Source organism: Drosophila obscura, unplaced genomic scaffold (assembly GCF_018151105.1).
Source record: "Drosophila obscura isolate BZ-5 IFL unplaced genomic scaffold, ASM1815110v1 contig_9, whole genome shotgun sequence".
In the NCBI taxonomy this organism is placed as follows: domain Eukaryota; kingdom Metazoa; phylum Arthropoda; class Insecta; order Diptera; family Drosophilidae; genus Drosophila; species Drosophila obscura.
In genome coordinates, this window is record NW_024542883.1 from 423,252 (window position 1) to 495,340 (window position 72,089).

General features: G+C 43.2%; 3 protein-coding genes and 3 long non-coding RNA genes across 7 annotated transcripts in view; 4 read left to right on the top strand and 2 right to left on the bottom strand.

The window, feature by feature from the left end:
* Positions 1–3,997, top strand: part of LOC111081242 (ubiquitin carboxyl-terminal hydrolase 14-like) — a 7,292-nt gene extending 3,295 nt beyond the window's left edge. The window contains exon 6 of the mRNA XM_041595998.1: positions 3,657–3,997. Coding sequence (XP_041451932.1) covers positions 3,657–3,997 — 341 coding nt within the window. The remainder of the gene's footprint in view (positions 1–3,656) is intronic.
* A 9,858-nt stretch (positions 3,998–13,855) lies between these two features.
* Positions 13,856–14,910, bottom strand: LOC121405323. The gene is made up of 2 exons (XR_005968533.1): positions 14,642–14,910; positions 13,856–14,583 (listed from the first exon to the last, which is right to left on the bottom strand). It is a non-coding gene; the product is annotated as an uncharacterized LOC121405323 (long non-coding RNA).
* A 5,215-nt stretch (positions 14,911–20,125) lies between these two features.
* On the top strand, positions 20,126–22,638 carry LOC121405324. 2 transcript variants are annotated; one of them, XR_005968535.1, is made up of 4 exons: positions 20,126–20,525; positions 20,596–20,718; positions 20,771–21,092; positions 22,586–22,638. It is a non-coding gene; the product is annotated as an uncharacterized LOC121405324 (long non-coding RNA). The 2 variants fall into 2 exon arrangements; XR_005968534.1 differs by lacking the exon at positions 22,586–22,638 and having other exon boundaries at positions 20,131–20,525; positions 20,771–21,402.
* LOC111079116 lies at positions 21,598–22,906 on the bottom strand. Its single transcript, XR_005968532.1, has 2 exons — positions 22,384–22,906; positions 21,598–22,325 (listed from the first exon to the last, which is right to left on the bottom strand). It is a non-coding gene; the product is annotated as an uncharacterized LOC111079116 (long non-coding RNA).
* Positions 22,907–26,195: 3,289 nt separating this feature from the next.
* Positions 26,196–27,134, top strand: LOC111079121 (phospholipid phosphatase 6). The gene is made up of 2 exons (XM_022374137.2): positions 26,196–26,426; positions 26,493–27,134. Exons 1-2 carry the CDS (start codon positions 26,418–26,420, stop codon positions 27,081–27,083), a joined length of 600 nt encoding a protein of 199 aa, XP_022229829.1. The 5' UTR covers positions 26,196–26,417; the 3' UTR covers positions 27,084–27,134.
* A 10,631-nt stretch (positions 27,135–37,765) lies between these two features.
* LOC121405275 lies at positions 37,766–39,756 on the top strand (the record flags this gene model as incomplete). The annotated part of the gene is given in 2 exon segments (XM_041595906.1): positions 37,766–39,584; positions 39,587–39,756. Coding segments are annotated over 2 exon segments (1,989 nt in total), but the record flags the coding sequence as incomplete, so codon positions are not given.
* Positions 39,757–72,089: the final 32,333 nt, after the last annotated feature.

Consider the following 72,089-nt stretch of genomic DNA (forward strand, 5'->3'; position numbering starts at 1 on the left):
AGAAACCGAGAAGGACCCTATATAAATATAAAATTAAATAATAAAATACGTAGAGGTATTGTGGATTCGGGATCATCAATTAACATCATAAAGAAACAAATTCCGAACGCCCCAATAAATACAGAAAACCTCAAGGACCAGTTAAGTGTAGTGGCGCTGGTAGTTGCAGCTGAACAAAAATAATTAAGCGCATTTATTTATAATTTATCGCATGCGATAAAATTGGATAAATTATGCTGGCAGAATCACGCTGCATAATTTCAGGCAAAGCAAAGCTTAGCTTTCAAACCAGCTGAGTGGGCGAAGCTTTCGTTAAATGACAGTTGTCAAAAGAAGCTTTTTAGAACATAGTTTAGCTCTTCCTATCGCATCGGATCGGTTCGTGACCCGTTCTATAGTGAGCCAATTTTCGACAAACCACGTGTGTGAAAAAAAATTTAAAACGAACGCCGTGCAGTGATTTCAGTGAATTTAAATTTCACCTGGCCTAGAGCCATTCCAACATTTTTGGACTGGCGTGCACCCCATCCACGATCAATATACGGACAGAAGAAAGTGATAATTATCCACGGAAATCCCGGAAAGATCGGTAGGTCCAATGTGGCCGAGAACAAAGGTTCTTATAATTGCCTCTTGTCTGTATTCTTCCCCCCCGCAGGTCTTCGCTTACGTTTTCCCCCCACACTCAGCCAGAGCAGCAGCGCCTTGACGTCTTGTCGGCAATAAGCTGAGGGGTGGGGCATTTTTTTCTTGGGAGCCCGGTGGACGCCCGGCCCCAGCATCTGGTTGCACTCACTTTGGAAAAACCATAAAATCTACGTAGCATCCCCATAACCTTGATGTAACCTTGCCATAACCTCTGCGCAGGCGCCACAGCCTACATTGACTACAGTGTAGACCCGCTAAGAGGGCCTTGAATACTTCTTAGGCTGCAATCGAAGCCTAAAGCAACGTCTTTTTTTTATTATTTAATTAAACTTAAATTTTGTCAATTCTATTAATTTGATTTAACGACCTGTAATTCCCCCCTTATTTAATTATGTTACATTAGTCAAAGAAGAAAGAAAAGAAACAGCAGTTTGTTAAAAAGAATAAAAAACAAAAAAGATAAAAAATTTAAACTGTAACATGCAGTCGGCCAAAACCAACAGGGAACCATAATTATTATATTCCACAGCTTCTTCAAAACCCCAGCGAAAGGCCTTTCAGCGAGGGAGTACTGTAAGCATACATACATGCATACCAAACTGTGAGTGATGAAAGATCAATTTTTGTTGTTCCCTTTTGGTGCGTTCTTCCCGCTAGACGAACCGACCTGCGCATAAAAGTTTATGCACAAGCGCCAGAGCTTTTGTTGCTTTTGCTGCTAACGTAACTTGTGCATGCCATGCATTCCATGCAATTTCTTACATGGAGAAACTAAAACGAAAACTACACTAGCCAACAAAAAAATTCTTTTTTGTTTTCCTTCTTTTTTTTGGTTTAAGACCTTCTTATATATGCATTTCATTATTATATTTAATCCCATTCATTTATATTCTATATTCAATATTCTTATCTTAATTTAATGTTATATTTCATCTATTATATACATACATACATTTGCCTTTTTCTTGATATATTTTTATAATTTTCTTTCTTACTTTATATTATTTTCCTTTTATATTTGGGTATCGCCATTGAAAGATCAACATAAGTTGTTTCAATAATTAGTTTAAAATCGATAGTTTTGGATGTTGCGATGTTGAATAAATTTAGCTATAAGCTTTAATATGAACTCCTGCTGAGTGTGCCTAACTTGAGGGGGTCATGCGTCGTGTAGGGAACGTAGGCATAGGTATTGCGGCATAGACTTTTTAGGGATCGACGTATAACTTTATTGGATTATAGCGATCATGGAAGGGAGGGCATTCGTGGCCGCGTTTCCATCTTGCGCCACAGGATAAAAGTCTGGATGCTAGGAGTTTAGTCTATGTTCTGTCTGTTCCTTTTCGTTAGTGTTTCATAAACCGACTTGTTCATCGCACACGAATTTTAATAACTTTCCGTATCTAGACGAGCGGATAGAGCAGCGGATCCTTCCCTAAATGCTTGTGCACAGATTGTGGATCTGTTGTAAATTTCAATATAAATACACAGCCCTTTCTGAAGTCAATTAGCATCCCAAAGCATGCATTTGTTAGGCGTACTGGATAAATAAAAGCTTCAAAATAGCTTTTATTCCGTTGCTTAGATACATTTCGCATGAATTTACCTTGTTCGTTCTCTATAGTTGGTAGATATTCGCTGGATACGATAAATTGGCGCTAGGCTATTATCGTCCGCCTCTGTCTTTTTCTTAGCATCCTTTGCATCAGCATTAGTAATCGGTTGGATTACCTACATATCCTTAAAGAACGTTCGCATAGACCCCCAAAACTATATTACCTTCATTTAATTTTGCTGCTTTGAATTTTTTAAAAATTTTTTGTGTAATTATTTACAACTATTTACAATATATATAAAATGATTTCGATAGGAGAGAGTGACGAGATTGCTGTAGCAAAAAAATCTGCTGTCACCTGCTTTATTTGTACCGGTCCGGTGGCCCATGAATCGGATGCATTAAGAGTTAGTTGTGGACACACTTTTCACAATGTATGTTTTAATACAAAGATTAAAAATAAGAAAGTGTGCCCAATCTGCAAACGAAACCTAGAGGAACCTTCCGCGGAAAAACCGATGGGATCAGGGACCACTACTCGGGCAAAATCCAAAAGAGACACTACTGCTTCAGCTCATGAAATGGCTGACGACAGCGTTGCACCCTCCGGTGTAGATGCGCCAACAAACGAGAATTTTCAGCAATTGATTGCAAATGATATGGCTGCCGCCGCGATCCGTCAGTCGGAGTTACTGGCACAAGCCACCGCTCGACAGACCGATTTGATGATCCAAGCCTTACAGACAGGGTTCAATGCTCCACTCCAACTCCACCACCAACGTTGAGACAGCAAACTGATCCTGGAGTTCCCAGCAATCGAAATCCTGCTACCTTGGTTCCATCGAATGGTCATGGTCTACCGCCGGAAAATAGGAATACTCCTTTTGGTTCGGACTTGCGCCCAGATCGAATTAGCCAAATTATTTTTAATTGGAAACTTCGATTTTCTGGTAAATCTGTTTTAGGCGTCGACGATTTTATTTATCGGGCCGAGGCATTGACATCCCAAACGCTGCAGGGCAATTTCGAGTTGCTTGCGCGGTATGCCAGCAACCTTTTTGAAGGAACCGCTAGCGAATGGTTTTGGCGGTACCACAAAAGTGTACCTATGGTACAATGGGAGGGCCTTTGCCAAGCTCTTAAAAGTCAATTCAGAGACGAACGAACCGACCTACAGATAAGAGCGAGCATCGATAGACGCAAACAAAAGAATGGAGAAAGTTTTGACGAATTCTACGAGTCAATCATTTCTCTTGCGGATAAGCTCTCTATTCCCATGTCGGAATGTTCTCTCTTAGAGTCGCTTAGGTCTAATTTGCGCCTGGATATCCAGCATGAACTCCTATATGAGGAAATATCCAGCATATCAAAACTTCGGCATTTTGTCAGAACTCGAGAGATCTTCCTACTTTTATACACTTTTACACTTTTATACACTTTATACAAACGGTAGGATATCACGCTTCATCAAAATCTCGTCCAGTGCTGATGCCGCGCCGATCTGTCAATGCAGTTCAATGTCAGGTGGAGTGTGAAACAGAAACCGAGATATCGGAAGACGAAGAAATGGGAATAGCCGCCATTAATTTAGTGTGCTGGAATTGTGAAGCTACTGGTCACCGCTACCAGGATTGCGATAGCCCGGTTCGTCGCGTATTTTGCTACGGCTGTGGAAAGGCGGATACATACAAGCCGTCCTGTAAAAAATGTAATAGTTCAAAAAACTGGGTAGCCCGTGTACAGCCGAAAAGTGCACGCAAACAGATGAGCTCGAAAGCAACCAATACCGACTAGATGTTGTTAGTGACACATCAACCAATTCTCCACCTATAATTTCCTTTTTACCGGACGTTCAAAATCACGTTTACATCTTCCCAGAATTCGACAAACCAATCCACAAAGATGAAAATCAAAATCAAATCAAACTACCAGAGCGGGCCACCGGAAGCCGATCGCTGCCGCCGGAGCCTACGCACCGGACCGCAGCTCGGACTAACATAGTCAAAACATAATTTATATATGTACCAAAAAGAGTGCTTTATAATTCCATAATGAAACTGATTTCCCAACCTTCCAACAATCGTATTTGGAAATTTTCAGTGCAAACAATTTCAAAAAAGTTCTGAAATCGAGTATTACACGGAATTCAAAGAAATGATAATGAAAAAACATAAAGAACTACTTCATCCGGGAATAGAGAAATCCATCAATTGGTTTAAGGGAAAATATTACTACCCTGACCACCAAAAATTGATACAGAATATAATACACGAATGCACAACGTATAATATGACCAAAACTGAGCATAGAAACACCAAGTTGGCATTCGAATTAACACCGGAAGTCCGAGAGCGATATGTAATGGACTTCTATCTGATGGGTAACCAAAAATTCCTATCCTGTATAGATATATAGTTAAAGTTCGCTACACTCATAGAAGTAAACAGTCGCGACTGGTTGGAAACCAAAAGGGCCATACTAAAGGTCTTCAAGGAAATGGGAAAACCCCAAGAGATTAAAGCCGACAGAGATTCAGCTTTTATTTGCGCAGCATTGCAAGCATGGCTAATCTCGGAAAATATCAAAATACTAATAACATCCAGTAAAAATGGAATCTCAGACGTTGAGAGATTCCTTAAAACTGTGAACGAAAAATTGAGGATCATAACTAGTGAGAATGATCTCGAAAATAAGTACACTAAATTCGAATTGATAATGTACACATATAATCACAAACTCCGACATATTACCACTAACAGAACGCCTGCAGATATATTTATTAACGCAGGACACCCAGTGTACGACACTCAACTGAACAAGGTGAAACAAATCATCCAGTTGAACCAAAGTCGTAACGATTTTGAAGTTGACACTAGGTTCAGACAATCCCCCCTATTAAAGAATAAGATAACTAACCCCTTTAAAAAGACAGGTGAAATAACAAAGTTAGACGAAAAACATTACGAAGAGAAGAATAGAGGAAGGAAAATAACCCATTATAAAGCTAAGTATAAAAAGAAAATTAATGTAAGCAAATATGACCATTTTAATCAATTAAGTTGCCAATTAAAAGCCTCACTATATTCATGACAAAATATCGAACAAAAATCCTATCAAATCCAAAAATGGATACCTCATGTCTAAAACGGGATCTACTGATCTCCCAATAAACTATGAGTACCATTACTTAATAGTTAATGTAACAAAAACCGAAGAAACGTATCAAAACCTTCTAGTAATGGCTAATGAATTCAAGTAATTCAAGTAAAATATCTAATAGATAAATTAAATAGGGAAATAAACGGCTTAAGAATAGCTAAGCGCAACAGGAGAGGCCTAATAAATATCGGAGGTACCGCCTATAAATACTTATTTGGCACATTAGATAAAGAAGATAGGAAAGAATTAGAGCAGAAAATAGAAAATCTTGCCATTCATAGTATCCACACAAATGAACTAAATTTAGTTATAGAGGTGGTCAACCATGGAATTGAGATAATAAACAAATTAAACGAATAAAACAACATGAATCAACAATTAGAAATTTTAGTTTTCAATCTACAACATTTCACAGAATACATAGAAGATATAGAAATGAGAATGCAACTAACTAGACTTGGTATTTTTAATCCAAAACTATTAAAGCAAGATTACCTGAAACATATAAATTCTGAGAAATTAATAAATATTAAAACTTCTATATAGTTAAAAGTTGACACAAATGAAATCTATATAATCTCCAATATTCCGAGCGAAATTGCTAACATCCCAGTATACAAAATAGTCTCATATCCAGATAATCAAAATAATATTTTAACAGAAATAACATTCGATAAATATTATAGTTACGAAGATAAAGTATATAGCAAAGAAACTAAGCAAATAATAGAAGATACAATCGTCTTCTAAAGGGATTTCAAAACAAAAACCCACTAAATGTCCATACACAAAAACATTTAAGAATTTCCAAATAAATTACGTTGAACCAAAAATTCTGTTAACATGGAATCTTCCCAAATCCAAATTAAACCAAAATTGTTTAGACAAAGAAATAATAATCGAAGGAAATAACATAATTAAGATTTACAACTGTTCAATCCAATTAAACGAATTCATAATAACTAATTCAATGCTTGATTTCACACAAAATGTGTATGTGAGTAATAATATGACTAGATTAGAACCTTTATCTTATGTGTAGACAAAAGAAATAATTAAAGAACAAACAAAATATATTAATCTATTGCAAATATTTATAATAATTATGTTCATTTTATCAATAATAAGCATAATTGCGTATCTAATTGTTATATTTAAGAAAATACCTAAAAATATAACTATTAAATATGTAAGACCTAAGGAAGAGGAAGAAGAATAAGTAAAAAGTACCCCAATAGTTATAAATGAAATTCCATCCCTATACCCTAAAATGAAGGACATTCTTATAAGAAATGCCGGGGGAGTAACATATCCATCCCCCTCGGAGAACTACCATCTGGCCGCGATGAGGGGGCTCAGTAAGCGTATGGAACCCAAGGGCTATACCGGCGGTAGCGGTAATTTCCAATACAAATTCGGTGAATTCGAAGTGGCTCTCTTGTAGCGGAACTAGGCGTAAACACTACATGAAAGCCGTATCATCTAAATCAAACGACACGACTGTCTTAAGAGAAAAATTGTCAAAAAACCAGTTCTTTACACAAAAATCCACGACCAAATTAAGAATCTTCTTACAAAAGGTTACGCATCTCAAATAGCAGACTTGGAGCCTGACGAGCTTTAAAAGCGTACGTAATATCTTCCTCTTTTTATTTCACTAAATCCTAAAAAGCCACGCCAAAATAAGGCTTGTTTGGGATGCAGCAGCACATTCACACGGATCATCTTTGAATGACCACTTATATGCGGACAAGATTGCTTAAATGCGGTAATGGATGTTGTTCGGCTAAGCGCTCGCCCATGGCAGCACAAAGAGTAGTTGATCATCTCTTAATCTAATGTCTCTCTAATGTCACCGTTTGTTTGCTTGTACTTATGCTCTTGCTGGTGCTTTGCTCTTTCTCGGCGTTAGTCAGCCGCTCATCAGAAAAAGCAGATCACACTTCAAATTCGATCATCACCGTAGTAAAAACGTTTGGCTGTCTGGCACAGTGACCTGCCTGCCACAGAGTTCTAAACTAAACCTAACATAAACATATCAACTTCAACAGTCTTGAACCGGCCCCCGCGTCTTCAATCGACCCATCGTTAACTCTCGTCATTAAATTCGCACACCTTTCGCTAGTTTTGGATAATACATATATATTAACTTAAGTAAAATAAATTGTGAATATATTAACTGAACAATCATCGTCTCTTAAATAATCGCAAAGCTACGCTAGTGAAAAAGCTCGCTAGCTCAACATTTTGGTGACCCCGACGTGATATAAACATAAACTCTTTAAATTGTATCACAAAAAACATTTTCGTTGGATAAATTCGCTTTGAACCACGGTGTTTCGGTTCATCGTTTGTGCAAAAGCAACAGAAACGGTTCTCGCGTCATCTGCTTTGCGGTCTGCTTGCTTGCTGTTGTTTCGTTTCGGTTTCGTGCTCTCAGTGTGCATGCCTTTGTTGTTGTCGGATGCACAAGTGCAGTGCGTTTGAAACTGTTAGCTCTCGCTGCTGATCTGTAAAACTGCAAGACTGTGTGTTTTTAAACGCTTCGATCGATTGTACAGTTCGTGTAAAACTGTTCGAGGTTATTCACCGGCTGTTAACCTCTACACTCTCTCAGTGACTCTAAGCCCAGCTTTTCTATTGAACATACACGATGGCTTCTAATAGCACCCCTTCGATCTTGCCCCCCCCCACCATTGTTCGTCAATTCGGAAGCTGCATTCTACAAGCGCAAGGTGCAATCCATGCTAGGGGCGGCACGGAGAATCGAAACGGCCGTCGGCAAGGAGAGGATTGGCGAGCTCAGTGAGGAGGAGCTGAACGTGAGGCTGAAGCTGCTAGCGGATCTTGTAGCTTCATTCAACGAGCACCATAATGCCCTGGAGAAGATTGATCTCGATGAGATCGGTAGTCCCTTGAGGGATAAGTTTGACGAGTGCGTGGTCATGCTGGAGATTCGCATGAAGTGAGAGTTAAACAAGCGGCAGCCCACAATGCTACCATGTTCAACAATGCGGGCGGACCATGTAGGAGAGGCCCCAACTACGGTCGTCGTGCAAAGTCGGCCACGCCTGCCGGAGTTAAAGCTTACTGAGTTCGGTGGGGGCTACGCTCAGTATTCCTCGTTTTGGGGCATGTTCTCCTCCATTATAGATAAGGACCCTGACCTTACGAATGTCGCGAAGCTGCAGCATTTACGATCATGCCTAAAGGGACCAGCGCTGGACACGATCTCGTCGCTGGAATTAAGCCACGCCAGCTATCCTATTGCTCTAGATTTACTCAGCAAACGATTTAATAACAAGCGTCTCATCTTTCAGGCACATGTCACAGACATTCTGAGCTTGCAGCGTGTCGAGGCCTCATCTGTTTCCCAACTACGGTCCCTTTCGGATACAGTTAATGCCAATCTGCGAGCTTTACAAAGTATGGGGACAAAGGAGCAGATTGCTGACTGCATCTTAATACACAGCCTGCTACAGAAGGTGGACAGCGCCACACAAACCAAGTGGGAGGAATGCTCGTCGTTGGATAGCATACCCTCCAGCCAGCAATTCGCCACGTTTCTGGAGCAGAGATACCAGAGGTTGGAAACCCAAGAGCACGCAAATGATATGTACACCCAGAGCAGTCGGAAACACTGTCTAATCGCAACCAGCTCCAAGGTCTGTACATTCTGCGGTGATCCAGGACACTCCATTTATGCGTGTTCACAATTTGGGAATCTTTCCGCTCAACTTCGGCTTCAGGAAACTAAGAAGCTGTCACTGTGCACCAACTGTCTCCGAGCAGGCCACACGCAGGCTGCATTGTCATTCTCGATCCTGCCGAATATGTGGTGCCAGACATCACACTCTACTTCACTTCGAGTCCCCGTCTTACGGTTCTCAATCCATTCTGCCATCACTGTCACATTCTACATCAGCTCCGCAATTGCCCGCGGGACCCTCTGGCGTTGTACATACTGCAACAGCGTCAGCCACATCGCTTTTGGCCCAGAGTCACAGGCAGGACATCGTACTTCTTGCCACTGCCATAATCAGCGTAAGGAATCGCTCTGGTACACTCATTCCATGCCGTGCCTTGCTTGATTCTGGATCGCAGGTGCATCTCATTACTTCTCGCCTGGCTCAGCAGTTGCAGCTTCAAAGGAAAGAGTCGGATGTTTTGGTGTCTGATCTCGGCGAGTCGCGTGCCACATCGGAAGGATGCTCCGTAGATATCAACCTGGAATCACGCACATCAAGTTATGCCACGACCATTTCGGCAGTAGTTGCTCCCACCATTACGTCCAGTCAACCTAACTGCAATATCGACCTAAACAGCTGGAACATTCCCTGCAACACACTGTTAGCGGATCCCAAGTTCTACAAGTCTCAACCTGTGGGCATTCTTATTGGAGCGGGACTGTTCTTTGAGCTTCTCTGCATTGGCCAAATCCAATTGGGAGCTGGTCTGCCACGTCTTCAGGAAACCAGGCTAGGATGGATAGTTGCAGGAGAGGTGTCTCAGTCTCGCGCACCAGATCCACTTTCTCCTGTGTTATTTTCAGTTAACCAGTCTGAAGTGCCCCCTCGCACGAGTATTGGACCACCTCGTCGAGTCAGGCATGGTTTCCGGAGTGGCTATAATAAAGACGTCACCTGGATCAACAAAGGAAATGTGGCTGCCAAAGAAGGATGTTAAAGACCCGTGCTCTTCAACGGGGGGAGTATGTTCGGCTAAGCGCCGGCCCATGGCAGCACAAAGAGTAGTTGATCATCTCTTAATCTAATGTCTCTCTTTATAACCGTTTGTTTGCTTGTACTTATGCTCTTGCTGGTGCTTTGCTCTTTCTCGGCGTTAGTCAGCCGCTCATCAGAAAAAGCAGATCACACTTCAAATTCGATCATCACCGTAGTAAAAACGTTTGGCTGTCTGGCACAGTGACCTGCCTGCCACAGAGTTCTAAACTAAACCTAACATAAACATATCAACTTCAACAGTCTTGAACCGGCCCCCGCGTCTTCAATCGACCCATCGTTAACTCTCGTCATTAAATTCGCACACCTTTCGCTAGTTTTGGATAATACATATATATTAACTTAAGTAAAATAAATTGTGAATATATTAACTGAACAATCATCGTCTCTTAAATAATCGCAAAACTACGCTAGTGAAAAAGCTCGCTAGCTTAACAGATGTAATTCTGGCCTTTAGAGTCGGCAAAATCGAGGTCTGTGGGGACATCGCAGAAATGTTTGGCAGGACTCATATCCGTAAAAGGGATATGCACTCAACGATTTTTATATTACAACAAGGGCAGAAACAAGACGAACGTCTACATTATGAATACTTAAATTTCCGGCCGGCAGGGATACAGCACACGACCAAGTACGGTCATTGGATCACGCTACCAGCCTGGTCCCGTTAAGAACAGAAAAGAAACGCGCCGATGGAAAGTTACCGATGCCGCGTTGACTTACCGTTTTTGCTAAAGAGCGATGCAGATGACCGCGTCAAAGGTATAAGAGGAGTCTAGTGACAGAGGCGAGGGACAGTCTGTCGAGTGCGAGTCACAAGTGAGGAAATTAAAAACGAGTGCGAGTACAGTCGACGGCAGAAGTACAAGCAATGACCAGCGGGACGAGGCCCAGCGGAAAGCAAATCCAGCGATAGGATGCAATGCATAGCAGCTGCGGAAACTCAAAGTAGAGCTCAACGCTTAGGGGTGAGTAGAAAAAAAGGGTCAGCCCATTGTGTGCGAAGCTGTGCATGGCTGACTAGGCGCTAGCCTAAGCAGATCCCCCAGCCGAAGCTTACTATAGCCACGTCTGGAGAGAAGCGAGGACTACAAGTTGCCCAAAGGAGGCCCGACAGGTAACACTTCCTCGCCATAGTGAGCAAATCGCTTGGGAAATCGTTACGACAGAGTTGTCTTCGTGAATTTGGCTTGAGCCAAGTCGAAGCCTTCGGCGCGAGAGCTCGTATGGAAATCCAACATTGTATTATAGCCATTAAGAATATCCCTAAAGCGAGGTAACTCTGTGAGTTGGGATAAAAGGAAAAAATAGATGTTTTTAAGCCTCGCTTGGTTGAATAAAATCAATATAAACAGATAAATGTTTAATTTGAAAAAAGGTATTGATGTTTGGTTGTGTGAGGCAGTATGCGCTAAGAAAAAGAAGCTTCTGTCGACGACAACAGACATGTTGAGCTCCGTTGAACACTCGTTTATTCAGTCTGGATCTTATGTGTTGATTCCTTAGTGGTTTCATCGTTTTCAACAAAAACGAGCGGGAACATTGTGTATAAATAATATCAGGTGTTCCAGGGGTGGCTTGAAGATAAGACCACGACGATTTATGCCATAAGGCATTCGCCGATAGGTGAGAGAGACGTAATATGGAGCTTTCCAGTAATGAGTTGTTGTTGGCCGATCAGCTCAACAATACAACAAACAATCATTTACGGCTATGGCCGGAGCTTATTCATTTATTCAACGTTGGTTCGATAGACGATCTGTTAAGACTGCAACACTTTATATCAGAAAGATTAAGCTAAGCTCTAAAGCTTCATATTCAGCGGCAGCGGTGCAATCGTCTCTCGGTGGCGACGAAATTAGTGGCCTTAGTCAGCTGAATAAGTTCATACCTAAATGCAAGAACCCACTGCCCAATTGCACATCTCCGCTACCGAGTGTTAGCTGCTCTCCCCTTCAAGTTAAGGCCGTGCTCGGTCTTGGATGCCTTGAACTTTTTAGTGGGTACATTACGATAGGCCCAAAATCTTCTTATCATTGGCATTGTCGAGGATTAGTATGTCAATCCAGTGCCCAATTGCACATCTCCGCTACCGGGTGTAAACTTAACCACTTAACTTAACCATACAGTATATAGATGTGCCAGTTCATACAACGAAAGTGGTTCAGCTGAGTTTTCAGCGTATGTTCCTGTATTCTGTATGGTTAGTTAGAGGTTGAGAAACATCGATGCATCGATGTTTTTAAATTTTGTGGAAACATGGATGTTTTATGGCGACTATCGATGTTTTTGCAAGGTAAGTAAATCGGGCCATCCACGATAGAATTTTTTCGGAAAATATGTTGGGTTCGAATCGTTGGTGGTAGTGTTAGGGTCGTAATTTCGAGTTCGATGTTGTGTTCGAAGAGAATAGTAATTATTCTATCTTCGTTGTGCTCGTGCCAACATGTTCGTCAATGGATGGCAATTTTGGCACAAACATCATTTGTAAACATTTTGGCTTGAGTGAACGCCTTCATTTAAAATGTCAAAACAATTTTTGCAAGAATTTATACATTGCCTGCATTGCCTTTTTTCTTTTTTTTCTCCAAACATATATGTATTGCCATTAAGGCAATTACTGTCTCGGTGTCCTCTGACATGTTTACTCGTTGACAATTTAAAGAAAATTATGTTTGCAAGAAATGTTCGCACACGTTGGTGGGCAAATGAAATTCATAATATACAACATGTTTTCCAACAAATTATATCGTGGATGACCTGCTTAAAGTAAGGGAAGCGCAGAAGGTATGTGTAAAAATATATACATATATAAATTGAATTTTTGACTATATTTAGATGTTTTCAGGTATTCAACTTGTGGTGTAGGCAACGTCGGTGGATGTGTGGAAACATCGTGCGATTCCGTAAGGTCTTTCAACAAGGCTGGACAGATCATATCGGACCGTCGCACCAGACTTAAAGTTGATGTCGTAGGTGGAGCTGCAAAATCATCGATGGTGGAAACATCGATGATTTCAAGACACACTGTCACTGTCTTTATCTGAAACGCAATACAATTATTGAAATATAAGGCCACAACTGCTGAGACTCTTACTAACTTGTTATGCGCAAAAACTTTTCCATTTTACCCGAAGGAACCACCAACCAAATTGAGAAAAACATGTTACATTCGGCTTGCGGCTCGTGGGGCAACGCCGGCTAGCTCTCGACCCCAGGGATGGGTAGTTCCCCTTGCCCGCCAAATGTAAGCAAAGTTTGAGATTTCGACTTCTCGGGACATCAATTCAGACAAAAAAAAACTACAATAGACTGCAAGACAAACAAAAAGAACCAAACAAATAGACGGCTGTCAAGTGGGTGAAGTCTAGGTGTTTCCACTTCGCGCGCCCACCCTACCTGTGGTCAAATACAACGTTCATTTTGGCCACACTCTGCTGGAACGGCCGCGACTGGTCTAATCCATGGCTTACGCCACGCGTCCTCCCTCTAAATTAATTTAGGCCTTCATCCTTTCAATATTCCTTAGTTTAATATATAATATAATACGAAAAATACATCTCCTAACTATAATTTTTCTTCCTAGATAATAAACATTAATAATTTAAATAAATAACATAATAAAAAAAAAATACCAACTCAGTTAACGACAGCACTCAAATAAATACCAACTGGATTAGGAGAATATACCTATGTGCGTAATGGGCGTTTTTTATGCAGAATTAAATTGGGAAATGATTTAAATTTCTTTGGGCCCTCCCGAGACTAACCTACCAAGAGCTCTTGTTAAGGGTCATAGGGGCAGATATAAACAAGGCCATCGACAACAAAAATGACCAAACAATATTTCACCAAAACGGTGGGCTTGTGGGACCCCGCGCCGCGCACAAGGGTTAATCCTACCATATGTTTTGTTTTGTGTCTATGTCGGCGCCAATGTTTGGCGTTTACAAAAGTGTTTTTTTACGTTAGGGTTTGCTTAAATTACTAATAAATAACAATTAACACATATAATAGGGACAACACGATGGACAATACGAATACTGTCGGGCACATATGTGTCCGTAACGGCTTGCGAGGAGTGTGAGGAACAATTCCCAAAAAAAATATATGTACTGTGGGCGATCGTCGATCTGCCAATATGTAGGTGCAAAATTGAGTGTAAACGTGAGTGCAAACGTGAGTGCAAATCCTTAGGTGATCGTAGAGGTGGCTCCGGCAGAGTCCAACGGCTCGGACTACGTGTACCACTGCGTCTGCGGCACGGTCCTTGGTCACTCTGCGCGGATCGTTCGTTTGACCTGGTTAGACATGCACCCCTCACAAATCTCGGCTTCATACACGGCTCAAAATAACAGGCACGGAACGGACTCACAATTTGGTTTCGACGGTCGGCTCATCTGGCACATCCTCTCCAGAAATTATCTCCCTCGGGCAAAATCACTGACTCGGCTGCGCTGGGCAATCTTCCGGGCCAGGCTAAGGGAAACACACCGCGGGTTAATTTCCGTTTAAATGTAAAATTTTCACCACTCACTTTTTGAAAATTCCACTAATCGGGTTTAACCCCACTCGGCCTAGATTCTAGCTCTGCTATTAATTAGTACCTCCGCTTCGGATGACCAGCAATTCTTATGCCCACGTTTTAGATTTTTTTCACTCCTATTTAATCCCTCTCACGCATGCCTGCCTTTACCAATACACCTAACTAATCCTATCCTCTTCCTTCTTTTCTTCAGTAACGGAATCTCGCTCTCACCGATACTGTCCTACACCATAGTCTCCTTGGAAAACCTTGGACTCAGCCCTGGACAATCTATCGCTGAGGTGGGACTGGAACAAACCAAATAAAGCCTATGTCAGTGAATACAGTGAACCATTGATGAAAAAAAACATACGCATGGGCATGCCCACCGGATTAAAAACATCGATGACAACCATGTTAACACGAGTCTTTGCAGCTTCTATCTGCAGCAAGCCCAACGTAAGAACCAAACCATTTTCGTAAACTTATAGCCTAAGTCATTTTGCGTGGTTGAAATTGTTTTTTTCTCCAATAAGGGACCAACCAATTAAAATCCTCAGAAAAAATTTGTTTCTCACCGTGCTTCACTAAACGGCATCGGACGAACTCACGCGCGATACTATGGCATTGAAGCATTTACCGAAGTGTTTTCAGTAAAAAAAAACATCGGCGGAATACCTCGATGTTTTAAATAAATAAACAATCCCGAGCTCTAAATTCAATTTAAAAAAAAATTAAGTTGATTTAATTGAAAAGATTTGGTTCATTTCACAACAAAATTAAAATCTTTATTCCTAAAAGCAAAAAAATAAAACTTATTCTATAAGTTTAACAAAAATGGTTTGGTTCTTATTAATAAACATAAACATACTCAATACAAACGAATCCAACTTCGATGGATCAGAAACTAGTTGTCGCTTGCTTTCTTTGGATGAATCCTCTGTACATGGTCCCACAAGTTGGTAGTGTTTCCACCTGTCTTAAGTATTTTTCCGCAAAGAACGGAGTCACGCCTGTCGCCTCATGAACTGAGTTCCTTATGGCCAACTCTATCTCCGGAAGATGAACGTCCCAGTCCCGGTGATCGTCCTCCAAATACATCCGAATCGCGCTAAGAACTGTACGATTCACACGTTCGGCTGCGTTGCTTTGTGGAGAATACACTGGCGTCCTCAAATGGGTCACTCCAAACGCTTCAATCATCTCCCTGAACGTTTTGGAAATGAACTGAGCCCCATTGTCTGAGTGAATAGTCTCCGGCACCCCAAACTTATAAAAGACTTCATGGACGAGGAACGTCACTACATCCTTCGCCGTGGCCGCTTTCATGGTCTTTCAGGAAAGTGAATTTCGAGAAGTGGTCAACCACAATGAATATCCACGCTTGACCATTCTTCGAACGCGGATATTTCCCTAAGAAATCTATGTATAGCTTTTGGAATGGACGCTCCGTGATCACCTCCTGTCCAATCCCAACCTGCATCCGGTAATTCTGCGCTTTCGACTCCTTGCAAACGTCACAACGTCGGATGTAATCGCGCACTTCCACAGCCATTTTCGGCCAGTAAAATTGCCTACGCAGAAGGTGCAACGTTTTGGCAATACCACCGTGTGCCGTCTTTTCATCGAGATGCGCCTTGTCTATCAATGTGGCCGTCAGCGAACTCGGAACCCACAATTTCCAGACAGATCCCTCCAGTTGGTCCTCTAACCTTTCAAAGCGCATGCGCTTGAATATCATTCCATCTACAATCTGAAGATCAGATTGATTCTTGATTCTCTCTGACTTCTTTCTTTAACTCCTGATATTCCTCAGACTCGAACTCCACCGTTTCGAAACCCAGGACACTGCTCGGATCCACTTCCAACTCTTCGATATTGCGGGACAATGTATCTGCCACTACATTATCCACTCCTTTTCGGTGTTCTATGCCGAAATCGAAGGCTTGCAATTGAAGGGACCACCGAGCTAAACGACCATCCAAGTTCTTCATCGTCATGAGCCATTTGAGACTGGCGTGGTCAGTAATGACTGTAAACGGCTTAAGCTCGACATACGGACGGAACTTCAGAATCGCCATGAGAGCTGCCAGACACTCTTTCTCTGTCACACAGTAGTTTATCTGGTGGCAATTCAGCTTTGCCGAGAAGAATGCAATCGGCCTCTCGTTCTGCTCATCATCGCGTTGGAAGAGTACGGCTCCTACCCCATAATGCGACGCGTCGCACTGGATGTAAAAGTGCCGCTTGAAATCTGCGTGTACGAGGACAGGTGCAGAGGTAAGTGCAGCTTTCAGCTCTCCCATTGCTCGCTTTGCCTCATCCGTCAATCTAAATCTACCTTTTCCCAACTTTTTCAAGGCATCTGTAAGTGGAACGGCTAACTCTGCAAAGTTCTTCATAAAACGCCGATACCAACCCGCAGTACCCAAGAAACTACGCAATTCTCGGACAGATCGTGGCTCGGGAATGCGTAAAATAGCCGATACACGATCTGGAACCATCTTCAGCGTTCCTCCTCCCACTATAAAACCGAGGTATTTAATGTTTTTAAAGCAAAAATGAGATTTCCCTAACCCTATCGTCAAATTTGCCTTCCTTAGTCGCTCTGCAACCTGTAGGAGAATCTTCACGTGCTGTTCGAAGCTCTCGGAAATAATCAGCAAGTCGTCGAGGTATGCATATACATTTGAACGCATCTCTACCGGAATAACCTTATCCACTAATCTACATAGGCGTTGTGCAGCGTTGCAAAGACCGAAGGGCATCATCCGGAACTGGTATAATGGTCTTCCTGGCACTGTGAAAGCAGTGTAGGCTCGGCTCGGCTCGGCTCGTCCAGCTCGATTTGCCAAAATGCGAATTTTAAATCGACGCTGGAGATGTATATCGTCTGGTCGAGCCGCGACAAAATCCCCTCGATGCTAGGCAGTGGATAGGCGTCCTTGATGGTCACCTTGTTGAGCTTTCGGGCATCGAGACAAAACCGATTTTTGCCCGGCCGTCGTACAACCGTAGTGCGGTTACTCCACGGGCTATCACTGTGCTCGATGACTCCTAAAGCCAACATCTTGTCCACCTCCACACAAACCACGTCCTGCATCGCTGGCGATAATGGATAATGTCGATCCTTTACAGGCTCGGCATTCTCCACAAGCTGGATTTTATGCGTCTCTATCGACGTCTTGCCCAGGCCTTCACCTTATCCAAGACGATCTTCTGCTCCTCCGACAAGTCCCATTCCTCCTGCACAATTTCCGGTCCTTCTACATAGTGAGCGACTTGGTCAGCCATCACTTCTTCTACCAATCTATGTGATGCACCTACAGGACATTCTCCCATCACCTCAGGAGCCAATGCAAAAGCCCGCCAAAAGTCTACACCCAAGTAAATTTCCTGCTCCAAGAACGGACATAAGAAAAAGGTTAATCTCTTTATCTCTCCCTTATACTCCACAGGCAATTCCACTCGACCAACGATTGCGCGATCTTCTCCATTTGCCACCTTAACTATGGACGAATAGCGACGAGCCACTACACCCAGCTTCTCCAAGAACTCGTGGCCATTCTTGCCTAACATGCTGTGCGTAGCGCCTGAGTCCAACAACCCTCTAATGGATTCCCCCATTATCGAGATTCCAGCGAATACTCTTGGGTCGTTTTTGCTACAGCGCTGTACTGAAGCAATCACCTGTCTCCTCACCGATCGTCTCTGTTTAAACCGGGATCTTGCCTTGTTTACCCGAACTGACAGTGCTCGCATCCCATCCACCTTTAAGTCGGAAAATATTCTATTACGGACTTCTAAATAATTCCTTAACCACTCTTCATACGGTAAGTTCCTTAACCTAGCATGCAAACTATGTCTATCTATTACATTCTTCTTATGTTCTACTTCCAGTTCGCAGGCCCCACCTGTGAGCGTGATTCGCCTGCTTGAATCGCACTCTTCTTCGCGTTTCCCGCACAATTCAGACAGGTCGGACAATATGCATCGGGCTTTCCACAGCGGTAGCAGAAGATTCGCCTCTCTGTTGCCATACAGTCCCGAAAACCATGAACCGTTTTCCCGCAGTTCCAGCAAGTCAACATTACTGGACCCCGCCTTGTCACTTGCGCCTCCTCACAGACTTCTGCCTCCTCATCGCTTCTCGACAGATCCTGCGCGACCTCACTGACGTTCGCTCCTCGGCCAAAGTTGGTGGCTTTTGGTGATCCTCGCCACGAAGATCGGGACTTCCGCTTTGGCCGTTGCATTCGTTCCCGCAGTTCTCTCATTCGGTCAAACTAGGAAGCTGTGCCTCGGAAACGTGCAACTAAATCATCCCTCAACTCCTGCCAGTTACCACCACGATGATCCCGTACGTACTGCCAATACCATTCCCGAGCGTTTCCCGTAAGCAGATGATGTAACCCCTTCATCACCTCATCCCAGGGACATCGCATTTGCGCCTGCAGGAATTCGACTCGGAAAACGAAATCCTCTACGGTCACCTTATTGGCGTCGCCATCGAAAGTCACGTCCCACTTCTCGACTCGGCCCCACCGAGGCCACGATCGGTAATGGGACGACTGTGGATGCTGCTCCTCACGTGGGCTGCTGGTTGTTCTCCCACCGGATCTTCTATTCCCGCTACGACCCGTACCTTGCTGTCTCGTTATCGGGTTTAGCCAATTTTGAGCCCGATGATCACCCCGTCGATGCTGGTCTGCAGATGCCGTCGCCCCTACTCCTGAAGACGGCTCCGGACCATTCCCATCGTGCCCCGACCGTGACAAACGTGGTTTTGGTGGCGGTTTGGCCGCTTCAGTCGAACTCGACGGCTTCCTCTTCGGTATGGCTCCTCGCTGCCCTTGCTCGGTGTTGTCCTCTTCCCATTGCGGTACTGTCAGCTGTGGTGGCTGCTGTCTCATCGGCTGGAGTATCTCATTCAGTTCACGCATCATCCCCATGAACCCCATGCGTAACTCCTCCTGCAACACCCGACTTATAGAGTCAGCCTGCGCTGCTCTATTTGTCGCTCCCGCCTGAGCTATCGCTACATTCGCTGCTGATGCCAATTCAGAAGGAAAGAATGGTGTATTCGGCCACTCTTCTGCCCTGTTCTGGACTGGTGTTCTCGGCAAACCACCCACAGCTCCCAGATCACTACGATCTTGGTCGGCCATCGCCCCGGACACTTCTCCTAACGATCCCTGTCTTTCGTGTGCTCGAGATCGCGTCGGATATGGCCGGCTGCTTACTGCTTTTGGCATTCCCACCAAAGGACCACAAAGACCACGATTATAACAATCTAAACGAAACTAACTATATATAACTAAATAAATAAATACCCAAATAAATAACAAGCAAAATAAATAACCCCTCTGACAACAAATAATCATGTAAATAAATAAATAATTACTTAATAAATATGCCGCCAAATAGGCTAATATTCATTTCCCCAATAAATACTTGAATAAATAAATAAATAGAATATGTATCGATCGACACCTAACCAAAATTCAAAAAATATATTCTCGAACAAACATACAAAACAACAAAATAACTTTCAATTCTTTCCTTCACAGAATAGTTATTTTTAGAGGAGGACACTTGACTAGCCGGGACCAACAACCGCTCCAGTTTCTGCGCTCCACTTGACAGTCGTTCTACGGATACACTACATTCACAAAACACCCCTTTTGTGTGACTTGTCGCCTACACTAGTCATCACTTTGAGTGCACGAGTTTAACTTTCTTGTGTCTTGTCCCCGCCATCCATCCTACCGATTTGCCGTGACAGCAGATGCATCGCGGACTGTCTTTACGACACCCGGGCCACCGACTCCTCACAACATCTCGGCGGACAGACAACCAAACCAAAACACGAAAGCGACTATCTACAAACAAACAGGTGGGAAACTAACTTGAACATTTACCTACATGACTTACTCTATCTTATCCCATATCACATTCTATCACAGATTTATTCGATATCACAACCACCAGGCAATGTGTCCGTCGCAAACTACCAGTTCCTTCGTGGAACAGCAGTGACTTACGTTCACTAGCGACATCGAACTGTGGCGAAACGCAACATGGAACTCGTAAGTCGTCTCACTACAGCTTTTCTACCTAACTACATCTATCTCTCCCTAGCGTTGGCCACTCCGCGCCATTAAGGGTCAGCTTTGCGCTCCCCTTAAGCCTGCAGCAGCGAGTTCTGCCGGGACAGCTAAACTGCATTTCGCGAGCCGTCGTCTTCTCTACAAAAAATTTTATTTATATTTATTTCTCCCATGCATTCCCCTCTACACGTCCAGGAGTCATTTGTTAGAATGACACCTGGAGTTGCGTCAGTCCAAATGCATTGGAACAATAAATTATTGGGCGCCATTTGTTACATTCGGCTTGCGGCTCGTGGGGCAACGCCGGCTAGCTCTCGACCCCAGGGATGGGTAGTTCCCCTTGCCCGCCAAATGTAAGCAAAGTTTGAGATTTCGACTTCTCGGGACATCAATTCAGACATAAAAAAACTACAATAGACTGCAAGACAAACAAAAAGAACCAAACAAATAGACGGCTGTCAAGTGGGTGAAGTCTAGGTGTTTCCACTTCGCGCGCCCACCCTACCTATGGTCAAATACAACGTTCATTTTGGCCACCCTCTGCTGGAACGGCCGCGGCTGGTCTAATCCATGGCTTACGCCACGCGTCCTCCCTCTAAATTAATTTAGGCCTTCATCCTTTCAATATTCCTTAGTTTAATATATAATATAATACGACAAATACATCTCCTAACTATAATTTTTCTTCCTAGATAATAAACATTAATAATTTAAATAAATAACATAATAAAAAAAAAAATACCAACTCAGTTAACGACAGCACTCAAATAAATACCAACTGGATTAGGAGAATATACCTATGTGCGTAATGGGCGTTTTTTATGCAGAATTAAATTGGGAAATGATTTAAATTTCTTTGGGCCCTCCCGAGACTAACCTACCAAGAGCTCTTGTTAAGGGTCATAGGGGCAGATATAAACAAGGCCATCGACAACAAAAATTACCAAACAATATTTCACCAAAACGGTGGGCTTGTGGGACCCCGCGCCGCGCACAAGGGTTAATCCTACCATATGTTTTGTTTTGTGTCTATGTCGGCGCCAATGTTTGGCGTTTACAAAAGTGTTTTTTTACGTTAGGGTTTGCTTAAATTACTAATAAATAACAATTAACACATATAATAGGGACAACACGATGGACAATACGAATACTGTCGGGCACATATGTGTCCGTAACGGCTTGCGAGGAGTGTGAGGAACAATTCCCAAAAAAAATATATGTACTGTGGGCGATCGTCGATCTGCCAATATGTAGGTGCAAAATTGAGTGTAAACGTGAGTGCAAACGTGAGTGCAAATCCTTAGGTGATCGTAGAGGTGGCTCCGGCAGAGTCCAACGGCTCGGACTACGTGTACCACTGCGTCTGCGGCACGGTCCTTGGTCACTCTGCGCGGATCGTTCGTTTGACCTGGTTAGACATGCACCCCTCACAAATCTCGGCTTCATACACGGCTCAAAATAACAGGCACGGAACGGACTCACAATTTGGTTTCGACGGTCGGCTCATCTGGCACATCCTCTCCAGAAATTATCTCCCTCGGGCAAAATCACTGACTCGGCTGCGCTGGGCAATCTTCCGGGCCAGGCTAAGGGAAACACACCGCGGGTTAATTTCCGTTTAAATGTAAAATTTTCACCACTCACTTTTTGAAAATTCCACTAATCGGGTTTAACCCCACTCGGCCTAGATTCTAGCTCTGCTATTAATTAGTACCTCCGCTTCGGATGACCAGCAATTCTTATGCCCACGTTTTAGATTTGTTTCACTCCTATTTAATCCCTCTCACGCATGCCTGCCTTTACCAATACACCTAACTAATCCTATCGTCTTCCTTCTTTTCTTCAGTAACGGAATCTCGCTCTCACCGATACTGTCCTACACCATAGTCTCCTTGGAAAACCTTGGACTCAGCCCTTGACAATCTATCGCTGAGGTGGGACTGGAACAAACCAAATAAATGCCTTATGTCAGTGAATACAGTGAAACATCGATGATACAAAAAAAACATCGATGCATCGCACAAGTATAAAAACATCCATGACATCGATGTTAACATCGATGTTTTTGCAGCACTAGTCGTAGCTAAACTCATGTATCAATAAGAACCAAACCATTTTCTGTTAAACTTATAGAATAAGATTTGTATTTTGATCTTGTTGAAATTGTTTTTTTGCTTTGACTAATAAAGCTTTTTATTTTGTTATAAAATGAACCAAATCTTTTCAATTAAAATAATTTAATTTACAGAAAAAAAATTTCTTTCTATTTTTTAAAACATCGATGAAACATCGACAGAACACTCAGCTTGCGCCCCTTTCGATGTATGAACTGGCACATCTATATACTGTATGGTTAGTGCTTATACACTAGGGCTGCAAAAACATCGATGTTAACATCGATGTCATCGATGTTTTTATAATTGTGCGATCATCGCACATCATCGTGTATAATATACACGGTACTTAGTCAGTATACATATATGTAAGCTTATGATTTATGCAAATTGAAGAACAAAATATAAGTAACTAGCAGACCTGCGCGATTAGGTGCTTACTATATGCATTTTTAGGAATTCATCGAAATTAAACAATGATAATCAACAGCCACAAATATACCTACAAACAATTTTTTTTGTTCAAAAAAAAATATTTGATACAAAAAGGTATAAAAAAAGTCTATTATTAAAGGTTCTGTTCTACAGAATGACACAAAATGAAATTAAGTAGGCGTTCAAACACACATTTATGTACCAAATATTATCCTATTTATTTTATGCTTTGTGCCAACGCTATAAGTATAAACTTATTTTTATTGCGCTAGTCACTCGAAGAGTATATATAGTTCATTTTGGATTTTATCTACTTTAATACAAGAGTTATGTACTTAAATCGAATACTTATTCATAAACATTTTGTTTTGTGTTAAATTTATTATATTTTTTTACATTTATTTTTATGTTAATTATTAATGATGAGTTTTTTTTTGCTTATTTTTAATGGTTTCCTAAATTGTATTTAAAGTAATGAGGAAGACTACAAATTTATGGTATAGATTATACCGAAGAGGGTGCCTCTTTCTCTGTCTTCTGACTCCAATGCTGTTATGTTTCTAAAAATGATAGTGAGGTAGCGCGTGCAAGGGGTAGGTTAGCCATGGCAAATTAATTTGTTCATTCTTGCTAAAATAATAATTTCACCTGATCTAGATTGAGCAACCTTGTAAATATGTTCATTTTTACTGTTCTACGTTTTCGCTTTTTCCTTAACTATAAAATTGATGATATCACAGATTTTCGTTCTTTATGTTGGCGAAAGTGGGCGGGGAAAAATTTTTGGAATACACTTGTGACAGAGTGATATCCCACGAGACCGGAAAAAAAAGTTCTGTTATATACATATGTATAAATATAATAACAACTGCGGAATATAAGGAAAACAGTTTAGAATTAGACTTATGCCCTCTGCACACTGAGCCCATCCCGAAGGAACGATGGGTAATTTGAAAGATGTGAAGCACCGATTCACACTGACTCCATCCACCATCGACTACCATTTACCATTCATGAGAAACAGCTGATGCATACAATTGCGTGCGGTGAAAATTTGTTCACATTTATAATTTAAATATATATAAATAACATTGCAGTGGTTGTGAATGTGATTCAGCACCATAAAATATTCTTGCACAAGCTAATCTTGTTGCTGAACATGTATGATGATGAAAATGAGGCTAGCATTGACGAGGAGAATTTATCAGAATAGATTTCTGTTTTGAAAATACTGAAGAGTGGTCATTTCAGACTGCTTCTACTAAATCCAATCAATGTTTTAAATAAAAATACATTTTCTATATTTTCTGAGAAGCGGTTTGGGACATTTTAGGAGAAAGATGTACCCGAAATCAGCGAGGCGTTTTCTAAGGAGAGTTATCTATAGCCATAGCATTGTATAGTTTGGGCTCTTTTTCTGAGTACAGTATAATCGGAAGGCATTCAGCCAAAAGCGAGTGCAATATCCTGCATGACTTTTGCAGAGAATTCATAAACAAATTCCCACAAATCGAGTTGTATGCCAGTTGTTGTTTTTTACCATCTTCCTGTCTCTCATTGTTTACATTTTCGTAGTGAATTCCGATTTTTTCTTAGTGAATGTCAAATATTTATGGTTGCATTTGACAATTATCGAAAAAATACCGCAGAAACGTGCGAATTATAGCCTTTTCACACTGGGGACCATCCACCATCCATTTCTGGGATGGCCCGTAAAGTTTTGCCGTTCCGAAAATTTCCCAGTTATTCCACCATCCATCTGGGATGTTCCTAATTCTCATGTTTCAGTGCGGTATTTTTTCGATAATTGTCAAATGCAACCATATTTCACAACAAAAAATCGGAGATCACTACGAAAATGTAAACAATGACAGACAGGAAAATATAAAAATAAAACAAAATAACCCCATCAGATCTCACAAAGCACGCAAAAAATAAAAAAATATCAAATATCAGCTGCAGGTGGTTTTATTTCGATGTGACATCCATCTAACATAAAAATTAAGTGATGAAATTAATTTACATATATGTATATACATATATTATGGATGATTTTATTGCATTATTACCAATTGCACCAGGCACTGAGGAAACCCAATTTCTTCAAATGCTTGGACACACTCGTCAATTTTCTCTGAGAATTCGTTGATGAATGCTCTGCAAAACTCATGCAGGATATTGCAGACGCTGTTGGCTGACACTCCGAAAAACACTCTTTTCAGAAGAAGATCCCAAAGTATATAAAGATATGGCGATACGCTTCTCCAGAGGAATTGCAGCTCGGCAGTTTGTGTCCTTCTTCCGTAGCACTTCCAAGCGAGTAACCAACAGAGAAAAGCAGGATCTCTCCATCCTAAAACTTTCCTTAAAAAACGCCTCGTTGTTTTCGGGTACATCCCTCTCCCAAAATGTACCGAACCGCTTCTGAAAAACATAACATATATATTTGTACTTTAAACATTGGTTGAATTTATTAGAAGCACTCACAAATGACCACAACCTTCCGGGCTTCAGTGTTTTCAAAGCAGATATCCATTCTATTATCTCCTCCTCGTCAAAGTTATCCTCATCATCATCGTCCATGTCCAACAACATGATTAGCTTGTGCAAGAATATGTTTTGCTGCTGAATCACATTCACGACCATTGAAATGTTATTTATTTTCATTTTAATTAAAGTAAATAAATTTTCACCTCACGCAATTGTGAGCAACAGCTGTTTCTCATGGATGGTGGATGGTGTCAATGTGAATCGGTGTTTCACATCTTTCAAAAATTCCCACCGTTCCCCCAGGATGGACTCAGTGTGCAGAGAGTATTAGGAACATCCCAGATGGATGGTGGAATAACTGGGAAATTTTCGGAACGGCAAAACCTTACGGACCATCCCAGAAATTTATGGTGGATGGTCGCCAGTGTGAAAGGCTATCTTGTCATACTACTATTAGTAATTATACCCAATCCTCTTTTCCTTTTCTTTAATTTATTTAGTTTGTGGGAAAAACATCAATTTGAGTCGAGTCCCCTAAATATGATTTTTTGTCAGCTCACATAGTTGGGTCACACTGCTTGTTATCTCTAACATAAAATTGGCATTTAACCATTTATAAACATATGTCCAATTTATAGAATGAAGACGGTTTGTGTGAATTATAATTTATTGTACGTTGTGAATGATATTGACAATACTTTTTTCAAATTTCAGTCATCAGCAATACTGAAATACTTGCTGGAGAAAGATGTGCAATGGTCGACTTATTGCGTATCAATTCTATATAATTATACGTTCTTTAAGTCTTTAAAGATAAACTGTAAATTTCTAGAAATATCCTGTGATGGTATTGCCTGGTTATTTTCTTGGATGGCTTTCATATGGATAATCAATTCAAAAGCATTGCTTCAAATGCAAGTAAATATGCTTATGGGACTTATTCTTGATATTGTCGTCGTAGCCGTGTTAAAGTCATTTGTGCGCCGAAGAAGACCGGTATCAATCAAAGATACGTGGGTAATAGGACCCGATAAATTTAGTTTTCCATCAGGCCACTCATCTAGAGCATTTTATGTACTTATATTTTTTACAAAATTGTATTCTCTGCCCTTTTTTTTGTTAATACCCCTTACGACATGGGCTGTTTGCGTCGCTCTATCACGACTGATTCTACAGCGGCACTACATATTGGACATTTTCGCTGGAGTTGTCATTGGAGTTCTTGAAGCAAGATTTCTCGAATTTATTTGGGTCAGTGAAACATTTGCTGAAAACATTATTGGTTTTATGTCTGCTTCGGAATGAATAAAAATAACGTATCTTGGGGAATATATTTAATAAAAACTTTATATTCTATATTCTATTATATGTACATACAGCTGACCCGGCGAGCTTTGTTTCTCCCCAATTTAACACCGTCAGATAAACTTCTGAGTGATAATAAAACACAGATAGTTTAAATTTCAATATGATTATTTAAGTGGAATCGAAATCAGCCCACCCGCAAAATTGTACGCTTGCTTAACCATTTCACTATGGGCAAAAAGTCCGTTTTTTTGTGACGCCATACCTTGATACCGAGTTAATAATTTATTCATCCCAAAACTCTTCCTCCAGAATAAGTTATTTTGTCTTGTTCTGGTCTGCATTTTAATTTCATCTTTGTAATTTCTGAATACGGCGGATAAATATCGCATCCATGAAGCTTATTTATGGCTTTTATATTAATGTATTGTTGTTTTGTTAGATTATTTTCTATTAAAAATGCTAAAGCCTTTTCAGGACTTATTTTGGTGATCTCATTATGGTTCGCTATGCCAGCTATTTTTTCGCTATTCAATGCTTTTTGCAGTAAAGGAGAAGTGCTATCCTTTTTCAATTTTTTTGCCGATACAGAAGCAGCATGCAACAACAGTGGCATTGAATTTTCGGTTTCATTGACCAGTTCAGATGCTAATTTTCGCTTTAACCTTGGTCCTGCCTCAGAATAGGTCAAACGTTTGCGACCAGGCTTTTCGCGTGGAGTATCATCCTTATGAAATTCAATTTTGAACGAGGATGCAAGCCATTTCGCATGCTTTTCTTTAAAGCGGTCGAGCATTCTGTTGCATTTTGGCAAATAAGTGTTTATAAATCCGAAAAACTGCATAAGTTTATCTCTTATTAAGATTTGCTGAACATCACTTAATTTAGTTTCATCAATATTTTGCAAAACAAACTGCTTCACAGCATCTTGTTGGCGGTTGTTGTCGCTCCAAACATCAAGCAAGTAAATGCATCTGAGTATTGCCGTAAATCGGGCAAAAACGGGCAAAAATGTTATCCACTATTTGATTGTTAACAGTTTAATTAGTAACATTCAGCATTAGAATTACCTCAAGTGTCCTCCATGCACAAGTTACACTCCACAGAAACACAAATACATTTGTTAGTAGGGACATAAAAACACACCAACAACACATTAAACACTTGGACAATATATTACATGTACTAAACTGTTAGTGCTAATAGTTTATTTTACATACTTTGACGATTAAATTCCATGTTTAAACTTTTTTGTTTTGTTTACAATTTCATAAGAAAATTCACACCAAAAATCACAAGCTTTTGCGCCAATTTTGTTTTTTTGAGTGGCCATATAATAGTCTTTCAATTTTGACAAATAACAAAATACCAACGAAGTCCAAAAAATATTAAAAATATGTTTTAGTATTCTTAAAGTATTCTAATTCAGAAAATACGGTCAATTTGATAATACGGAACAAAAAAAAAAAATGTAAAAATGCCAAAATATGGGACTTTTTGCCTATAGTGCATTTGTTATTATTGTGGTTAGCAATGATGTTTGGGAATACTATGCTAATAAGCTCGTCTTTTGACGAGACGAAATTACAAAAATTTGAAAGAAATGAAATCAATCTGCTCGATTTGTCGACAGGAACACGGCCACGGTCAGCAAGTGCTTGCAGAAATCTTCAGCAGATGTGTCGTTCAACAATGCAACTCTCATGTTTGCTACCAGTTGATGTTTCTTTACATAGAACCACAGATTTGAAGATTTGAGGAAAGCTTTTATTTCATAGGCAGCAGTCGATCTTGGAATGACTGGCAGTGTTTGACGAAAACCGCCAGATAGTAAAATCATTGCGCCACCAAAAATTTTCGAGTCTATGCGCAGATCTTTTAAAGCTTCCAATGCGCGTTTGTGCGCGTTTTTGCGCCTTTGTGCACTTTTCCCAGATGATGACTTTTGACGCTACTAAAACTTTTGCCGTTGCAGAGTACTTTGCAATGTTACAATGTTGTCGATTGTTCAGTAGTTTGAAGATTTAATGGCAATTTGAACTCTGAATGAGCCGTACGGCATCCTTCTAACAACGTACCCGCTGTTTCGCCATGTCATCGTCTTAGTCAATGTTTTATGTTACGATTATTTTTGAATTCTTTGAAGTCTAGTGTAAGTAGGTTACGGCAAAGCGAGGGCGCAATAAAAGCTTGCTCTTTCGCTCAAGGCGAATTCGCCCCGCTTTGCCACCGTAGGTTAGCTAGGCATAGAACGAATTGTAATGAATTTAGAATATAATCGTTAAAATTGAATTCGATCGAGCGCACCGATAACTTCTCTCGTCCCGCATTTTTAATTAAACTTTACGCCACCCAAGTATTTCGGTCTTTCGCATTTAGAAAAACTATCCTATTTTCATGGCGCCCCCGGGTGGACGTAAACAATAAATTAAAAAGGCAACAAATAAAAGTGACAGTGACAGTTTGCATAAAGAGTGTAAAAAAAATACATACATTTTGGATTAATATTTTCCTGGGTTGGATCTGCCATTTTAACTAGGGTTATACGTCAATAGAGAATTACTCCGCTTGGCTCGTGGTGTGGGCAAACTCTCTAACGCAACTACTTTTTTGGTATTGTAAAACAGAGCTCCGAGACAATTATTACTCGTTACGCAATTTCCCTTTGTCTCTATATCTGCATACCTTACACTCACCACCGCAGAGGAACACTCGCCGCGTGCGTCCCTTTCTCTAGCTCCCTTTATCCTCTCCGATCGAGTTTTTCAGAATACACTCGCTAATGAACACCTGACCGACATAGAAACAACTGCAACTCTGCCAAGGAGATAAAACTTACGAAAAAGAGCGAAATACAAAGGAAACAGTGATACAGTAATACACTGAGAACAATCAAAAAGGGGATTCGTATGCACCCGACAGACCAAAATACACTGGCAATATTATTATGATCCGACGCGGCCATTCTGACAATAACACGTCCTCGTGTAGTCGTCTCCCAGTGTCCAATAAATAACATTGACATAAAGTAATACAGTTTGGGCTTTTATTAAACGAAGGGTATTTTTCTATGAGAATATGTTTACATTTAGATTTGAAATCAGTTTTTGCTTAACATTCTTCCTGTTATTTTTCACTAAAGAAAATTACAAAATTCATTTTAATATAGTCACACCGACTTTTTCAATATTCGTTTCGTATAAGTTACGATTCCAGAGAAATATAAAATAACTCAAACTCGATAGCTTTCAAATACCACCTTTGAATCGTCAGCTGTATACCCAATCAGTATGCAATCCTCATAGCTGACCCAGCTGATTCGTTTACTTATTCAGTCTCACCTGGACTCTTCATCCCTACTGGACGGAATACGTTAAGTCTCACCTGGACTCTTCATCCCTACTGGACGGAATACGTTAAGTCTCACCTGGACTCTTCATCCCTACTGGACGGAATACGATAGGTCTCACCTGGACTCTTCATCCTTACTGGATGGAATACGATAAGTCTCACCTGGACTCTTCATACTTACTGGACGGAATACTCATCACCCTTTTTAAGCGACTCACACTTAGTCCCAACTGGACAAATTTATCTCTACTCCAGTGATATCTAATTCATTCGGTATGCGACCCTCTGGCATTTTTCGTGCATCATGGCAATACATGTACGTTCGATTGTTATGCAAAGATTTCAACACATACCGATCCCCATCAAGAGTCTCTAATATAATAAATGGACCTCTAAACTTTGCATCTACCTTTGTCTGATGCCTTTCTTCGCTTTTGAGTAAAACATAGTCACCCACCTTGTGTTTAACTACAGCAGCTTTACTCTTGTCAAACCTAGACTTGTTATAAACAGCTTAATCTTGCATATTTTTTATGATACCTCGTCTCTCAAAACCTGTAAGTCAATCTATTCCTCTGTATCACATGGAGAAATTAAACCCATTGGACGAGGCTATTTGCCGATCAGAAGCTCTAAGGGACTAGTTGCACGGTTGACTGTGCAGTTGAGGGCAAACTGTGTTTCTCCCAGGGCATCCTGCCAAGACCGTTGGCTTGATTCAACAGCAGACAACAGCAACAACAGATTTTTCAGAATGCTCATCACACGCTCAACCTGAGTGTTAGCACGGCTAGCTCCCGTAGCAATTAGATGAAGCTTAATATTTTGTGAAGAACAGAACTTAGCAAACTTTGCACTAGTGAAAAATATACCCTGATCGGCAATGATTCGGGTCGGAACCCCAAACAAAGAATTGGATGATTTCATAGCCGTCACACAGCTCTCGGTATTCAGTTTGAGAGTATGAAACAAGTAAACGGAGTTTGTGAAAGCGTACAAAGACATATTCTTTAAGGTCACTTTTACCGCTTAATTTGTATGCCAAGGTATATTCACTTTTGGAATGGGATTAAGCTCTGCCTGAACTTTTCCCGACAAATTTTCGCACGTACTTGTTCATCTTTTCAAACCAATAATATTGATAAACTTTATCAAGCGTTTTCTTCTAACCTAAGTGCATAATTGATTCATGCACTTGATTTATTACTGACCATCTAAATGCACGTGGTATGACCGGCAAACAGCGCGTTCTATTATTTCTTTGAATTTTGCGAAGCAACACATTCTTTCTTAATTTGTATGTCTGTGTCAAATCTTCAGCAAGCTCACTGTCATTAAGTTTGTCAACTTACCTTTACTTCCTTTACCTTTACTTAAGTACCCTGATACCCTATGAGTGCGGTGTAGCTAATGGAATTTAATGTAACGATACATGGTTATCGATGTACTGCAATGTTGTTGGTGTGGTCTTTCGTATCCGCAGGGGTGGAGTGTGCGTTGGCCAACCTTGAGTTTTTCCCCAAAGGGACGTTGGGTAAGCACGCCTCCAGTGCCGTCGTTATCCATCAGTTTTGGCCGTAGTCGTCTCGGGATCTTTTTCTAGGTAACTCGTTGTCTTGGTTACTGCTGGGGTCGTCTCGGGGTCTTCTGCTAGGTTTCTCGTTATCCTGGTTACTGCTGGGGTCGTCTCGGAGTCTTCTGTGATGGTCATAGTCCTGGTTTTCCTGGGCGTCTGCATTGTTGGTCATCGGTATGGTTATGCTTCGTGGTCATCGGTGTTATCCAGCCTGCTGGTCGTCGGCTGCTGGTAATTGTCGTCTGTGTCGGTCTCGAATCTTACGTGTTTCTCGGGTCGCTGCTAGGCCTCGTGTATTCGGAATGGGTTTCTCTGCATGGCGCTGCTGTCGGGGCTGGGGAGGATTGATGCCCATCTGGATTGGTATCCGACTTGGGTCATCGCCTCATCGAAATTCCGGTAGTCCCTTGAAGGACCAGCCTCGCACCTTTCGTTCGGTGAATCGTCCCTCGCAAGCTTCCTCCATTTTACCATCATTGATCCCGGAAGGGCGGCCAGGTACTCCTCGTTTGGTACGTCGTTCCTCGCTGGGTCAAGATGCGTGGTACGTTGGCTTCTGTCGAGTGTCGATGTTCGTAAGCTGATCCAGGCTCGGTGTGGTTCCTTTGCTTTGAATCCCGCTGTACTGTCCGTGTCTGAATTCCAGGCGTAAGGAGATTCCTCCACAGTTCATGGTCGAGTTGATTCCACATAGAAAATCCATTCCAAGGAGAACGTCATCGAGTACATCCCTCATCACTAGTACTGGCATTTTTACTTGTTGCGTTCTTAATCGTATGTCTGCCATCAGTCAATTCCCGGAGGGAACCATCCGACAATCTGATCGTTGTTCGTACCATGGTAATACTCTGTCCATTGTCCAGTTCTAATGCCTTTCGCTCGCTCACGAACTCCATGTAGCGTCTGAGTCTAGTGTTGCTAGCAGATTCTCTCCTTTCATGGTCACTAGCGCCCGAATCCTTCCTTTCTCCAGCCGAAGGGTGTCTTTTACTGTCTCGGGGCTGGCGTGGCGTCCTTCGTATGGTCCCCGGCCGAACGAAGCGCCTGTCCGTTTCCCGACGAATTCTTACGACAGCACGTAATTGTCCGTAGTCCACGGCGTCTGCAGTCCTAGCAGTATAGGACTTGTGGTTGGTTGCACTCCCTTGAGAAGTGACCGGATCCGACACAGTTCCTACAGGCATGCCGTACGTCGATTGAGTGTCCGTGTCCTCAATGATGGTTCCATGTCTAGTATCTGGCTTAGGTGAATCTACAGACCAATCCCTTGGAGATGGCTGGTCCTGTCGGAGATCCGGTGTCCTTGTGGTTGTGTGACTTCGGTGTCCTCGTTGGTTAGCCGTTGATCCTAGAGTGTCCTGTGCGTGGGTGCCTGGTGCCTGGCTTGCGTTTCCTGGAAGTTCCAATGTTCCTTTGCTCCGTATTACTTCGAAGTTCACGACTAACTGGGTCAGTTCCGACAACGTGTTGAAGTCCTTGCGCCTTGTAAATGCTAGTATTCCGGAAGCATGTTGTCGTATATACGTTCCAGCTCTTGGGCCTCGGTGTAGCCGGCACGTTGCATCATCAGTCGAATGTCCACAAGGTACATCTTGAATGCCTCCTTTGGTCGTTGGAAATAGGTTCTTAGGTTTCTTCAGGAAACTTAGTGGATCGCCCGAGCCGTTGAACACGATCCCCCATCGAACCATTTTCTCGGCTAGTGCGGCATTGAAATGTTCCTCCCTTCGGGTGGGTACCTTCGCTGATATTACCGGGTTCTTCTGGAGCAGTCTCTCAGGCGGCGCAGTGGATACCGAAGCACCTGGGCTACATACGGGTGACATAGCGTACATGGTTGTTGGGTCGATTTGCAAACTAAGGAGCGCGTGCGTAGGAGGACGGGGAGATAGGAGCTTGACATCGGGGGTCACGGAAACTCCGTACTGGGATTCTAGTTCCGCAAACCGAGCGCGTACCATGTCAGTGAGATCATCTTTGTGGGCGAATGTTGCCAGCTTACGTCGCAATTCTTTGACCGTTCCAGCACTGTCCAACCCGAACTCAGCAGTACTAAGTTCCAACTCGTTTTTGCGACTCACCGAAATCAACTTGACTCCCATGTTGAGCTAAACTGGATCACCGATGCTTCACGTGGTTTATAATGCAATGTCTGTCGCGGGACACGAGGAGTGAATACGTGGGTACCGATATCGGGGCGAGTGGGACTACGAAGAGCCACGATCAAAATCTTGGGACGGCGTTGACACGGGGTTTTGCAAACAGAACGGGACGGTGCTCAATAGTTGCTACGATAGTTGATTTCTGCCCCGAATCCGTAGGTACTCTGAGCGCTTAACTTTGGAAAACACGTCAGGAGTTGCACGCGGTCAAACACTTGTACTGATCGTAGTTTCTGTATTCACTTTTGTTACCGTTGTTATCAACGCGTTTGGTATATTCGTTGTATTTCGACCGATGAACTATGTTTATATACGTTGTGCTCTGACCGATGACTGGGAAGAACTGTGTCTATATACGTTGTGCTCTGACCGATGACTGGGAAGAACTGTGTCTATATACGTTGTGCTCTGACCGATGACTGGGAAGAACTGTGTCTATATACGTTGTGCTCTGACCGATGACTGGGTAGAACTGTGTGTTTAGAGTGCTCTAAAACATGAAGGGTAATAATAACCAATTTAACGACCGCACTTGTACACCAATGTAAATTGATATTTAGACACAAACTCATAAATTGTCTAGTTCTAAGTGCACAGCCTCCGATGATCCTATTGAGCTTTGTGGTGGCTCAGAGGGGGCCTAGCTGAGGGCACCGGACGGGTCGCAGGTTGCGGATAGCGAACGGCCTACCCTAGTGGGTAGGTCAGCTGCGAATAAGCGGGCATCCCAAAGAGTAGCAACTAAGTTGGCTCTGAGGGAGAGTACCGAAATAAGCAAAAACAAAAACGAGAGAGGCACTCCCCAAATGCCTGCAGGGAGAAATCCCAAGCGGGAGAAGGCAGCGGCCCAAAGTCCTGGCCCGATCCGCTCAGACGCAGGAAAGACCTGCACGGTGAAGGACGCGGGTATGAATCCGGGTGGGTCCCATCCCAAACCTGGGATGGGTGGAAAGCCAACACCCAAAACTGATACCATGGTAGGGCAGCTAAGCAATATTGCGGCTGCTCAACCTTCCGGTGAAGCGACGGGTGATGGCTTACCATCAACCAGTGCCCAAACCAGGAAATATAGCTATGCCGAAAAGACGAGTGCTGGGCACATACTCCGTCGGCAGAACGCCGACCAGGAAGTCAGTCCAACAGCAGACTGGCTGAAAAAAGTGGAATGGGCCTCGGTGGTGTTGCCTAACTTCAGTGTGGAGCCACAGAAGGTGGCCGCACAACCGAAGAGGCAGCGCTCTCAAGAGACGCCCGGACCTGCCGCGAAGCGCTCCAGGGTGAGCGTATCCTTCGCGCAGAATGCCAAGGAGAGGACGCTGATAGGCGTTCTCGACAAAGGCAGCGCGGAGGGGAAAATACCCAGAAGCCAATGGAAGTGGGTGGAAGCGGCACTGGCCGACCGCTGCTTCGAGCTTCTCGAGAAGGATCCCGGGCCACCCCCAGTCTGCAAAGACATGGGATGGTTCCAGAAGAGCATTAAAGTGGTGGCATTAAAGATGAGCGCTCCGTGAAGCTATACAAAGCTGCGGTGGCGCAAATCGGAGAGGTCTACGCTGGGGCGAAGCTCGTCGCTGTGGACTGGAGCGAGGTGCCCAGTAGACCAAGGGCCCGTATATGGGTGCCGGCGACCTTTAAGAGCCCGAGCGGATCCACTCGATCTTGCAGAGATGCAACCCTACACTGCCAACCTCAGATTGGAAGGTGGTCAAAGTGGAGGCATCAAAGGGCCCCACAAATCAGGCAGTGGTAGTCCTAAATAAGGAATCGCTAGCCCCGATCGAAGCAGCCAAGGGAGAGCTCAACTTCGGGTTCAGCTCGGTGACCATGAAGGTCTACAAGTCGGATGCAGCGGCCGAGGCGCGCCCTGTCAACAACCCAGTTGAGCGGGACGTTGCCTCGGAGATCGAGGCACCCGACGTAGACCCGGAGCCGGCCTTGGAGAGCTACTCCTCGGAGACGGAGCTGATGCTCGAATTTGAGGCGTTGTGTCGTGACGAGATTCTCGACGACTCTGACGCCGACATAACAGTGGTGGAGAGTAACTCTAATGAATTCTCTGAGGCTTCTGCAGATAAATCTCCACCACTGTAAAGCAGCATCCGCTGCCCTAATACTCCGCTTAGCCGCAAGCGGAGGGGACATAGTCCTAATCCAAGAGCCCTGGGTGGTAGGAGGAAGGGTCTGTGGATTAGCGACGAAGGACTACAAGCTGATTGTAGCCCAAACTGAAGGTAAAATTAGAACCTGCATACTAGCAAGAAAGCACCTAAATATCTTTCTGCTCCACAATTTTAGCAGTGGCGACAACACGGCGGCTAGCCTAGAGCTACAAGGGACACGCCTGAACCTGGTGTCGTCCTACATGGCTCACGAGGAAAGCGATCCTCCCAGTGACCTTGTTCGCAAGATAGCCAGCGACAGCGAGAGGTCGGATACAAGCCTATTAATAGGCTGCGATGCCAACGCTCACCACACCCAATGGGGTAGCTCGGATACAAATGTAAGGGGTGAGTCACTTTCAGCTTCATCCTAAACTCCAACCTAATTATTGGTAATCGGGGTAATGACCCCACTTTTATCATAAAAAACCGTCAAGAGGTTATTGACCTCACTCTATTGTCTCACAAACTGTCAGACATAATGAAAAGTTGGAGAGTCCTAGAGGACCACTCCTTCTCCGACCACAGGTACATCGAGACAATCCTATCGCTCGAAAGCACCATACCCACTAACTATACTAATCCCAGGAAAGCCAACTGGGATACATATAGTGCAAAAATGGAGGAATTACTCCCCCCCCTAGCCACAAAATGCCCGGACACACAAGACGATCTTAATCGTCTTGCCCCTCAACCAAATCAAGAGTGAAAAAGAAACCCCCCTGGTGGTCGAAACATATAGATACCCTCCGGAAAGACTGCAGGACTCTCTTTAACAGAGCCAAAAGCAGCAGCGAGGAAACGCACTGGGAAAATTACAAAAGTAAGCTAACCCTATACAAAAAAAAAACAAGGAGATCAAAAAGGGCCTCTTGGCAAAAATTTTGCTCCGAAATGTAAGACACGTCAGAAGCCGCAAGGCTACGCAAGATCCTGTCAAAAACATCCCCCTCGGTGGGATATCTCAAGAGAACGGATGGTACGTGGACAAACTCTAGTGAGGACTCCCTACATATTCTACTCGATACTCATTTTCCTGGGTGTACGACCATCGAGCCGGCAGACACCCCAAGTGAAGGCCCGGAAACCTCGATGGTGCACATCCTCACAAAACGGAATATTAGCTGGGCAGTAAACAGCTTTAAATCCTTCAAATCGCCTGGCCTGGACCAAGTCATTCCGGCTAAGTTACAAAAAGCTAGGGACATGGCCATCAACTGGCTGCAAAGTATCTTTAGAAAGATACTGACAGTGGGAAAAATCCCCCGCGCTTGGCTCAAGGCTAAAATAGTCTTTATCCCCAAAGCAGGGAAACCCTCACACATAACCCCAAAAGACTTCAGACCAATAAGTCTATCGTCCTTTCTTCTCAAAACCTTTGAGGGACTAGTCGGGCTGCAGCTGAGGACAACCATAAATCCTCAGTGGCTGTCAGGCGCACAACATGCCTACCGAAAAGGAAAATCCACGGAAACGGCACTCCATGAAGTAATCTCGGTGGTAGAGAAATCTCTACACGTCAAACAATACTCCTTAATCGCTTTCCTAGACATTGAGGGAGCTTTTAACAACGTCATACCAGGAGCCATCACAGAGGCCCTGACTGACCTGGGAGTGGATCGTCACTTGGTGATGCTCATAGATCAATTGCTCACATGCAGGACAGTGACATCATCAATGGGATCGTCCACTCAGTCAAGGTATGTCAACAGAGGCACCCCGCAAGGTGGTGTCCTGTCTCCCCTTCTATGGAACATAGCAGTCAACAAGATTCTGTGTGACCTGGAAGGGGAGGGCTACAAGGTGGTAGTATACGCGGACGACGTTGCCATTATCTTGTCGGGAAAATTCCCTCAAACACTCTGCGATCTAATGACCGCAAAGCTCGCGCGACTCTCAGAATGGACAGAGTCGCGTGGACTGGAAGTTAATCCCTCTAAAACGGAACTTGTGTTGTTTACAACCAAATACAAAATCCCGTCCCTCAACCCCCCAATACTAAACGGATGCAGGCTCTCCTTCAGCGACAGTGCCAGTTACTTAGGGTTGGTAATTGACAAAAAGCTTAGCTGGAACCTGAGCATCAAAGACAGAGTGAAGAAGGCTACGATAGCCCTCTACACTTGCAAGAAGGCCATTGGGCTAAAATGGGGCATGAACCCAAGAATAGTCCAATGGATTTACCTAGCAATAGTAAGACCAATACTGCTCTACGGAGTCGCAGTGTGGTGGCCTGCCCTATCGAAGGGGACCATCACTAAACAACTGGGCAAGGTGCAGCGTACTGCAGCCCTATGCATCAGTGGAGCTCTGAGCACAACACCAACGGATGCGCTAAATGCTATCCTATGCCTGCAGAGCCCTGACCTTGCAGGTAATGAGCAGGCAGAAATGGCAGCAATCCGTCTTAGAGACTCTGACCAATGGGTGTCACATCACACCGGTCATGCGTCCATCCTAAATGGAAACAAAATCGTCCCTACAAAAACGGACTACTGTGTTCCGAGGGAGTATACAGATACCCCCTTCGAAACAATCATCCCTCACAGAAACAACTGGCTTGAGGGACCACCTGGTCCAAAGGGAGCCATTCGAATCTTTACTGATGGCTCAAAGCTGGACAACAAGGTCGGAGGAGGAATCTACTCCGAACAGCTGAACATAAGACAATCCTTCAGGCTCCCAGATCACTGCAGTGTCTTCCAAGCGGAAGTCATAGCGATCAAGGAAGCCTTGAGCTGTCTTCAGGAACTAGCCCCTGCGGCAACTCATATAAATATCTATAGTGACAGCCAAGCTGCGATCAAATCGCTGAATGCGATAACAACAAGCTCGGCTACCGTGGCAAACTGTCGCAAATCTCTTCATGAGATGGCTTATCAGTTCGTCATCAGCCTAATATGGGTCCCGGGCCACCAGGACATTGAAGGCAACTGCATAGCAGACGAGCTGGCCAAAGCTGGTACAACAATCCCCCTTCTCCATGATAAGGAGGATATTCGTATGCCAATGGCCACCTGCAAGCTCAAAATAAAAGAACATTTTAAGCGATTAATAAATGACAGATGGCAAACTGTGCCACTATGTCGCATAACTCGGCAAACATGGCTTAACATTATTAGGAAGCGCACCGATGAGCTTTGCAAACTCAGTAGAAGTAGGTGCAGCTCGGTCATACGCTCCCTTAAGGGACACTGGCTAATAGGCACAAATGCAAACAGGCTGGGCGCCCCATATAACGACTTCTGTCGAAGCGGTACGAGGAGGAGACTGTGGAACACCTGTTCTGCTCCTGTCCGGCTCTCAGTAGAAGGAGACTTCAATACTTGGGCGCTCCTTTTCTAATTGACATTTCGGACATGTCTACAATCAGTCCCAGACGGATCGCAGGCTTCATAAGGGCATCCGGATGGGATAATGGATAACATAGGGTCTCACGAGGGAGAAGGGAACGATATATGCGGTATCACAATGGGCCGAAACCGGCCTAGGTGTGTCGGGTCTCTGACAATCCCGACAGCCGCCTCAACCTAACCTAACCTAGTGCACAGCCGAGAAATCTCTTAAAAAGATCCCACGCTGACAGATGTCTGCGATGCGTTGGTCGCCGATGTCACACCAATTGTACACACATGTGTTATCTTATTTTGTTACCAGAGCTCCAGTGTGCTCACACACAAACACATACCACTGCGTTGGCACTAGACCTAAGCCTAGTTTTGCTTCACAGTAGAGCTACCTAATCTCATACAATTTTAATAAAGATCCAGTTTTAATATTGAACTCAACAAATGTAGATGTCTTTTCATCTTGCTTTGGTTAAGGCATTTACATTTTGGTCCTTCGACATCTTTGCAGTTGCACCCTTTATGGTAACGCAACTCAGAGAATAAACCAGCACCTTAAAGATTCTGTCAAGTACAAGTGCTTACAGCTACAGGTTGCCAAATAAGTAACTCTTGTATCCCCCCTTGTTGGTAAGGTACAGAGTATACAAAAAAAGCAAAAAGATATACAAGATTCTTTTATGTTTTTGTGTAACAAAAAAAAAAAAATATAATAAAATTTTTTTTTGTGAAATAACAGTCGAGAAATCAACAAAGTTAAATAATAATTTTGCCACCGTGCAAATATTGTTAAAGTGGCGTATTCGAGGCCGAAACATCGAAGAAAAATTGTGAAATTTTGATCGAGAAATCGACAAATTTAAAAATAATATAATTTTGCTACCGTGCAAATATTGTTAAAGTGGCGTATTCGAGGCCGAAACATCGAAGAAAAAATTGTGAAATTTTGATCGAGAAATCGACAAATTTAAAAATAATATAGTTTTGCTACCGTGCAAATATTGTTCAAGTGGCGTATTCGAGGCCGAAACATCGTATAAAAATTGTGACATTGTGGTCGAGAAATCGGCAATTAAAATAAAAGTGAAGTTACGGAGAACCCCGTCAACAAAAGATTAAAAGAAAAAGTCATCATCATTCGTCTACAAAAATAAAATTATCAGTGACAGAAAAGAAATCAACCAACACCAAAATAACAAAGTTAAAAAGAAAAGAAAACAGTGTAACAATAAATTGCAGCCACAACTACACCATCTGCAACACCGAAAAAAAAAACGAGAAGGAACGTGTGAGTCGCTTCTGGGGACGCGACTCTACTTATACCCGTACTCAGTCTGTATATACATTTTTGAGCTAATGATTTTTTAGAATTAAAAAAAAAAAACTTTTACATTTTTTTGCTACATCTGTTATCTACATCTACATATACTATGTATATGCTACATCTAACATGTATATTCTACATATACCATTTAGATTCTACATCTCCTCCGCTAGGGGTTGCTCGCGCACTGAACGCGGCAGAGTGTGCGAGCGAGAAAGAGAATCAGTAGCGTCAGCAGCGCTGGAGAAGGAGAGGGAACCAACAGAAAATTCATTTCTTCATTCTGGCTATAATTATGATCCGATCTGATTCAGATTCGGCAATCTGGTAGATATGGTCATTTTCTTAGATACTGCGTTCTTAGTTTTATCGTATCTTTAAAATTGTGCCTGCCACAGATTTTCGTCCTTTATGGGGGCGGAAGGGGGCGGGGCGAAATTTTGAAATACACTTGTAGCAGTGTGATATCACATGAGTCTGGAAACAAAATTTGGTTGCTCTAGCTCTTATAGTCTCTGAGATCTAGGCGCTCATCAAGACGGACAGACGGATGGACGGACGGACGGACGGACGGACGGACAGACGGACATGGCTCTATCGACTCGGCTATTGATGCTGATCAAGAATATATATACTTTATGGGGTCGGAAACGTTTCCTTCTCTGCGTTACACACATTCACTTTTACCACAAATCTAATATACCCCTTAACTCTTTTTTGAGTACGGGTATAAAAACTAAGATCTGCAGCCCCACAGCGACGACTTCAATCTGCAGCCACAGAAACTACAGCAACAACTACAAACTGCAGCCCCGTCGATTACAAACTGCAGTCAGCATCGACTTTCGACTACTACCTCAGATTCTTCAGCTAAGTTTCATTTAAGATTAAAAAAAATATATATACATATATAAAGTAAAATAAATTTAATTAACATTTAAATTTTTCACATATTTATACTTAACATTAAAAAAAAAAACATCATGATGTCCAAAGAGACAATAGCCTTAACAAAAAGGCAGGTAGAAATAACTTCCATGATAAGGGTATTAGGAGAATTTGAAACTTTAAGTAGTGAGCAGGTTAAAGAAGTTTAATTGTTGACAGCAGAATGTATGAATAACAAAGATATGCTCTTAAAAATTGGTGTAGTCGATCACGACTATTTTAAGAAAAACCGCTATGCAGCTATGATGGGTATAAGAGGAAGAATACAAAGTACAGTGGATAGTCAGAATCAGATGAGTGAAAGTGTCGATATGGAACAAGAACAGAAAGCGTCATGTTCTGAGCAGAAGCAAAAGATTTCTGGTTCCGATATGGATGGTACGAAAACTGTTAGCAAACTTTCAAAATCAATAGAGCAGCTAAAAAGGTATTTAGCTGAAACTTGTAATGCTATAGATGACGGAAAAAAGGAAAATTTGGAATTCACGATAGAAAAGTTAATGTTTTATTGGAGAAAGGTAGTTGGTATAAAAGAAGACGAAATGGTTGAATCTATTGATATGTATGATGATGTTTTAAATGAATTAGAATTTGACGTGTTAGCTGTAACTAAAATCATGAAGAAAAAACTTAAGGATAATGTGCCAAAAATGGGAGAAGTTACAAATAAAACGAGAAGGAACGTGTGAGTCGCTTCTAAAGACGCGACTCTACTTATACCCGTACTCAGTCAGTATTTACATTTTTGAGCATATGATTTTCAGATTTAGAATTAAAAAAAAAAAATTTTACATATTACATTTTTTTGCTACATCTGTTATCACAATACATCTACAATGTATATTTTACATCTAACATGTAGATTATAGATGTACTATTCATATTCTACATCTTTTCCGCTAGGGGTTGCTCGCGCACTGAACGCGGCAGAGTGTGCGAGCGAGAAGGAAAATGAGTTTCGTTGTCGTTTGTGGGAGGGTGGGCAGGGGAAGCAACTGAAAATTAATTTCGTCATTCTGGCTATAATTATGATCTGATCTAATTCAGATTCAGCAGTCTGGTAGATATGGGCATTCTCTACGATACTGCGTTTTTAGTTTTATCGTATCTTTAAAATTGTGCCTGCCACAGATTTTCGTCCTTTGTGGGGGCGGAAGGGGGCGGGGCGAAATTCTGAAATACACTTGTAGCAGTGGGATATCACATGAGTCTGGAAACCAAATTTGGTTGCCCTAGCTCTTATAGTTTCTGAGATCTAGGCGCTCATCGAGACAGACAGACAGACAGACAGACAGACAGACAGACAGACAGACAGACGGACAGACAGACATGGCTATATCGACTCGGCTATTGATGCTGATCAAGAATATATATACTTTATGGGGTCGGAAACGTTTCCTTCTCTGCGTTACACACATCCACTTTTACCACAAATCTAATATACCCCTTAACTCTTTTTTGAGTACGGGTATAAAAATTGATGATTTGCCAACACTTCCAAAAATTAAGGTACCCACATTCTTTGGGGACTCCAAAGACTGGGACCTGTTTTATGAGTTATTTACCGAACTTATTCATTTAAGAGAGGATCTAAGTCCTACCTAAAAATTTAATTACCAGCCTAGGGGAGCGGTGTGCTCACTTATTGTTAGGTTCAGGGGAAAATTATGTGACCGCTTGGGAATTGTTAACCAAGCGGTATGAAAATAAAAGGAAAATATTTTCCGATGAATTGAACCGCCTTCTTGAGCTACAAAATTTAAGTTTGGACTCAGTTAGGCAGTTAAGAATGTTTATTGACACTATAAATGAGTCAATTCACATGATAAAATTAAAGGCACAATTATCTGATGAGGTTGATGTTATCTTTGCACATATAATTATCAGAAAATTAAATAAAGAGGCTCTGCAATTATATGAGAGCCATGCTAAGAAAAACAAGGAAATTCAAAAATTATCCGACGTCATGGATTTTTGCGAGCAACGATTAAATTCGATAAGCTCGATTCAGGAGGAAAAAACTGTTAAAAAAATATTTATCAACAACATAAAAGAATTGTCTGCTAATAGTTGTCCTATTTGCAAAGGTACACACAATATTTCAATGTCACAAATTTAAGGCTTTAAATCCATCTGAAAGAATGGATAAAGTTAAAAAAGCGTTTCTGTGTTTTAAATGCCTAAAACACACACATAGTAAAAAATGCACTAGCGAAACATCATTTTCGCTGTGCAAAAGAAATCACCATAGCATGCTACATATTAATTATGTAAACAATCAAAAAAGTGAAAAAGTTAACACTTGCATGACGTCGGAACAAGCGTTGTTAGCTACAGCGCGTGTTCAAATAAAATCTTCTAATGGAGAATTTAAAACAATTTGAAAAAAATTTTAAAGGTTGAAGCCATAATACTGCCAAAATTAATGAAGGCTCTTCCAGTCAGCACCGTGAATGTTGACAAATCGAAATGGGAAAAGCATAATTTAGCTGACCCCGATTTTAATAAACCTGGCCGTGTTTACCTTATAATTGGGGCAGATTTATACGCTCATATTCTACAGAATGGAATTGTTAAAATCTATGGGCTCTTGGGTCAAAAAACGGATTTCGGGTGGATTGTCTCTGGGTGTAAAAAATCGAAAGGAAAAGAGGCAATTGTTGCAACCACTATCGAATTAAAAGATATGGATCGATATTGGGAAATGGAGGAAGAAGACAAAAATGATATCGAATCTGAATTATGTGAAAACAACTTCATAAGAACAACGAAGAAAGATTCAGATGGGCGATACATTGTGTCAATTCCATTTAAAGAAGATGTCACCTTAGGAGATTCAAGGAAACAAGCAATAGCTCGTTTTATGAATTTGGAGAAAAAGTGGACTATAATAAATAATAATTTTTACCACATCAGGCAGTTATTAGAGATTCAAGCCTAACGACCAAGTTAAGAGTAGTTTTTGACGCTTCAGCCAAAACTACTAATAATAAAAGCTTAAATGATATAATGTGGATTGGTCCACGAGTTCAAAAAGATATTTTTGATATCATTATTAAGTGGAGAAAATGGGAATATGTATCTGCGGACATCGAAAAAATGTACCGTCAGATAAAAATAATTGAAAAAGATCAAAAATATCAATACATTTTATGGAGAAATTCTCCGTGGGAAAAAATTAAAAATTATAAATTGACAACCGTCACTTATGGTACGGCATCTGCTCCATATTTGGCCACCAGAGTTCTAGTGGATATAGCGGACAAATGCCAGAACAAAAAAATTAGTGAAATAATTAGGAATGATTTCTACATGGATGACCCAATGACTGGCGCGTATTCTATAAAAGACGCAACAAATTTAATTAAATTAATTTCAAACGAACTACTAAAAGTTGGATTTAATTTAAGAAAATGGATTTCCAACAATTCGGAAATAATAGAAACGGTGGAAGACACTGGTGACAATAAAGTTCTTAGTATTATTGAGAATGAAAGTGTTAAGACTCTGGGACTTAAATGGGAACCCCAAAAAGATTTATTTAAGTTCAATGTAAGCTGCGGGTCATCCAAAATAACAAATAAAAGGGTTGTGTTATCGACACTATCAAAAATCTATGATCCCTTAGGATGGCTGGTCCCGTGACTATTATAGGAAAACTTTTCATTCAAAGGCTTTGGATAAATAAAAGTGAATGGGATCAGGAATTATCGAAAGAAGATAGGAAAGACTGGGAAACTTACAAAGAGAATTTAATAATTTTAGAAAATATTCGAATCCCAAGGTGGATAAAGTCCAAAGAATTGTCAATAATTCAACTTCATGGGTTTGCTGACGCTTCGGAAAAAGCATATGCTGCAGTAGTGTATGCTAAAATAGGAAATGCTGTAACTATAGTAGCTAGTAAAAGTAGAGTCAATCCAATTAAAAATAGAAAAACCATCCCTAAACTTGAGCTGTGTGCAGCTCATTTACTTAGTATATTAATTCAAAGAGTAAAAGAATCCTTTGACAATATGGCAGAAATCTATGCTTGGAGTGATTCAACTATCACTTTAGCATGGATTAAGAGTGGCCAAAATAAGATCACATTTAACAGACGAAGAACAAATGACATTCGGAGATTGACGAATACTGAATGGAATCATGTAAGGTCCGAAGATAATCCAGCTGACTTAGCATCTAGGGGAATTAGTTCTAACCAATTGACTAACTGTGATCTTTGGTGGAAAGGTCCTAAATGGCTAGCTGAATCAAAGGAGCAGTGGCCTCAACAGCAAACTATAGAGGAAGCTGTGCTGATAAACACATTAATAAATAACGAAATAGACGATCCTATTTACAATTTACTAGAGAGGTATTCCTGCAGTAAAAAACTAATACGCATAGTGGCTTACACAATTAGATTTATTCATATAAAAACCAAGAATAAATCATATCAATCTTTTCTCTCAGTAAGCGAGTTAAAACTAGCTGAAAAGGTTGTTATAAAGAAACAGCAAGAACACCAGTTCCGTTTAGAAATACAGTGCCTAAAAAATAACAAAGAAATAAAGACAAATAACAGAATTTTGTCTTTAAATCCGTTTCTAGCCACGAATGGAATACTTCGAGTGGGTGGAAGATTGCAAAACTCCGCCACCGAATTTGATGTTAAACATCCAATAATTTAAGACAAATGTCACGTATCAGGGTTAATAATTAAAAATGCCCATAAAGAATCTTTACATGGAGGCATAAACTTAATGCGTAATTATATCCAAAGAATGTATTGGATTTTCGGGCTCAGAAATTCGTTAAAGAAATATTTAAGAGAATGCGTAAAGTGCGAAAGATACAGACAAAAGATTGCTCAACAAATAATGGGAAATTTGCCTCAATACAGAGTTACAATGACATACCCGTTCTTAAATACTGGAATAGATTATGCAGGTCCTTATTACGTCAAATGTTCCAAAACTCGTGGGCAAAAGACATATAAAGGATATATTGCTGTATTTGTTTGTATGGCTACCAAAGCTATACATTTAGAAATGGTCAGTGACTTAACTTCTGATGCATTTTGAGCAGCACTTAGAAGATTTATCGCTAGACGAGGTAAATGTGCCAACATCTATTCCGACAACGGAACAAATTTCGTAGGAGCTTCAAGAAAGTTAGATCAAGATGTGGTTACAGCAATCCATGAAAATACTATGATTGCTGCGCAACTTGAAAAAGTTAGAATTGATTGGCATTTTATCCCCGGCAGGACCTCACTTCGGAGGTATCTAGGAGGCTGGAGTAAAATCCATGAAGTATCATCTTAAAAGGGTTATCGGGGACAACAGCCTAACATACGAAGAGATGTCAACGCTCTTGTGTCAAATAAAGGCATGTTTAAACTCAAGACCTTTATATTCTGCAGAAAATGGAGTTGATCAACAAGAGGTTCTTACCCCAGGTCATTTTTTGATTGGAAGACCACCATTAGATATAGTGGAGCCAATGACAGATGAAAAAATTGGAAATCTAGATAGGTGGAAACTAATCCAAAAGATAAAAAGAGATTTCTGGGTGAAGTGGAAAGAGCATACTCTTCAGCAGAGGCACAAATGGAAGAGGGAAAGTCCTAATATAGAAGAATTACAAATTGTCCTCTTAAAAGATGAAAATTGTCATCCAGCCAGATGGCCAATAGGAAAGGTGGAAAAAATCCATAAAGGCAAAGATGAAAAGGTCAGAGTGGTAGAGGTAAAATTGCAAGATGGATTTATCACTAGACCCATCAGTAAAATTTGTCCCTTAGACGGAATTAAGTCTGTCGCCAAGGTTGAGGCTGACACTGAAGAGATACAGCAAAAAAGACAGACTAGAAATTCATCGAGAATGTCAAAACTCGGGTTTATAATGGCCATGTTGTTATTTATATTAAGTTGTCAATATTCTAACGCATCACCCAAGGTTGATAAACCAGAATATGCAATAGAAAAAATAAATAAGACTTCGGCAATATATTTAGATCCAATGGGGGATGTTGAAATAGTAGCCTTCTCTTGGAATCTTATAATTTTCTATAATATGGACACCTATTTTGAGATGCTAAAAAAGGGTAAAGATTTGGTTCCGAAAATGAAATTGATTTGCCAAAGGCTTCATACTTTCGAAGACCAATGCCTTTTAGTTTTGGAAAATACAGAAAAGAAAATGTTAGACTTGGAAGAAAATAACAAACTGTTCATGGCTCAAAGTAGGGCACGAAATAAGCGAGCTCCATTTGGATTTATGGGATCCCTATATCAAATTTTATTTGGGATAATGGATGAAGACGATAGGGTTCAAATGGAGGATAATATGAAAAACTTATTAAGCAATCAGCACAATCTGAATGAGCTAAGTAAGAAACAAACTTCTTTAATCGATTCTACAACAAACATTTTAAAAACAACCACTGATGAGGTAAATAGGAATTTTAAGGGAATGAATACGCGAATTGAGAATATGACTGCTACACTACAAGAATCATATTATGTGTACAGAGAATCTATCAAATTCTTCATGATAACCAAACAACTGTGTCTATATACGTTGTGCTCTGACCGATGACTGGGAAGAACTGTGTCTATATACGTTGTGCTCTGACCGATGACTGGGAAGAACTGTGTCAATATACGTTGTGCTCTGACCGATGACTGGGAAGAACTGTGTTTATATACGTTGTGCTCTGACCGATGACTGGGAAGAACTGTGTTTATATACGTTGTGCTCTGACCGATGACTGGGAAGAACTGTGTCTATATACGTTGTGCTCTGACCGATGACTGGGAAGAACTGTGTCTTCAGTTTCAGGGAGCCCTGCTTCTATTGGGTTTGGCCACGGTCAGGCCTCTGCTGACGTCGACGTCTCGGACTCGGCCGAGAACACCACGCGGGAGAGCTAGGGACGAATGTGGGAAGTAGTGTGGGAAGGAAAGAGTTATATGTTATATTGATGACGAACTATTCTAGTTATTCCTACTGTCGAAGTCTGAAACTACTCTCATATCTGGGCTCTCTGTCTTCGTCTTCGATATCTAACGGGTACTCACCGACGCTAGGCGCTGGTGCTACTGTACGCGACGCTGGGATTCCACGTGGCTTAATCTGAGGTTTCCGGGGATCGCAGAACTATTCGTTTTGCTCATCTCTCTTGCTTGCTTGCTGCCGGGCTGTACTTTTCGTACCACGCTTCCTACTGCTACCATATATGTTTCCCCTCAGTTGTATGCGATGCTACCTATGTTTTTAACTGATGGGTCTTTAGGCCACGAAGGGTGAAATCCTCCAGAAAAATAGCATATAGTTTGTCTCAACAGTCCCTGCTCGGGCGCCATCTGTAAGGTAGTGTTCTTGGGCTGGGGTACATATCTCAGTCTGCCCAGGGTCACCTACAGATTATTTGTAAGTTGCTGAGACTGCTGAGACTGGAGGGCGTATTGGGGCATAGTGAGTATTGATGCCCCGTCAGAGACGGAACCTTCGAGAGAGGTTATATGGGGTAGGACAGAGAGCAAAGCCACCTCGATCCCCACCGCTACTAGTAGCGCACCACACCCTCAATCCCAGCAGGGTAAATACCCTGTTGCTAGGATCAGAGCAGAGTACGGGTCCCAGGGACGGTATGGGGATGGAGGCGCAACTGGTCAGGGATCTGAGGAGTGGAAGAGGAAGGTGGAGCTCACCCGGAACACAGCCATACCCCGACTCCAGCAGGGTAAAGCCCCTGTTGCTGAAGTCGACGCGGACAACGAGTCCATGGTCAAGAGGGGGATGGTGAGGGGGGAGCGACATAACCACAAATGCATCCCGCGTCCGGCCCCAGCAGGGTAATACCCCTGTTGCCAGGATCGGTGCAGGGCATTAGGGCTAGGTGGAGAGGGAGGGGAGTGAGAAGGGATGGATCTATTGTCGGGTTCCGACCATGCGCGCGTAGTGGAGAGAGAGGCACAATTTTATGTCGATGTAAGGTATTTATTACGGCTTGCCTTCCTAGCTGTGAATTTCCCTACGCCCACCGCACTTCTAATCTCCTCCTTTTCCCTATCATAGCGATCGGCCAGCTCACCCGCGGGTCTCGCCAAAGCGAAGCGATCCCAAGCCTCCTTTCGCTGTCTGCTTTCGGGTCAACGGGACTTCTTTTCCAAGAGCGGCGCGGTCCTCTTATTTGCGTTCTCTCGGTGCGTTCTCTCGTTGCGTGGGTGTCCTAGTGTCGTCGTCTCTCTCTCTCTCTCTCTCTCGGTGTGTTTTCGGCTGTTCCTCGCTCCATTTTGTTGCCTCTCTGCTGGGTTCTCTTTATTGCGTTCTCTCGGCGCGTTCTCTCGGTGCGTTCTCTCGGTGCGTGGGTGAGCTGATCGGTTGGCGGGTTTCTAGCTATATATTTTCCCTATTGTGAATAAGACTAGCTTTCGGTATTCTAGGTATAAGAACATATTATATACTATCTTATATTTATTTATATTTATATATTATTATTTATTTAGGTATATAAGATTGTGAGGCTCCCAGAATGGGTCCTCACAACATACAGAAAGTTATAATAAATATAACTAGTTTATTCTATTATAGAATAAAAGTGTCGTGTTTGTGTATCCAAATTTAAAAGACTTGGCAAAACCATCGTGTCGGCCGCGCAATCCCCTTACACGCTTGTTGCTGATCGTTGTTGCTACCCTGCTGGTTCACAGTTGCTACTACCCTGCTGGTTACCTGCTGCTTCACCATCAGACACCGTTGCTGCAACCCAGGAGACGAATGGCCCCTTGTGATTGCACGGACTGCAAGAGGAAAGTAGCAGCTGTACTTAAAGATCCAAACGCAGAGCCTGAGGTATTTGTGCAAAAAATTTAAAGGTAGAGCCGAAGACATACATAAATTGTCTTGTGCTGGAAAAATTGCACCTCGCTTTCAATTCTTGGCACAGACGTATGATATAGTAGAGTTTGATTTGCATGCATTTAATTTATTAGTGCACATAAATACATATATAACACCATATAACGCATACAACAACCATACCATACTCTATTTGAACCGCTATTGGACGCACAATTATATATCGTTCACCGCAATCACTGTCGCCCCCCCCCCCCCCCTTTCCACTCTTTGTACTTTCGTTGTTTGAAATTCGCCAAAACGTTAGTTCGTTAACCCAAGCCGCGGTGTATAACACTTACTTCCATACACATATACACACATGCAAGCAGCTGCACCAGGGCATTCTTTTCGTCCCTCGCTTTCGCTTATCCGCCGTTGCTTGCTGTGTACTTGGTGGGAGAATTTTCGTTTCCGCGCTTGATCAAAACGGAGCGCCAAGTGACGCGCTACCCTGTTTTTGAGGGTATATTGTTTTCGGCTCTCACTTGGAAAGTGACGCGCTATCCTACAGTGTGATATATCGTATATCGTTTTTGATTGTCACTTGCAACCAACTAAACACCTCGTGCCTCGACATTCAATTATTGTCGTTCTCGATTTTCATTCTTGTTTGAACATTTATGTACTAAAAAATATTGGTTGTCGTCGCGTAGATTATAAATAGTAAAATGGCACAAGAAAATAAGTCTGTTCTCGATGACTTAAAAAGTAAGCTCAAAAACTGAGTCAAAAGCATTCGCCGCTTAGAGGATCGATTTGAGGGTGGGTCGATTCCATTGCAATTGACAGAGCTACAATGCAGACTCGATGTTCTGAATTCTGCTATTAACCAGGCCAACCTATTGCAGGAGCAAATAGAAGAAATTGATAGCAAAGATGAATTTGGAGCCGAGCTGGAAGAAATGGCCATCGTAACAAAGGCAAAGATAATGTCGCTTATCGATGCCTTGAAGCTAACAAGCGATCCGCCGCCCTCGGTATCAGCTTCTACAGCCCCAACTCGTGCTCGACTTCCGAAATTGGCACTACCAAAATTTAGTGGTAAATATTCGGAGTTTAAAAATTTTATTAGCCTTTTTGAGACTCTTGTTCATAATGATGAGAGTATACCGGTGATCGAAAAATTTAATCATTTAATTTCGTGCCTCTCTAATGAAGCATTAGGAACAATAAAGGCGTTCCAAGTCACCGAGGCCAATTATGCAAAGGCCATGGACAGCCTAAAGCGAGTATATGACAACGAATGTCTAATATTCTCGAACCAAATCTCCGCACTGTTTAATCTGCCAAAAATCTCGCAACAGTCCGCATCGTCCCTAAGAAGCCTCATCGATACAGTGTCATCGATCTATGGTTCATTATTATCGATAGGAGACGATACGAAGATTTCGAATGCAATGCTCATTCATCTCGTTTTGAACAGAGTCGACCCAGTGACTAGACAGAAGTGGGAAGAACAGCTTGACTTCGAAAAGTTGCCGCTTTGGTCCGACTTTGAAAAAGTTTTAAATCGTCGATACCAGCATTTGTCTGCGGAAGAGTCGACAAAGCCAAGGCAAGAAAAAGTCATGCCAAGCAAGTCGCACAATCGCAGTTCATTTGCTTGTTCTTCCACTCCCCCCAACAGTAGAGCTCAGCGAACATGCAGCTATTGCAATTCGGGAGACCATGTAGTGGCTAACTGCACGCCATTTTCACGTCTCTCGGTTATGCAAAGGTTCGAGTTCACAAAGTCTGCGTCCTTATGTATAAATTGTCTGCAAAAGGGTCACACTGTTGTAAGATGCAAGGTAGCCAAATGTCGAGTTTGTGGCCGCTCACATCAAACATTGTTGCATCGATACACAGTGACTGATAATAGTCTCGCGTTGCCGACACCCCCAGAGAGTTCGTCTCCTCCTTTAAATCAGGACCACCCTTCCACCTCTCATGCTCTGCATGCGACTTCGTTGGACAGGGTGATTTTGGCTACGTCGATCGTAAGTGTCAGAACAAAAAATGGTGAACACATTTTGGCCAGAGCTCTCCTTGACTCTGGATCCCAAACAAACTTCATCACGGAAGACCTCGCCCACCGCTTACAGATCCGTAGAGAGGAGTCGTGTATTACCTTGCTTGGTATTGGTGAATCCAATTCTCAAGTAAAGAATAAAATACACACTGTGGTGAAGTCGCGCATAAATGGTAGTGAGTTCTCCTTTGATTTTTGGATCCTGAAATCAATTTCAGGTTATCATCCTGACCAGTCAGTTAATGTAACTGATTGGAAAATCCCAGAGAACCTAACACTGGCAGACCCCTATTTCTACAAGCCACAAAGAATAGACATGCTGATTGGAGCTGAATCCTTCTTTGAGTTATTAGCTGTTGGAAATCAAGCAAGGTCCTGACTATCCAACTCTTCAGAAGACCCTTCTTGGCTGGGTTGTTTCGGGAAAATATGTTTCCAAAAGTTCTGCCACCAAACTGCAAACAGTTTGAGTTGCAGTGAAGAGTTTGTTAGTTTCCATTGATAGGACCTTGCAAAAATTCTGGTCACTGGAAGAAATACCTTCTCCAAAGCAAATTATTTCGCCTGAGCACACGTTATGTGAAAATCACTTTCGGAAGACGACTCAGGTATTGCCCTCAGGTCGGTTTGAAGTAAGGCTGCCGTATAATTCAGATCCAAATTGTTTGGGCAACACATTTGAGGTTGCTAAACGGCAGTTTTTGTCGCTCGAAAGAAGATTGTCTCGTGACCCTGAGTTGAAGAAAATGTACTTGGAATTCATGGAAGACTACCTCTCCTTAGGTCATATGTCGCCGACTGACAATACGGTTCCTTTCCTTCCTCCTACTCCACACTACGTAATTCCACATCAGTGAGTCCTTCGGCCCCAAAGTACGTCCACCAAGCTTCGCGTCGTGTTCGATGCGTCGTCGAAGACGTCTTCTCAGGTGGCCTTGAATAAGATTTTGATGGTCGGACCGACCATTCAAGAGGAATTATACTCAACGCTTCTCCGCTTCCGTCTGCACAGGTTCGCCCTGACTGCCGATGTAAAAAAGATGTATCGCCAAGTAATGGTGAATGAAGCGGATAGGTAGTTTCAGATGATAGTGTGGAAAAGAGACCCATCTGAGTCCTTGAGATTATACAAGCCTAACACCGTAACTTATGGGACTGGACCAGCCCCTTTTTTGGTTTTCCGGTGTTTAAAAAGGTTGAGTGAGTCTGTGAAACTATCATTCCCTAAAGCTGCTGCAAAGCCCATCATGATCTCGGATTCTGAATCGACTAAGGCGTTAGGATTCTGATGGTTGCCTAAGGAAGATGCCTTTCAGTTTGAAATTGACAATGAAGTCATGGGTCTCCGAGCGACAAAACGGAACATACTGTCGGTGACATCGAAGTCCTATCGTCATAAAGGGCAAGATCCTATTGCAGGAACTTTGGCTTAACAAACTAGATTGGGATGAGTCGATTCCGCTGCATTTGGAAACAGCATGGAATATGTTGAAAAATACACTGTCTCAATTGGAAGAGATATCCATACTTCGGTTTGTGTATTCAGATCCAATGCCACCGGTCCAGATACATGCCTTCGCTGACGCCTCCATTAGCGCTTATGGAGCGTGCGTCTAAATCCGTAGCAGAACTGCAGAAGGTTTAAAAATATCATTGTTGACTTCAAAGTCCAAAGTAGCGCCGCTCAAGACCAAAACGCTCCCACGGCTTGAGTTATGTGCCGCTCACCTTCTCGCGGATCTCTGTCACAGAATAAAGCCCCAGTTAAAGGTTCCTATCGAACGAGCTGTTTATTGGTTAGACTCTGAAGTAACTCTTCACTGGATTCGGTCGCATCCATCTACGTTGTCGACGTTCGTTTCAAATAGGGTGGCTGAGATTCAGGGATGGTCAGATGAAGCTACGTGGTTGAACCCATTTATCCATAAAGACACTGGTACTTGGTGTACTTTTACGTTGTTGAGTGTAAGGGGGCGACTAGCTTAAGCTTCTTTATCATACGATGCCAAGTTTCCGTTGCTGTTGACGAAGCGCTCGCAATTCGTGCGGAGCTATATTCGTCATCTGCACCATACAAATTTTCATGTCGGCAAACGAGTACTTGTGAGCATCATTCGACAGAGTGTTTGGATCGTAAACGCTCAGGAGGTCTGCAGTCAGACAGTTCGATCGTGTATCCGCTGCTTTAAATGCAAGCCTCGACTGCTGACGCTGACCGGCTCCGTGCTCTCCGCCCATTTTCAATTTGCGGCGTTGATTTTTGTGGAACTGTCTCGATGACATTGAAAATTTGAGGAAGGCCCCCATACAAGTCCTATATCACGCTTTTTGATTGATTTGCGTCCAAAGCGGTTCACTTAGAACTTGTATCCGATTTGACTTCTGATTCTTTTTTTATTGAATTTTCAAAGGTTCGTTGGGCGCCGAGGATATCCCCAGATCGTCCATTGCGAACACGGAAGGAATTTTGTCGGAGCGAGACGCCACCTCATCGCTCTACAGAAGGCGCTCGAGGACGGGGCGGACGCAGTTTGCGGATTTGCGTAAAAAAGCGGATGCGAATTTGCGTTCATACCGACTCGAGGGCCTCACATCGGAGGACTCTGGGAGGCAGGTGTCAAGTCTGCGAAGAGCCTACTCCTATGGGCGGTAGGCAGCGCGCTATTGACCGCCGAAGAGCTCGCTACAGTCCTCGTCGGGATCGAGGCCGTCCTGAACTCCAGGCCGCTGGGAGCCCTCAGCCAGGACCCCAGCGACGGCGAGGCGCTCACGCCTGGGCACCTGTTGACAGGCGGGTCCCTCATCGCCCATCGGACCAGGAGGGTCTCAGCTGCTTGCGGCGATGGCGACTTTCCTCGTTAGTCAGGCAAGCGTTCTGGCTGCAATGGTCCCGCGAATATGTCCTGGGGCTGCAAATTCGGGGCAAGTGGCACCAACGGAAGCCCGACATCAAGGAGGGAGACCTCGTCCTCGTGGCCGAGGGCAACATGCCTCCACAGGAGTGGCTCCTCGGGAGAGTCATCGCCACGCACGCCGGGGAGGACGGCATGTTCAGGGTCGTGGACATTAGGAGGAGCGATGGAGGCGTTTTTCGGCGGGCCATGCACAAGTTGGCGCCGCTACCATATTGTTGAACCCGCGCAGGCCTTCAACGGGGCCGGTGTTTCGTCAAGTCATCGTCTTAGTCAATTTTTTATGTTAAGATTATTTTTGAATTCTTTGAAGTATGGTGTAAGTAGGTTAGGGCAAGGCGGGAGCGCAATAAAAGCTCGCTCAAGACGAATTCGCCCCGCTTTGCCACCGTAGGTTAGCTAGGCATAGAACGAATTGTAATTGATTGTAGGAGGGTGGATTTTGGAGGTTCCCAACGACCGTATTCTCAAATAAAAGTAGTCGGGGGCGTCAATTACATGGTTGCGTATATTTGCGGGTAATTGATACAGCTTGTAGCGGGCCTGAAGCGACCTGTACTGAAACGATAGTTGGCGGGAAAAATTATTCGAGTAGATTCTTGAATAAATATCGATCTTGTGGCTCAGGGATGGCAACGATCTGAATTTGACAAACGCAAGACATCAAACCTTTAGGTGAGGTTTTTGAGGGCTTCTTTGATCAATTGACAAGCTCATGGACGATCGAAATTAGGTGAGGTCTAACTCGTGGTGTCAAAATGACAAACTAGCCGTTTTCTTTTCCGTTGTATACACGTTGTGTCGTGTCTTGTGCTAAGAGGAAAAAGAAAAATATAAGTTAAAAAGTGCATCCGTATATAAAAATTGTGCCAGCAACTGCCTGATAGAGTGGAACAGTGTAATCCTATAGTGGATTGCCATATTTGGGGTGAGCAAGGAAATTAGAGTACGCAGAATGCATTTTTAAGACAAGTTTTCCATAGCGCACGAAATAACTGCTCCCGCTGTTTAACGGAGTAGCAGACAGGCAAAAGGAGTCTCAACGTAATCTCGCCTTGAGGAGAAGCGTGCTCCGCCACGAAGATCGGACGGTCTTTTACAACAGCGGTCCCCGCTATCTTTACGCTTCTCGCCTTCCAGTCACTGGCCAAGTAAGCCGCTAGTCGCCGCCGGCCAGAGGCTGGAATAGCAACCAGTAGAACCTTTCGTTCGGCTGCATCGTATCTCACTAGGAGCGCCCTAGACAGGGCAAGACTAGCAGCGCTGCGCCGAGGCGCTCAAGAAGAACTGAAGCAGACGTAGAGAACCCGCTGATGTCTCTCTAGAGCCACCTGCGGAATTCGATTCGGTGTAAACATTAATTAAGTTTCAATTAGTTAAAACTTCTACCGTTAAATATCCCTAATGTACATTTTTTAGTTAAATTAATTCATCATTAGCTTAAATTCACATATACACCAGTTCTCTAAACCATTTTCCGTATAATTAACGTTCATGAATATCCTTAAGATAATTTTAGTTGCTTTGCCAAAAGAGAAATGCACGCAAAGTTTTGTGGTTATGTAGCAAATTGTAGAGAATGATTAGAGTGCCTTGATGTAGCGAGCAAAAAGACACACACCCTGTATACCCTTCTCTTTCCAGAGATAATGTTTAATTTTCAGCACACGTAGGGAGATCGATCTTTCGCCGTGGGAGAAAATGTATTGTGCGTGAGTAAATATCAAACTGTATGTGTGTAGTGTGGTACGCGAACAAACCTTTGCTCTGCATCAGGACTATTCCGTCTTGTTCGATGGTCTGTCGTGGCCTAAGCCTCAGCGCTTAACTTTAAACCGATTTTTCCATGTATAACTAGAAAAGCCCTCTGCGTTTAGTAATCGACCGTACTTGGAGAATAAGATTCCTTGATTTTCTAGTACGAGTTAACTCTCGAGAATCAGGACTGAACCTGAATTAAAACTAAATAAGACTTTTGTTTCAAATAATGCTGCAAGAAAGATTTTTTTTGGAAAAAATAGAATTAATTGTTTTGACCTATCGACAAAGTATTATATCGCACTTACCTTATAATCCTTTTCCTTTATATTATCATTGAATATTTGAACTTATTATAGTTTATAAATCTCGCAAATGATGTATTTTTGAAGTAAATAAGCTGCTCCTTCTATTATCGCCATGTTTGGTTCACTTTTGTATATTAAGGAATTGCTATGAAGAATAGATAAAGCAACTCAATGAACTCGATGCAAGCCTACGCGTTTTAGTAGAGGTCCAACAAGGGGTCATCAAAGCTGACGAGCTAGAGCCGGATAATTATTAGCGTGCCCAGCTTTCTCGACTCACGATGTCCGCGTCTAACATTTTTGTTTCGTTGCACGTTACAGTTATAATTATTATTGATAATAATAAAAGTGGCGCCCAACGTGGGGCCCTATTGAGTAATTTTCGAAATATTCAAAGGGGACTTATAGATGTTTAGATAGATTCTTTCTTTTTATTTTCCTTTCTAAAACTGTCCGTTTTCATGTTTCCGCGAAGTTTCATTACCAGTATAGAATCTGCTTGGAAGACAGATAGTGAGAACAAAAGTATTCCCTCTGACCACAGAGACCTGTGCGGTGACGAATTATATAGGAGTCTATAGGAAAGTTGTTAGCAGTGCTAATTGGGAAGAAGAATCTCAGGATGGGATTGGACAGGTCTCACGAAAGGGACTCTTCCGAGGCTGATGACAGAACACGAATGGTGTTTACGCTGTGTAAGGATGCGATCCAGTCTTCCAACGAGGTTTATCCCACCTCGTGTGTACACCAGTTCCACATCGTCTGTATGACGACTTATTTGAAGTCCAGCGACTCTTGTCCAGAATGTAAGCCCAAGGTAGCTAGACAATAGCGAAAAGTACTCGTTCGCAGTCTATGGAGCGTCCGAGGGTAGAAGAGGAAGCTAGCACTTCTAAGGGAATAGACATGACTTCATTGGAGCGCAAGCTGTTTAACTCCTTGTCCAAAAGGATGTCGGATTTAATCCAAAGTTCGGTGACTGAATCCGTTCAGCGAATGGTTGTGATGCCAAGTCTTTCCGCGGCTGCTACAGTAGCAACCCGGTCACTAATGCCTCCTGAATAGCCAGCTCCAAGGGACAGGCAGGAAACGGAAACAATTTACAGTTCCAGGCATGCGCAGCCGGACGTCGGTTTTCCTTCTCCACTGCGGAGTGGTTCAGTTGAACTAAGTTTAAGACCCGATAAGGTAGTTCACATCCTGAATGGGTGGAAAATCAAGCTTTCTGGGGTCGGAGTATCAATTGACAACTTCATATATAGAGTCGAGGCGCTAACTCACCAGACGCTAGAAGGGAACTTCTCGGTGCTGTGCCGAAATGCCAGTGTTCTCTTTGAAGGGAAGGCCAATGAATTCTACTGGCGACATCACAAGTTCGTTTCAGTGGTCCGCTGGGATAGATTATGCGAGGCATTACGCTTACAGTTTCGACAAGAGAAGGATGACGTAGATATCGAGGAATTAATCCGGAATAGTAAAGACCAATGAGCCTTTTGATGCATTTTATGAGGCGATATCTAGCCAGACGGATCAGTTGGAAGTGCAGTGGCCTGTTCGCAAGCTTGTCCGTGTACTTCGGAACAACTCACGGCCGGAAATACGGCATGAGCTATTACATATAGTATTAGGGACCGTGCAGGAGCTCAGAGAAGTGTGCCGCAGGCGGGAGGTGTTCTTAGAAGACGTCAAAGGTACGCATGGATACACCAAGACTGTTCCGTTTAAACGAGACGTGTCTGAGCTACAGCTCGACCGTGAGATACGGGAAGACCCAGACTCTGAAAGAGAGATGGAGGTAGACGCAATATCTCTCATCTGTTGAAACTGTCACCAGGCAGGTCACAGATATCAAGATTGTGTTTCGGAAAGAAGAGTTTTTTGTTATGGCTGCGGAGCTGCCAACACTTACAAACCAAGTTGTGAGAAGTGTTCAATAAACTCCAAGTCCAGCACGCCGAAGTCAGCGTACAAACCCAAGACTTCGAGTGTGCTTTGCCATCAAGGCACCAACACCGAATAGAGTCAGAATTAAAACCAGTGGCTTCACTGATTAAACCGGACATTCAAAAAAACAATTACGATTTCTCGTCATATTGCAAACCAGGATTGTACAAACCAATTACCGGATGTATTTGTATTTGTATTTATTTCATAAGGTTCAACTATGAGCAGTTAAACTAAAACGAGAAGGAACGTGTGAGTCGCTTCTGGGGACGCGACTCTACTTATACCCGTACTCAGTCAGCATATACATTTTTGAGCATATAATTATTTAGAATTAAAAAAAAAAAAATTTTTAATTTTACATTTTTTTGCTACATCTGTTATCTACATCTACATATACTATTTATATTATATATCTAACATGTATATTCTACATGTACCATTTAGATTCTACATCTCCTCCACTAGGGGTTTCTCGTGCACTGAACGCGGCAGAGTTTGCGAGCGAGAAGGAAAATGAGTTGCGTTGTCGTTGGCTGGAGGGGGCAGGGGAAGACCATGAAAATGAATTTCTTCATTCTGGCTATAATTATGATCCGATCCGATTCGGCAATCTGGTAGATATGGGCATTCTCTGCGATACTGCGTTTTTAGTTTTATCGTATCTTTAAAAATGTGCCTGCCACAGATTTTCGTCCTTTGTGGTGGCGGAAGGGGGCGGGGCGAAATTTTGAAATACACTTGTAGCAGTGTGATATTACATGAGTCTGGCAACCAAATTTGGTTACCCTAACTCTTATAGTCTCTGAGATCCAGGCGCTCAACAAGACGGACAGACGGACAGACGGACGGACGGACAGACAGACATGGCTATATCGACTCGGCTATTGATGCTGATCAAGAATATATATACTTTATGGGGTCGGAAACGTTTCCTTCTCTGCGTTACACACATCCACTTTTACCACATATCTAATATACCCCTTAACTCTTTTTTGAGTACGGGTATAAAAATTATAACATAATATGAAAAGGACATGGAACATGGATTATCAGACTATGGATATTATCCTGACCCAATAGGACTAATTTATTGGCAAAATAGCCGCTATGGTCCGGCTCACAGCAAGTTGTGGTCAGGAAATAACATATAGCCTATTAAGTTAAGATAATTAATTTAAGTTATATGTTAACAAAGATTTTACCTTAATAAAACTAGTGTCGCAGGAAAAAAGATGGAAGAAAGTATTGTAGTTACGGCAAAGGCTACGGAAAGATTCATGGTCAGAGTAATTAGAAAGACAGAGTTGAAGATGAAGCGGAAATTAATGCCTAGTCGGGCGGGAAGGGACAGAAATGCTAATAAGGCTACTGAGCGCACTGGAATCAACCTCACCAGCAAGAAGTTTGTGAAGTAAAAGCACTCCATGGCAAATCCTTCGGCTTTCAAGAGAGCGGATATCGAGGAGCCGGATCCTACTTTCATAAGAAGGAAGATGTCTAGAGGGGTCCCAATTAAGGCCACGAAGTGCAAAAAGGATAAACTGTTTTTGAACAGACTTAATCATATCCTTATATTTTTGATAATGCAGAGACCAAACGCAGGAACCGTATTCAAGGATAGGTCTGACAAGGGAAACATATAAAAGTTTAGTTGTATAGGGGTCGGTGAACTCCTTTGACCATCTTTTGATAAAGCCCAGGACGCCTCTGGCTTTATTCGAAATAGCGGATATGTGTGAGTTATAACACAGATTAGGTACAAAGATTATTCCCAAGTCAGTAATTTTGTAAAGGCGGTTTAAGCAACAGTTATGGATATTATAGTCAAAGAGGTAAGGCTTGCTGCGATGGAATGTCATGACGTTACATTTGGAAATGTTAAGGGAAAGAATGTTTATTAAGCACCAGTTGTTGAGGGCGTCAAGATCAGATTGGAGACATAACGGGGACATGGGGTCACTATAGGAGAAACATAACTTCACATCGTCCGCATACATAAGTACTCGGGAATGAGTTAAGACTTGGGGAAGATCATTGATGAACAAATTAAACAACAGAGGGCCAAGATGGCTACCTTGAGGTACCCCCGACGATACAGAGACAGGCTTAGAAAGAGAGTTATTAAAACAGACACGCTGAGATCAATTACCAAGGTATGCATTAAACCAGAAAAGAAGTTTAGGCGGAAACCCTAGGAGAGATAATTTATGAATAAGCAGATTATGATTCACTGAATCAAATGCTTTACTAAAGTCAGTATAGACTACGTCAGTTTGCGACTGCTTAGCGAAACCCTCATGCACGAAAGTGGAGAATTCCAGGAGGTTAGACGAAATAGACCGACGTTTTACAAATCCATGCTGCGATTCAGGGAATAATGAACAATAAAAGTGTTGGAGCTGGGAAGTAATTATTTTTTCGAAGAGTTTGGGAATGGCGGATAAATTGGAGATCCCACGGTAATTTGAAACAACCGATTTAGAGCCCTTTTTATGAATGGGAATAATATAAGACTCTTTCCAGACAGTGGGAAATTCGCCGAGCTCGAGAGATAGGTTAAACAGTTTAAGGAGGGGCACGCAGGGAGAATCTGCACAAAGTTTAAGGACAGCACTAGGAACCATATCGGGACCGGTAGAAAAAGAAAATGTACATGACTTTAAGTTAATTAAGAGGTCATTATAGTCGATGAAGGGGGGATAGATACAGTTAGAACTATTCATGTGGAAAGGATAAGATTGATTGGGACGAAGTATGTCAGAAGAAGTCAGAATAGAGGGATGGTTATTAGAGGGAGCTGAGTAGCAGAGTTGAAAAAATGAAGCGAAAAGATTAGCAACATCACAATCATTATCAGCCTGGCTGCCGTTAAAAGAAAAAGATGACGGAAATTGGGAAGAGTTACGTTTCGAGTTGACAAACCTAAACATTTCTTGGGACCACGCTTAAAGCTAAGTCTACATTTGGACAGGTAGTCATTATAACATGTTTTATTAAATACAAGAAATTTACTCTTTGCGATTGAATACTTAGAGAAGTCAGATTGCGAACCAGTTCTTTTGAACCTTTTATACAAGCGAGATTTTAATATTCCGAAGGTTTATCAAACGCGGGGTGAACCAAATAGGGCCACTAACATGACGCGAAGGTGAAATTAAAGGTACATAGGTATTAAAGACATTAAACAAGGAACTATAAAATGCATTTGTAGCCGGCTCAATTTCATGAAAGTCTTCGAGAAATGACCAATCAATCTGAGAAAGTGCAAGATTCAGGCATGTAAAATCTGCTTTCCTGAAGCAAAAAATAGACGGTGGCTTAACGGGAGTTTTGATGGGGTCCGAGGAGGGCAACTGCACGGAAATTTCAAGTGTGGGATGATAAGGATTTTCTGGGAAAGATAGAGGGGGCCCTCTGCAGACCATGGTATTCGATATGTCGGAAGAAAACACGAGATCCAGAAGTCTACCCAAGTTATTGGATATAGCATTGACCTGACCCAGCGATGTATCCGACAATGAATCAACAAAATCATGCTGAATAGATGGGAACATCAGGTTAGAGTCAACAGAAGGAGACCATGAGATATTAGGTAGGTTAAAGTCTCCAAGGACTATAAGACGATCAGAGTCTTTAAGTTGGGACGCAATAGACTGAAGATGGGAAACGTGATGCATATAAGTGGAGAATTCTGAGGACGGCGGAATATAAGAGCAGGAGATAAAAAGCTTAGAAGAGGGCCAGCAAAGCTTAACAACAATAATTTCAATGTTATTAAGCCCTTCGACATGAACGATTTGGGAAGCTATGGTCGAACGAACGGCAATCAGGACACCGCCTCCACGAGATGGACGATCATACCTATTTATGTTAAATTTGTCAATGAGAATCTCGGAGTCTTAAATAGAGGAGTTGAGCCAGGTTTCGGAAAAAGCGATTACATCAGTCTTAAAAGATGCACTGTCAGTATATAGCTTATTAAGCTTACTGCCCAAGCCACGAGCATTCTGATATGTTATCTTAAGGGAAAGAGGCGAAATTAGTTTTTTGAGGCCGGGGATAAAGTTGCCGGAGATGGAGTTGGGCGGACAGAAGTTAAAGCAGTCGGAGATGGAGGGACGATTGGTAAACACATGACAGATAGTATGTTCAGGCCAGAAAGAGGGGTCGAGCACACTACTGACATGTTTGTCAGGAACGAGTCTTTTGAAGGAAGATATGTTGCGTTTAACTTTAAAGTTAAATTTAGTGACAACAAGACCTGAGGAATCATCAATGTCAAGCTTAGAAAAGATAAAGTCCCTGACCAGGACATCCGTTGCCGATGCCATCAGTCGAGAAACGAAAATAGATTTTAGTGGGGCGACAGCAGTTAGGATAGAAGGAGGGATGGTAGAACTATTATGTAGAACCGGCGGACCAGATTCAACCTGAAGGGCAGAATCGGCAGATGATGTGCCATATTCTGGGTTGACGATGGATGCCGAGGCAGACGGATCCTCCACATCTATGCTGACGGCAGCGTCAGCGGGTTCCAGTGAAGGCACCGAAGCTCCAGCGCCAGGGTCATCATTTACTTACCGCCTGACATCGCAGTCAGACACAGGAACTGGAGAGGCGGCTGTTGAGGAGGCGGAAGTGGAAGCCACAGTCGGTGCCCCATCACATCCAAGTTCGACAGCACCAAAGTCAATTAAAGACGGAGAACGAATTGGAGGTGGAGGAGATCCAGGAACTGAAAGGAAAATACCATTATTACCAGTGGGCAGACTGTTGTTACCTTTCCTTCTCTTAGGCGACTCAGACAAAATTTTAAGATTTTTGAAATGAGACTCCATAGAAAGAAACTTATCCTGTAACAGTCGGAATCCAGAGTTGACGACCGCGAATTCATTATGAGTTTGTCTCATGAAAACTCGCATGTCGCTTTCAATCTGCCTGCAGTCCCAGCAAGTCCAGTTGAGGCCACAGCGAGACCACGCGTCCACCAATTTGGCCGAGGTCAGCGCATACCGTATGAGCCTTGTTGTCACAGCCAGCAGTAGGTGAAAATTTGCTTTACGGCTACCGAGCGGCACTTTTTGGCACAGCAGGTACTCATTATAAGAGTGTTGACCGAAAGAAAAAGAAAAATAGTTGGGGAAAAGGTAGCAATCAAGTCGGTGTTTAAGGTTGTAACGAACCATGGATCCCACGCAGCCAACGCTACTCCCAGGTGAAGCGATCAACACCCAGCAAAAATGCAAACTCAGCACACGCCAAAAGACAGGAGACTAGCACAAGGGGCTTACGCAATAAATACCTAAAATAATATTAAATAAATATTCCTAACAATATATATTCCCGAAGTGCCAACGAAATTCCTTTCCCACGGTACCGGTGCACACCGATCACCTTACCTGGGACATTGGACACTTGTTGGCAGGCGATTGCTTAGGTATCCCTCGATTACCGGGCAGACCCCCCACACGCGCGAGCCAGTCAGCAGTCTCCGACTTTCCTTACCGGGAATATTGGACACTGACTGCAGAGCTAATGATTAGGTAACCTTCTGTTACCGATCAGCCCGTCTGCACGCGCAGACTATAATTCTGCAATATATATTTATGTAAGAACCCTTCCCACATTCTGGAGTAGAAATAAGATATCTGTAAGACATTCATGGGAAAATGGAAGGCCGACCGATCTATAAAAGGCACTGCCTTGCATGAAGAAGGGGGCAGTCCACCAGCCATCGTCGGAGGCAGTCCACCAGCCATCGGGGGCGGCAGTCGAATCAAACTACCATACGCGTCGTAGCCCAATTAAAACATAGCATAACCGGGTAGAATAATCATACGGAAGAATACGGAAGAATAAAGAAAACCATTAAAATTAAAAGAACTAAAAAGATTTGTGATTTCTATTTCAATTTCTGGCAAAGTTCCTGGTTTTCCCGATAAGGTCCTCGTGAATTAGAAATAACTTGTAATTCAGGACCCTGGACAGGCTGATGCATACCTCAGCCTGAAATAGGACATTACAAGTGGCGCCCGAGCAGGGACTTTAAAGGATTTTTCGTGGAAACTTCAAGAAAACCGAAATCAGGGACTTCGTGGATTAAAGACCCACTGCCATCAAAAAGCAAATTGAATCAATAACAAGTCCGCGCACTTACATAATCCGGGCGCGAAAACAAACGCGAAAGTATACGCAGTGCCGATCCTGAAAGTGCCGTTCAACAATGACTCAGTGTCCAAAAATCAACAGAAATCAACATGGAACATCACGACGATGAACAACCAGAGGAGGCATACCCTGCGGGACACTTTTCCAATCCAGGGGTCAGCACCGGCTGGATCCACAAACTCCGTCGGGACGAACTAGAAATCCTCGCCGAAGAATTCGGATTCGGCAGCGAAGGAACGGTCGATGAACGCCGAAAGAAATTTGCCGCTCTAGTCGCCGGGCCACTCGCGCAAGATGCCTGGGTCCGCCTAGGAGAGTTCGAGAGGCAGTATGCCAAGCCAGCCTCACGCTCTCGTTCCAAGTCACCACTGCCCACTACTCCTGGACCATCCGACACTCGCCAAATGGATCCTAAGACCGGACTACGAGTCCCCGCAGCCACCGAATACCGCACTCCTGCCGCCCCGTTTCCAAGGCCCCTAGCTACAGAGACCCACCCAGCACCCGGACCGAGGGTCTTGCCAACGATCGACCGACCCATGGAAGGGCACCACTACAACCACGCTGCACCAATGGCGGAACGCATCCGAAAGTGGGGAATCCAGTTTGACGGCCAAGATGACCCTCTATCATTCATCGAACTGCTCGAAGAACGCGCGCTCTCGTATGGGATGGACACAAACCATCTGCCGCGGGCCATGGCCGAACTTCTCACAGACCGTGCCAGTCGTTGGTTCCGCACCAGCCGCCTACAAAGTTCCTCATGGGAAAATTTCCGCCAGGAATTTTTAACGTTCTTCTTGCCACCACGGTATTTTGAACCATTGGAAGACCAGATCCGATCCTGCAAGCAAGTGGCGGGGGAAATGTTCAAAGATTTCCTCATCGAGATCCGTCTACTCATGCACCACGCCAGGAACGACGCAGCCAAGGAACTGAACAGGATCTACGACAACGCGCTGCCAGCAAATCAGATGTACGTGCGCCGACACGAACTACAAAGCTACAAAGCGACCACTTTCGCACCCCCGCGGAACACGCCAAGATACCCAAGGCCAGCTACAGAGCAGAGGAGCAGTGACTCGCAGCGGACGCCATTTCGGAGACCACATAGGGAGTCGAAAGACACACCTGGGAGACCGCCAGCTCAACAAAACAGTACGACGAATCCCGTTATAGCACCCCCATCGCCAACCCACGCACCGCCTGTCGCCGGTGTGGTGAAGCCGGGCATGCGGCATACGACTGCCATAGTCTCTCGATCCTATTCTGCTGGGAATGTGGCAAGCGCGGCACACGGACCGTCGATTGCTGCCGCCAGAATACGTCGGGAAACGACATGCGTCCCCAACTGACACGGGATCAGCCGGGAACGACGCCTCCTCCGCGAGTAAATAACTCTCTACACGTAAGCAACGGCCGGATAGTGGCGATGGTAAGCATAGGAGGATACGCAACGGAAGCCACAATCAACACCGGGGCATCCAGAAGCTTTATCAGCGCAAACCTCGCCCGACAACTAGACAACAAAACCAACCTGCAAGATGCATGCGTCCGCATACGCATGGCCAATGCGGCGATCAGAGAGATCTCACAAGTTCTACTGGCGCACATCAAGCTGATCAACGAGAGGTTCAAATCCCGCTCCTGGTCCTGCCAAACATGTTGGGACAAGTCATTGTCGGCATGGACTTCCTAGGTGCCACCGAAACGACGATCCAATGCGGCTCCACGCTGCTACAGCTACGAGACCATCGCCCCATGCCCACTGAACCCGTGCTTACTACCATCCACGTACAAAACGCCGAACCCCGATACCAGAAACCCCAACAAATCGCAACGAACCTACGTCCACGACCTACCACAACGCACACGGCACCTAATAACGCTACGGAGCACTTGACACCCAAACCAATCGCAGCGAATACGAAGCAACGGCACACTACGGAGAACACGAATCCAAGGTCAACACCAGCAAACCGCAATCAAGCAATCGGGAAAACGAGTCCCACGGTCACTACGGAACAACCGCGTCCTAGGCCAACCACAGGGGACACACACCCCAAACAAACCACGAGGATCTCACACACGAGACAAACACACTTGAACCCGGCACTCGACACAGGAAGGCCAGATCGAAGACAAGCAACAGAGCAAGTAGGCACAGAATCCGCAACGGAAGAATTGAACACACGGACACCCTCAAAGCCGACCACCAGCATCGAACAAGGACAACGGCAGCCACCATCCGACAGCCCAGCAACACGGGAAACAGCCACGGTAACCCCACGCTGGTCGGGCCCATAATTGAACTGATATCCACAGAGCCCCTCAATGCGGGCCCGGAAACCAGGACGATACCCCCACGATGCACCCACTGCCGCCCTGTCGTACCCACGGCCGACGCCACCCCGATCCTCGCCAACACACTGGAGTACCTTCCGCGTACCGACATGATTCTTAGCGCCATGCAACGAGCCATGCCTAGAGCAATGTCCGAGATCTTCGTCGCCCACACAAGTCGTTGCTGCGATACCAGAGGCGTCATCGCGACTCACCTGTTCACGTACCAGTCTGGCTGTAGTATAACACGAGTACTACACCCGGCATACCAAAACATCATACCCATGGTCGACACCACCCCCATCGTCACCCACATAAGCGACTACCAACGGAGGAATGAAACGCCCAGCGCCTTCGACACTACCCTCTTACCCAAAGACCCCAGCCAGCCATTTGACTCCGAAGCCGCCGATACAACCGAACATGAGCCCGAACCAGTCCCGGAGCCGTGGCCGCCGGACTTGGCCCCGCAGACCCAAGCATCCGTCGCCCAAACAAGCCATTGGTCCAACAAAAGAGACATCGCCGAGACCAGCCAGTTCATGCACCAGTCTGGAGATAATACCACCCAAGTGTTCCGCCAGAGCTACAAAACTACTCTACCCACGTCCAACGCCTCCCCGATCATCGCCCACATAAGCGATTACCACCGGAGCATCGATCCGTCAAGCACATTTGATAAACCCATCCTTCCGAAAAACCCGAATCAAACCTTTGACCCCGGAGCCACCGCACCCACCGAAACCACCGAAGACGACCCAGAACTACCGACGGATCCTTGGCCACCCGACATAGCACCGCAGATTCGAGAATGCCTGGACAAATAACTACCAAAGAAAACTGCCGAGAAAACCATCGTCATAGGGGATAATCGACCCACCAAGCACCATCTACAAAGCACCCAGAACAGCAGAAAGGCCACGATCACAGCAGCAGTAGAAAATATAACGTTACCGACGCCACGCTAAAGTGACGAGATTAACAGCGACGAATCCGGAGACTCGGCACAAGCCAAAGGACAGGATAACCCGGAAAAAGGCGAACCTCAGCACCCGCCAAGCGACGCCACAAATCTCTCCATCACCCACCCGGAAGAAAGGGGGGGGGGGGTGTAACGAACCATGGATCCCATGGTTCGTCACAAGCAGATGACGCAGCCAACGCTACTCCCAGGTGAAGCGATCAACATCCAGCAAAAATGCAAACTCAGCATAGCCAAAAGACAGGAGACCAGCACAAGGGGCTTACGCAATAAATACCTAAAATAATATTAAATAAATATTCCTAAGAATATATATTCCCGAAGTGCCAACGAAATTCCTCTCCCGCGGTACCGGTGCACACCGATCACCTTACCTGGGACATGGACACTTGTTGGGAGGCGACTGGCGCGAGCCAGTCAGCAGTCTCCGACTTTCCTTACCGGGAATATTGGACACTGACTGCAGGGCTAATGATTAGGTATATTTATGTAAGAACCCTTCCCACATTTTGGAGTAGAAATAAGATATCTGTAAGACATTCATGGGAAAATGGAAGGCCGCCCGATCTATAAAAGGCACTGCCTTGCATGAAGAAGGGGGCAGTCCACCAGCCATCGTAGGGCAGCAGTCAGTCAAACCACCATACGCGTCGTAGCACAATTAAAACATAACATAACCGGGTAGAATAATCATACGGAAGATTACGGAAGAATAAAGAAACACATTAAAATTAAAAGAACCAAAAAGTGTTGTGATTTCGCTAACAATTCTTTTTCAGTTGCTGGAAAAGTCCCCGTTTTCCCGATAAAGTCCTCGTGAATTATAAATAACTTGTAATTCAGGACCCTGGACAGACTGATGCATACCTCAGCCTGAAATAGGACATTACAATGTAAAGCTGGCTCACACGCTTGAACACTCAGATAACCGCACAAACAAAAACAAAGATCGCAAAAACAACCGCAAGCGTTCTAGGGCGGCCGCTCGAAGCGGAGTTAGCAATCAAAGCTTAAGCACAGAGAAACGAGATAAACACAGAGAGACGAGATAAATATAGAGCTTTAGGCAGGCACGGTGAGGCGACGAACAGAGAGCGTCAGTGCAAGAATGTATGAAGAAACGGTAAGAACGGTGATAGAACGGAGTAAAGAGCGGCTCAGAGAGAGTGCATCGAGCAAACGTCGACAACAACAAAGCTGTGAATACGGATGCACGGAACAAAAGAAAAAGAGCGATTGACTTTAAATATGAAATTAAAACACAGAAATACGCTAACTAAACGAGCACAGGTAGTGGACAGATTGCACGGTCGGTTTACAACACAGGGTACACTAATAAAACACAAGTATATTCAATTAAGCGTCGAAAATAAAACTTTGTTGGAGGAGCGAAGTAGAACACGACCATCTGCCACGATTGATATCGATTGGATGTAATTCGCCTAAATTCGGGGGAATTTTAAATCACGTGGAAGTAAGCGCATGTTTTATTTCTGGCAGATTGTGAAGAAGTGTAGATCAGGTGTGTCTTATTTATGCGCTCTCTCAGAAACGACCAAACATCCTCGTCCGTTTTTACCTATTCAACTGCTAGACCGTACCGTATATGGATTGTTAGATTCAGGAGCCTCTATCAGTTGTATTGGAGGTGGTTTAGCGAATGAATTGGTATGTGGAAACATACCGTACAAACGCATTATAGAGAAGGCTAACACCGCTGATGGAACTGCTCAACGTAAAGTAGGAAAAATGAGGTTAGACATGGTTTACGAAGACGAGAAAAAGTCGCTAGAGTTGTATTTAATTCCCTCTCTAAAATATTACCTTTACCTCGGAATTGATTTCTGGACTTTGTTTGATTTATTGCCTAGTAGGTTGCGTGTGTCTGAGATATAGGCTCGCTAGAAAAGGATAGCGAGGAGCAACATTCGTTGACCAAGATCCAAAAGGACCGTTGGGCCAATGTTATCCACTGTTATCCCTCGTTTGCTCTAAATGGCTTGGGTAAAACCAACCTAATCACACACGTCATCGATGTCGGCAAGGCAAAGCCAATAAAACAAAGGCATTTTCCTGTGTCGCCAGCTGTCGAAAAAGTACATGGCTTTTTCCGAAATAGATAGGATATTGCAGTTAGGAGTAATTGAGGAATCAGGTTGTCCTTGGTCCTCACCAATAGTAATGGTTACCAAGCCCGGAAAAGTCCGAATTTGTTTAGACTGTCGGAAGGTAAACAGCTTCACTGAAAAGGACGCGTATCCTTTGCCTCACATTAGCGGTATACTCAGCAGGTTGCCGAAAGCAGAGTACATCAAAAGTCTGGATCTAAAAGATGCTTACTGGCAAGTACCATTAGAGACCAAGTACCGTGATAAGACGGCCTTTAAGGTTCCTGGTAGGCCTCTTTATCAGTTCAAGGTAATGCCATTTGGATTGTGTAACGCTACCAGTACTATGTCTCGATTAGTTCCAGCGCGGTTGCGAAACGAGGTATTCGTTTATTTAGACGATGTAATGGTCGTTTCCTCTCATTTTGAAAAGCATCTAGAAGTACTGTTGGAAATAGCCAAGCATCTAAAGCAGGCAGGATTGACGATCAATATTGGCAAAAGTCATTTCTGTATGCGTCGAGTGCGTTATCTAGGACATATCATAGGAGATGGAGGTATCCGGACAGATCCCGAGAAAATAAAACCTATAACCAGCTTTCCTTTACCAAAAAATCTGAAGGGATTAAGAAGTTTTATGGGTCTGTGCGGGTGGTATCGTAAATTTGTACCTAATTTCGCTTCACTCTCTTCTCCACTGACTGACGTCA